General features: G+C 37.6%; 2 protein-coding genes, 1 long non-coding RNA gene and 1 pseudogene across 6 annotated transcripts; all 4 read right to left on the bottom strand.

Annotated features, from left to right (window-relative positions):
• Positions 1 to 10,857: 10,857 nt before the first annotated feature.
• On the bottom strand, positions 10,858 to 10,972 carry LOC114820805 (small nucleolar RNA R71; annotated as a pseudogene).
• A 270-nt stretch (positions 10,973 to 11,242) lies between these two features.
• Positions 11,243 to 17,295, bottom strand: LOC139190273 (uncharacterized). The gene is made up of 6 exons (XR_011574368.1): positions 17,146 to 17,295; positions 16,958 to 17,026; positions 16,783 to 16,859; positions 16,543 to 16,683; positions 16,134 to 16,211; positions 11,243 to 11,623 (listed from the first exon to the last, which is right to left on the bottom strand). It is a non-coding gene; the product is annotated as an uncharacterized lncRNA (long non-coding RNA).
• A 28,172-nt stretch (positions 17,296 to 45,467) lies between these two features.
• Positions 45,468 to 49,482, bottom strand: LOC103411789 (uncharacterized). 4 transcript variants are annotated; one of them, XR_011574736.1, is made up of 10 exons: positions 49,079 to 49,361; positions 48,828 to 48,882; positions 48,522 to 48,608; positions 47,996 to 48,123; positions 47,123 to 47,219; positions 46,937 to 47,014; positions 46,629 to 46,854; positions 46,356 to 46,423; positions 45,919 to 46,142; positions 45,468 to 45,725 (listed from the first exon to the last, which is right to left on the bottom strand). XR_011574736.1 is itself a non-coding variant. In XM_008350410.4 (9 exons), the coding sequence occupies exons 1-9, from the start codon at positions 49,249 to 49,251 to the stop codon at positions 45,687 to 45,689; spliced, it is 1,215 nt and encodes a 404-aa protein (XP_008348632.2). In that variant the 5' UTR covers positions 49,252 to 49,482; the 3' UTR covers positions 45,468 to 45,686. The 4 variants fall into 4 exon arrangements, 2 of the variants coding, with proteins under 2 accessions (XP_008348632.2, XP_028947611.1); XR_011574735.1 differs by having other exon boundaries at positions 48,720 to 48,882; positions 49,079 to 49,359; XM_008350410.4 differs by lacking the exon at positions 46,356 to 46,423 and having other exon boundaries at positions 48,720 to 48,882; positions 49,079 to 49,482.
• An 841-nt stretch (positions 49,483 to 50,323) lies between these two features.
• LOC103411787 (cyclic nucleotide-gated ion channel 17-like) lies at positions 50,324 to 59,544 on the bottom strand. The gene is made up of 7 exons (XM_008350409.4): positions 59,265 to 59,544; positions 57,752 to 58,316; positions 56,692 to 56,904; positions 56,263 to 56,552; positions 52,702 to 52,813; positions 51,772 to 52,008; positions 50,324 to 51,359 (listed from the first exon to the last, which is right to left on the bottom strand). The coding sequence occupies exons 1-7, from the start codon at positions 59,291 to 59,293 to the stop codon at positions 50,637 to 50,639; spliced, it is 2,169 nt and encodes a 722-aa protein (XP_008348631.1). The 5' UTR covers positions 59,294 to 59,544; the 3' UTR covers positions 50,324 to 50,636.
• Positions 59,545 to 72,089: the final 12,545 nt, after the last annotated feature.

Here is a 72,089-nt window from a genome sequence, read left to right as displayed (position 1 = left end):
AGTTCTCAATCTTAATTAACCAGATTCTCCGCAAACTTAAGAACGAGCCATTGTTCAAGATGCCGTAACCTATGAAGGAAGATACTTCCAAGATGGACCAATCGAAGTATTGTGCATTTCGTAAAGGTCCGAGGCACACGACCAATGACTACCTCACTTGGAAGAGGTATCTTGAGAATCATGTGGAGGAAAGCAAATATGACAAGTATGTGGACAAGCCAGCAGCGCTGCCGAGGCAAGGCACAAACACCGATGTTGAACCCTTCAACTAAGACAATACGAATCAACAACATCTTCATCAATTTTAAGCATCTGGGCTCACCAACAATTCCAAGAATAGGAGGATCGAGCAAGCAAGATCGATCTTCTAGGTTCAAGTCGTAGATGTTGTACCAAGGCCGATCATCGGCTTCACCAAGCAGGACGTCACGAGAATAAACTTTCTGCATGATGATGCCTTGGTGATATTTGTTCAACTAGCCCACACCATCATCGACAGAATTATGGTGGACAATGGCAACACAGTCAACATTTTACAACTGTCAGCGATTCTGAAGATGGGCCTGGACAACTCAAACGGAAACAAAGGTCTTGATCAAATTCAACGGACTACCTTAACTGCAATTGGCAATATCACACTTGACATAAACAATCTTTCAAATATCTCATCGTAGACCTTTATGATTGTTAACGACCCGTCTCCCTATAACGGGATTTTGTGACCTTGATCGAGTATCAGAAGATCCAATTCATCCAGGGATAAGCAATCGAAGAAATCAAGTCTAGCCAGGTTATGTCTCGATGATGCACTGTACAAGTTCTTAAGGAGACGAAGAAGAAGTCTTTCACCCCATCAATAGTAGCTAAAGTATAGAAAGACAATTCTACCTCCACCAAATACCAATTACACCAAATGAATCAAGAAAATAGCATCAACATTGAAGTGACAGCGGGTAAGATGAGATAGAAACCAGAAAAAGATGTTGAATACATCTTTCTTGACCCCCAGCAGTCAAGAAGACGGTTAGGATAGGGTCACGTCTAAGCACGAAGGAAATGAGGAAGTCAAGGCTTTTCTTAGGGAAAACCGTGACGTTTTCGCGTGGTCACCTTCTAACATGCTCATCATCGATCCAACGATAGCTTACCATAAGCTGCATGTTGACCTTACTGCCAAACCATTGATTCATAAAAAAATAACATTTCACACACAAACGAGTGATACTCATTGAAGTGGGAGATTGACAAGCTACTAGAGGCCGGATTCATTGAAAAAGTGACGTACTCAGCATGGCTGGCCAATGTTGTACTAGTGATGAAAAAAAGAGAAAGGCAAATGAAGAGTATGCATCGATTACATCGACCTCAACAAGGCATACCCTAAAGACAATTACCCAGTTCCCCAAATTAACCTATTTGTTGACTCAAATTATGGGAACCGGCTGCTCAACTTCTTGGATGCATACTCTGGTTATAATAAAATTGACATGCACGAGCTTGACAAGGATAAAATTGTGATAGAGCAAGGCACCAACTGCTACAAAGTCATGCCTTTCAACCTTAAGAATGTAGGCACTACTTATCTATGGTTGGTAAACATGATGTTCAAGAAGTAGATCAGAGTAACCATAGAGGCCTCTGTTACATCCCATTCTTTAAAATATTATATTTTATTCCCAAGACTTATGAATTGACTATTTTACCCATGGGTGGGTGTCTTATTTAATTATTGAGCCTCAACTCGAGATCCAATTTCTTATACTTTCTTGGGTTTTCCTACCACTTTCATGTACGTGAATGTGCAATCGAAAATGAAATTTAATTCGAAGCATCGAGGGCTAAATTGAAATAATTGGAACTGAGAGGGGAAATTTGGCACTTTCACTTAAAATTGTTTTATTGGGTTTCATACCACTTCGTCTCTCTTTCCCTCATTTTCTGAAACACTATATCTCTAACTCTTTGTTCTCTCTCTATCTCTCCCTACACTCTCCTTCAACTACGACCAAAATCAACCTCCAAAATCACATATTTTGAGTCTATAGGACATGAGAAACCCAACCCTGCCCTTGAATGCATTATCGGAGCACCATGAGCTGCTCTGCCATTAATGCTAAGAGTTTCAAAGCTCTAAACTCGAACCTAGGTAAGATTTCTGGGAAATCTTTAATGGCTTGCTTCTATCTTGCTGAAATGGTGTTTTCCTGCTGAATTTAACTTGAAATCATGGGTTTTTAACCCTGCATGTTCATCTATGCGTGTATCCAATCACCGGTTATCTTGTCTAAGCAAACTCCTGCGAGTTTGTGGCTAGTGGTGCACAAATTTGCTTAGAACCAATTCCAGGTAATTAAATACTCCATTACATATGTGTTTAGCTGGGAAAAACTCAGTGATTCTAACATGCATGCTCTTTAGTCTTCATTTCCAAAATTAGACGAATAACTCTGACAAGTTTCTGTCGAATCTCAGGTGGGTTCGACTCCCATTTGCCCTATTCCATGTTTGGGTAAGTTTATTGACCTCTGGGATTAGTTTTGGTTCATGTGAGGATGAAAATCCATCGAATTTGAATTGAAAAATCGAACCTGATCGTGTTCTGCATTTTTTTCACTTTTCGACGATGGTCAATGACGGTCTCCATTAGATTTAACGACGACATCAACTGTGTCGTTAGGTTTAACGACATATTCTCCTCCGACAAATATATTCCATTAGCTCTGTTAACTCTCTCCAACAATGGCGTGTGGCACCGGGAACCCCTTAGGATGTTGCAAGAATAAGGAGAACCCCGATGGTGACGAGTAAGCTTGGTAGTGAGGCATCCATCTTCTGGACTTAAGGTGATGATTCCTTTGTTGCAGTTTATGCTAGTTTGTAATAATTGCATGATCATACTTTTGATTATACATGGCACTGCACCCTTATGTGTTTACAGTATGTGAAACTTCTAGTTGCTCTAATGTGATGTGATAATAATAGGATCTTATCCCTAGACTTGTGTCCCCAAGTGGGGAGGTTGATAAGTGAACTTTGTAGTAGCTTTGGATTTTATCAATAATGAATGTTTTCTTCAGATTCTTGCAAATCATAAATATCTTACTATGGCTTATGTCATTGAGTTGGCTTGTGATGTCATCTTCCGATTGGGCCATACGGTCAATTTAGTGATGGCCAACGCATCACTGCCTCGTAACTTGTGTTATTGGGGTTGGGGGGTGTGATTCTACATCAACGATATCATGGTGAAAAGCAAGTAGCGGTTAGACCACATCAAAAACTTGGGAGAGACACTCAATATCCTCAAGGTGTACAAAATAGAGCTCAATCTCCCAAATGCACATTCAGAGTCGCCTCAAGATAATTCTTAGGGTACCTGGTAACCCAAAGAGGAATCAAGGCACATCCGACTCCAAGGTAGATAAAAAATATCCTGGATATGGACTCCCCCACTACTATGAAGGAGATCCAAAGTCTGACCAGACGAGCAGTGGCATTCAACCGTTTCCTCCAAGACTAGAAGAAATACATCACCTTTCCTATTATCCAAGCCAGAAGCAACAGAGGACCTATATATTTATCTGGTGGTATCCGAAGTAACAATAAGCTATGCTCTCATACGAGAAGAGTTGGGGGCATAACTGTTTGTATTCTACATTTCGAAAAGCTAATTTTTGCAGCTTGGAATAGACCCTACTTTTTAAGGACATCCGGTCATTGTCATGACACAGTATCCTCTACGATTAGCCTTGTAGTCCATACGTTTCTCAACGAGTGATAAAGTAGGGGCTGGAACTTGGCTAATATGGCTTAGTTTATAGACCCCGCACTGCAATAAAGGCCCAGGCATTATTAGACGTCATAACAGAATTTACCACCAGCCTAAATGAAGTAGCGACTTAGCCCAAGAATGCTCTAGAGGCAATCGAGAACGCCGCAGTCGCACCAACCCCACATGCAGAAGATATCTGGAGATTATACATCGACAGTTCATCTAGCTACCCGGCTCGAGAATAGGTCTAATTTTCACTACCTCAGATGATTAGATGCTCAAGCATGCGATCATTCTAAGCTTCAAAGCATCAAACAACGAAGCAGAGTATGAAGCTTTACTAGCAGGTCTACAATTGGCGAAGGACCTAGCCTTTTGATTCCCAGTTGATCACCAACCAAACCTCAAGGAAAAACATCCAAGGATGACAATATATATGGGCGAAGGTATGAGAACAACTAGTGACATTCTAGACATACACTCTCACTTAGGTTCCATGAGTTGAAAATGCCTATGCAAACGCACTAGTAGACCTAGGCTTTACCCTAGATCATCAGCTCAAACGCTACATCCAATTGAGTACTTGGCAAAGTTAAGCATAGATACGAAACCAGCAGTCGAAGGAGTACAGATCAACACAACCCCGAGTTGGCAAGATCCTACTTAGTCAATGGAATGCTCTGTACAGATAGATTATAGTCAAGATAGCTACAAACGAAGGCAGGATGTTATTACATGTGGAGCATGCCCATTCTAAAATCCCTCTCAATACCATATCTTTACTGCCTAGCGCCTCCCAACGACCTGAAGAATCTTAGCCCAATCCATGAAGGCTTTTGTTCAAACCACTCAGGAGGTCATTCCCTGGCATAAAAAGCTCTTAACGCGAACTACTATTGGGCAACTATGCACCAAGAAGCCAATAAGTATGTTCAAAGGTGCGACAATTGCCAGCGCTTTAAGCTTGTGCCCACACTTCCTGCCAACAAACTTCACCTAGACGAGCACATGGTCATCCAATGGCCTATTGACCTAATGGAACCAATGCCCCTTGCTACTAGGGGCAAAGGCATGATGATTGTAGCGACTAACTACTTTACAAAATAAGTCGAAGCCGAACCCATGACCACAACCACCCAAACGGATATAGAGTGCTTCATATGGAAGAACATTATATGTCACTTCGACATCCCTCATTCCATCATCACAGACAACAGCCCGCAATTTGTAGGCAAAGACTTGGTAAAGTTCTTCCAGAAATATAGCATCAATTAACACATGGCCACCCCCAGGTTTCCCTAGAGTAATGGGTAGGCCGAGGCGTTCAACAAGATGATCCTTGACTGCCTCAAGAAGTCCCTCTCAGACAAAAAGGGAAAGTGGACAAACGAGCTCCCTAATGTTCTTTGGGCATATCGCACCACCAAATGAAGAACAACTGGTAAAACTCCTTTCACCCTGGCGTTTAGCTCTAAGGCAGTCATTCATCTCAACGTCATAGTGCCTAGTAGTTGCACTTTATTACCAAGCTCCAAGCATAATGGAAAGAAGATGGCCACAAACTTAGACTTGGTAGAGGAAGAGTGTGAGGAGATTATAACCCATATTATGGCCTACCAGCAACACCTCCTCTCCAGTAGTAGGAGGGCAAAGATTCAGCAATTCCAGCTAGGAAATGTAGTCCTCAGAAAAGCCTTCATCACTGTTCAGCGGGAAAGCTCGAAAAAGATGGATCCCATATAGGAAGGTCAATACAAGATCAGTCAAGTAGGTCGAAAAGGGCATCTACACCCTCATCATTATGAACGATAAAGAGATTGAAAAGCAGTGGAATTCTGACAACTTGAGAAAGTACTATGTGTGATCTCCCATCTCTCCTTGAACCCTATTCAAGACAAATAAATTTCAAAGTCTCAAGCAGCTCGACAAACAAAACCTTGCATACAGAGGATTATCCATTTGTTATGCAATTTCTATGTTCCAGCAAAGTTAATACATTTCTCTATTCTCAGTGAAGATCGAAGAAATTATTCACAAGCATTGGTCAACTACATGTCTACAAAAACTAACGACTCCTTCTTTCACAAAAGATGCGCCTGCCTTTGTAGACATCGCGTATACTTTCTTGCTCGGAAAGGGTAAACTACTCCAGAAAATCCAAACACAAACGGGTTTTGACTACCTCTATTTCACTTAAAGTGCACGATAACTTGAGTCAGACACTCCCTGAATCGACCATGATAGTATTTTCTCAAAGTCTTAGCCGACTGAAAAATTTAATTACACGAGAGCCAGGGTGTTTTCGAGACACTAAGTACAGGATCCCTACCCATGAAAAATTTACATGACAACATGCTTATTGTGCGATCGATGTGCAGTCTTCATGATCATAACTTGACTCATAAAGTGTGCCATGCTAGTCACATAACCTACGAAATCGGTTACCTAATGTGAAAAGCATCTACTACACACCTATGGTGAAATCAGCTAGTGAGTTTCATGTCCCATAAATCTTGTTTGAGTTGTGATCCTGTACACAGCTCAAAGGATTGGGAAATTGACACCTCAGAAGGCTAAGGCTTACGTCGAGGCACCTTTGAAGGGCAGGGCTAATGCCTCAGGGGGCCACGCGAGTCCATCTTCTTCTGTAAGTATGACACCCGACCAACGACCCTACGACTAGTAGCTCTATGAAATCTTTAAGCTGAAAGTTAGACCCTCTATGGCTATGCAGACTTGTCTGCTTATTTAAAACTCAACGCATCCAGCTGAAAACTTATGGCTAAAAGTTTTGCAAGTAGCAAAGCCAAAGCTCACGACTATAGTAGTTACGCGGATTCATATATTTTTATAAAAAGCAACGCCTCTGGCTGTTGATTTTACAAGTTAAAAGTTTCTCAAATCGCTTTGAGCAGGCAAGGCTCTAGGAGTAGTCAAGCCAAGACTGAATCCTAAAGTGAGGATGTGGGTTTACATGATTCATCGAGGCATCTCACCCACCTAACCGTCTTGTGGTAAGTTTTGCAAAAAAAAAAAGGTGAAATTGCGAAGATGAAATAAAGTAAAGAAAATAGTTTATTAAATTTCTAGAAAATTAAGAAACTTGCTCGAAGGCCAACAAAGTTCAAATAATGCAAAGAAAAAGGAAAAGAAGAAAATTCCTAAGTCTAATCAAGAAGACTACTCATCAGCAGCTCGGACGATCACTAGATCCTCAGGTGCCATGCCTTCAACAATTGCACCGCCTTAGGTAAAGGTAACCTCAAATGAGAAGTCAAGCAGATCTTCTAAAAAATGGAGTAAGTTCAGAAGTCCTTCCCGAAAAACTCATAATCTGACAACCTACCCTAGAGATGGTTTACATAGCCAAGCTTGTAGAAATCAGCCTAACATGAAGCAAGTGCAACTTTGTGGCCGACTTCTCATTCTTTAGCTGCTCATTCTCTTCAACCAGACCAGTGTAAGCATCTTGAGCTTATCCAATTCCTTCTTTAGGTTCTCACTAGCAGACAGTGCATCCACTTCCTTGGACTCAAGCTTACTGGCAACCTTTTGGAGGCGATTCACGCCATTATGCGTGAGAATTGTTGGAAATGTGCCCTAAACCCAATCATATAATGATACTTTATGAACATTTAACATGTTAAACTAAACTAGTTTAATATAAGGGCAATGATTATTGTTTAACATTGTCTCGTATAAATGGTATATGCTTAAACAATAAGTCCAAGGAATATGTCATTAAAATATTGTGATCTAAAAAAGTTAGATTCATGAGGCAATTCTCTCTCGTATCCATATCCTAGACATTCCTGAACATAAGATTGCCAATTAAGTGACGATCCATTAAGATCAATACATGCTATGTTTTCTCTCTGAGAAAGTGATTGGTCTCAAGTCATTGGTGTGATTGACACCAAGACAAGTGTGTAGGTGCTCAATAAAGAATGATTCCACTGACCGCAATTAAAACATACTACAATATAAAACTTAGCGGCTGACTTAAAATTCTAGATTCGTAGGTGTGTAGGAGTTGATTCTAAACATACTACAATATAAAACTTAGCGGCTGACTTAAAATTCTAGATTCGTAGGTGTGTCCAGTCATAATGAGCTCTTAGGAGAATCACTATTTTTTGGTGATTATATCTATCTCTCAAGGCAATCTAAAGGGCCAGTGTGTCAACACCGTTAGGTATTTTCTTTTCAAGCCTTCATGGATGTGGCGATAAATGAAGATCATGGCTTTTACCTGATCTTGAGCGAATGTAGTGTTTCCTTCCTTGATGATGTCCTAAATATTGCTTGCCTGAAGATGGATCTTGGCATCTACAACCCATGTAAGATAGTCTTTTTTCCAATGATTTCAACTGCAACAAAATCAAGTTTTGCCGAGTTCACCATTTTATTTTCTGAAAGAAAAATCATATGTATAAGAACTTGCAATGATAAGAATTTCAAAGGAATGTTAATGTTAGAATTTTTTGTTCTTACAAAATTTTCATTTTTGAACTTCAGGCCAAAAACGATAAGCACTTGAAACTCGAGGCTCGAGGTTAACTTAATTATGGCATTAGTTAAAAATTATTAGGTAGTTACTAATACTCGCTACACATTCACTGCCGATCTATTGAGTACTACCACTAGTAAACTTTATGAGAAATGAAATAGTTGGTAATTCTCAATACACAAGCACTGCCAATAAATATAAAGTTTTACAACTACTAAAATTATGAAAAAAGAGACAATTAGTAATTCTTAGTACATAAGCATTGCAATGAGTACCAGGAATTGCTACTAGTAAAATTATGAGAAGGGCAGCAGTAATACTTGTTACACAGGCAGTGTCAGTCAGTTTGAATATTACTACTAAAAAAAATAATGAGAGGGCGATTGTACCGTATCACTTGATGAGTCAATATTATATTATATATTTTACCTTATTCTTAGTATTATTTTGGTAGAATTTTGATACTTTGCTTTATATTTTAAATATAGGATATTCGACTTCCTCTGGAGCAAAATATGACCAAACGGATGACTTTTGGAGTGATTCAAATTGGAGAACGTTCATGTGTTCCTTAGCTTGTTCGTATCAAAATTTCAACAATTTCTACCAAGCGGTTATTTTCTGGTGATTTAATGAAGAAGCAGTGCGCATTACTGGAAAGTGACGTTTTTGGGCTTCCATTACATTTTTGGAGCCCAAGACGACCTCAAATGGGTTTGTGGCCTTCTGGAGAAGTGTTCAGAACAGTCCAAACTTTAAATCTAGCTAGTTTGGGCTAGTTTTGGAGCTAATTTTGGTCTAGAACGTGGCTGTGCAGATTTCTAGGCGAATTTACCAAGTTAATTTAGGATTATGTTTCCTATTTTATTAGAATTTATTTAGTTTCCTAGTTTTGTTCTAACATCTTTGACTAGGAGGATTTTATTTAGAGTAGTATAAAGAAGCCTTTTGGCAGACCTAGGGATGGGCTCGAAGAACCTACGCAAGATTTGAGAAGAAGATTTTGGGAAAAACTTAGAGAATTCAAGACTTATACTTTCAGGTGTTTCCATTCTTTTTCTAGTTTAATATAATTATGTTGATTTTAATTATGAATATGCGTAGCTAATTTTTTATTGCTAGGGTGAGGCCATGATCCTTAGCAAGAATATGTACTCTCTTTTTGATTTTCTTATGAATTTATGAATGCAAATTTTGGATTGTTGATCACTGTGCTCTAAACTATCTATTTGTCTTAGTGATTTGCGACCATTAGGATAATTAGAAAAGTAATTTGATGCAATTTTGACGGAAGGTTGTCCCTAAAATTGACTAAGGCTTCTTGTGGTTAACATATGTAACTAATTAGGATGGACAACATGTCTTAGGAGTTATATGGTTTTTCAAAAGTTTTTCACAAAACTTAATGAGTCTTGCATGTTCACATTCGATCTGGACGCCACGGACGGGTTGCATGATTAGATATACGCTCTATGTTGGGGTTCCAAGTAGGGCATACTTTAGGAAAACCTAACCTTCAAAATATGCCTGTGTAATTCATAAGGAAGTAGGAGAACTATGTAGGATTGTTAGGGTGACGGCGGGACCCTGGTATTTTCTAATTTTGAAATCTAAAAAATTGTTTCCTTTCTCTTTCTTTAGAAATTGCAGATTTTAATTAGCATTTTTTATTAATTTCGTTTTTCTTAATTTAGGTCATTAAATCATCATTTTCCAATCTTTGTTTTTAAATAATTAACTAGGATCAGGGTTTTTCATAAATTGTTTTAAATAATCCAAGTGGAAAACGACCTTACTTGAGCCATTTATACTACAACAACCTTGTTCTCTTGCACATGTATTTTGTGTGATTTTATCCCTACATTTGTAGGTGGTAAAATAGCTATCAAGAAATTGGCGCCGTCGTTGGGGATTGTTTTAACAATTTGTGTTAATCATAGTTCTTTGTTAATTAATTCTGTTAATAAGTAAAAAAATAAAAAAATAACTTTCTTTTTTTTTTAACAGATCGCACTATCTGGGCAGATCCAGTTCATGGTTTGCACCAGATCTCAAAATCAGCAGTTATTAGAATTCAACCCAGAGTCGAACCGAATATTACGACAAAGGCGCAGGAAGCAGATTTTAGCTTGGGAACCATCGTTGGAGGGCACTTTTCCGAAAAATCTGTTTTTTGGGTGTTTGGACAGCGAGGCTATCATGGCTTTCGCCATACCAGCTGTTGGGCGTCCATTGAGGGATACATTAGCAGCCCGAGTTAATGAGTTACCAAGTTGCATTGTATTTCCAGACGAGGAAGGTGATGCATTCAAAATTAGACATCACATGTTGGAAATTTTACCTACTTTTCATGGATTAGCTCATGAGGATCCTAATATGCATATCACATAGTTTTTAATGGGGTGCTGAAATATTATAGTGAAGGGGTTTACTGCAGAATCAATCAAACTTCGTTTGTTTCCTTATTCATTGAAGGACAAGCCAAGAACATGGCTACTTACACTACCATCAGCCAGTATCACTTCATGGGCATAGATGAGTGACAAATTTCTTAACAAATATTATCCAGCCTCTTAAACTCTTGATATGAGAACTCAAATTTTATCATTTGCCCAAAAGCTTAATGAAGAGCTTCACGAGGCATGGGAGCGTTTTAAAAAGTTATTCAGAAAGTGTCCCCACATAGGCATTGATGGAGACACACGGATGGGCATATTTTTCAAAGGATTAAATTCAAACACTAAGAATCATGTTCATGCTTCGTCAGGAGGTTCATATTCAACTAAAAATGCACAGGAAGCCTATCAACTGTTTGACAACATGGCATCTAAATCTCAACAATGGGCAGGGGATCAAACACAAAATCGGGGTGTTTTTGAAATGTCCATGGGGTCTCCAAATGTATATGCTCAAATTGAAAAGATTGAGCGAAAACATAGAAAGTTTTGATGCAAAATTTGACTTGATCTTGCAGAAAATGGCAGCTCCAGTTCAGTAGGTTGCTGTCTAGCAACTTGCAGCAGCATATTGTGCAATTTGCAGCCAACCCACACATGATTTTATGAGTTTTCCATGGAGAAATACATATCCAGATTTTGTGGCAGAACAAGTTAATGCATTCAACAATTATCCAAGGCAAAGAAATAATGTTCATTCAAATTTTTATAATCCAGGTTGGAGGGATCACCCAAAATTTAAAATAGGGTGGTGAGCAGCAAATTAAACCACCATTCCCACAACCAATCCAGCAACCTGCTGCACCAGCTAGAGCTTCTTGGGAAATTGTCATTGACAAGTTAGCAGATGCCACTTGCATCAGTATTGAGCAAAGCAACCAAAACCTGCAAAAGATGCAACAAACAATGAATCAAAACATGCAAAATATGCAAGCTTCCTAACAAATTTGGAGAGGCAATTTGGGCAGCTAACAGGTAATATTACAGAAAGGGAAAAAGGGAAGTTTCCTAATCAAACAGTGCCTAATCCAAGGGGTACAACAGATTGTAATGCAGTGAGAGTTCTACGCAGTGGGAAAAGTTACGACAATCGTGACAAAGAAATTGACAGCAAGGACAAGGCTGTAGGAATTAACAACCCAGTTTCTGTAACGGCAGAAAAAGATGCAGAATTTGTTTCTGCACAGATTTTGAACAGCCCAGATTCTGCCCTAATACAGAATCCGGAGCGTGTTTATGATCCTCCTTTTCCCTATCCCGAAAGGTTACAACCAAAGCTCAAAGATCAGCAGTTAAGAGATTTCATGCAAACATTAGCAAATGTTTAGATTAATCTACCATTGTTGGATGCTATAAAAAAGATTCCATCTTATGCCAAATTTTTTAAGGATGCATGCACACACAAGAAAAAGCTCGTGGACTTTGAAAAAATGATTCTCACTGAACAATGCACTGTGGTTTTACTACACAAACTGCCGCCGAAAAAGAAAGATCCAGGGAGTTTCACTATTTCTTGCACTATTGGAAATTTTGATTTTAAGCATGCTTTAATTGGTTTAGGTGCTAGTATTAATTTAATGCCCTATTCTATTTTTTCAGCGGCTAGGTCAAGGAGATCCTACTTCAGTCATCCTACAATTAGCTGACCGGTCAGTTGCATATCCAAGGGGCATCATTGAAGATTTCATCATCAAAGTTAACAATCTCTATTTGCCAACAGATTTTGTTGTTTTGGACATGGACGAAGATTTACAAACGCCAATAATTTTGGGTAGACCGTTTATGGCAACAGCAAGAACATTAATTGATGTGGAAGCAGGAACTTTAACACTAAGGGTTCAAGATCAATTAGTGGTGTTTAATTTATTTGAAGCAGCCAAACAGCCAGCAGCAAAACTTGATTGTATGCGTGTTGATGTTTTAGATGGGTGTGTTCATACAAATTATGTGACTCATTCAATAATAGATCCATTGTAGAAGGGTTTTATATGGGAATTTTGACTTTGAAACACATGATGAAGACATCCTAGAAGTTGTTCAAACTCTAGACAACGTGCCTAAATTTTTATCTAAATGGAGACATGTTTATGAAAGTTTGGGAGAGCCAAAACAGCCATTAAAACCATCCAAATTTCAACCACCACAATTGGAGCTAAAACCTTTGTCCAAACACTTGAAATATGTGTATTTAGGGGCTGCCCAAACACTGCCAGTTATTATTGCAGCAGACTTGACACATTCTGAGAAGGAAAAATTGCTGAGAGTGTTACGAAAATATCAGGATACATTGGGTTGGACTATTGCAAATATTAAGGGAATCAACCCAGCATGGAAGAAGGCGTAAAACCCACAGCTGATGCTCAAAGGCGCCTTAATCCAATCATGAAGGAAGTGGTTCGAACTGAAGTAATGAAACTTCTTGATGCAGGTATGATATATCTAATTTCAGATAGCCAATGGGTGAGCCCTACACAGGTTGTACCTAAACGTACTGGAATTATAGTAGTCAAGAATGATAATAATGAGCTGGTTCCTACACGTTTAACTATTGGCTGGCGCATGTGTGTTGATTATAGGAAGCCTAATTCAACCACCAGAAAATATCACTTTCCTTTGCCTTTTATTGATCAAATGTTGGAGAGATTGGCTGGTTGGGCATTTATTGTTTCTTGGATGGCTACTCCGGTTACAATCAGATTCCAATTGCACCAGAGGATCAGGAGAAAACAACTTTTACATGTCCTTTTGGAACATTTGCTTACAGACGGATGTCATTTGGGTTATGTAATGCACTCGCTACTTTTCAACGTTGTATGATGAGTATTTTCTCTAGTTGAGCAGATTGTGGAAGTATTTATGGATGATTTTTCAGTATTTGGAGATTCATTTGATCAATGCTTGCAAAATTTGTCTTTGGTCCTCTAACGGTGTCAAGAAACAAACTTGGTGTTAAATTGGGAGAAACGCAACTTCATGGTTAAGCAAGGTATTGTTCTAGGTCACTTAGTTTCCAGCAAGGGAATTGAAGTTGATAAGGCTAAGATTGACGTTATTACCAAATTGCCACCTCTCACTACAGTTGACTGTGGGATCCTTCCTTGGGCATGCAGGTTTTTATCGACGATTCATCAAGGATTTCTCCAAGATTAGCTGACCTTTGTGTAATTTGTTGGCTAAGGATGCAATTTTTTATTTTGATGCAGATTGTTTGGAGGCATTTAACAAGTTAAAGACACTTCTAACATCAGCCCCTATTATTGCAACCCCAGATTGGAGCTTACTGTTGAGTTGATGTGTGATGCTTCAGATTATGCAATTGGGGCAGTTTTAGGGCAGCGTATAGACAAGCCTCCCCATGTCATTTATTATGCAAGTCGTACTCTCCATGATGCACAGCTCAACTATGCAACCACAGAGAAGGAATTGTTGGCAGTTGTGTTTACTTTAGAGAAGTTTCGGTCCTATTTGGTGGGAGCTAAGGTTATTGTTTATACTAATCATGCTGCCCTTAAATATTTGTTGTCTAAGAAATATGCCAAGCCTAGGTTAATTCGATGTGGTGGCTGACCATTTATCCAGATTAATTCTTCCAACTATTGCTTAAGAAGATTCACTCCCACTGAGTGAAAGCTTCCCAGATGAACAACTTTACGCTGTCCATAACAATACCCCGAGGTTTGCTGATTTTGTGAATTATTTGACAAAAGGAGTGTTATTTCCTGATTTTTCTTTTCAGCGAAAAAAGAAGTTTTTAGCCGATGCGAAACATTATTTTTGGGATGAGCCATATTTATACAAATATTGTGTAGATCAGATTATAAGGCACTGTATTCCTGAGAGTGACCAGGAAAGTGTGTTGAAGTTCGCTCACCACTATGCATGTGGTGGACATTTTGGGCCCAAGCGGACAGCAGAAAAAATATTGCAAAGTGGGTTGTTTTGGCCATCAATTTTCAAAGATGCAAACAATTGGTGCAAAGCTTGTGATAAGTGTCAAAAAGTGGGAAATCAATCCAAGCGAAATGAAATGCCACAGCAAGGAATACTGGTAGTTGAATTATTTGATGTTTGGGGCATTGATTTTATGGGACCATTCCCATCCTCACATGGAAATCAATATATTTTAGTGGATGTTGAGTATGTTTCTAAGTGGGTCGAGGCTATTGCAGCACCAACCAATCAAGGATCAATGGTTCTGAAATTCCTCCAAGGTGTTATTTTTCCACGGTTTGGAATCCTGCGAGTTATGCTTAGTGATGGGGGAAAGCATTTTATTAATAAACAGTTTGCTGCGTTGCTTGCAAAATATGGGATAACTCATCGTGTTGCCACTCCTTATCATCCACAAACATCAGGGCAGGTTGAAGTTTCCAACATGGAAATCAAGCATAGTTTGGAGAAAACAGTTGGCTCCACTCGCAAGGACTGGAGATTGAAATTAAATGATGCAGTTTGGGCCTATAGAACAGCTTTTAAAACACCGATTGGGATGTCCCTGTTTCAGCTTGTTTATGGCAAGGCTTGTCATTTACCTATGGAGCTAGAGCATAAGGCATTTTGGGCTATTAAGGAGTTGAATTTTGCTTACGATTCAGCAGGGGAAAAACGTAAGTTGCAGCTCAATGAGCTTGAAGAGATTCGTAACGATGCTTATGATAATGCACGCATATACAAAGACAAAACAAAAGCATTCCAAAACAAACAAATTCTCAGAAAAGACTTCCACCCAGGGCAGAGAATGTTGTTACTCAGTTCTAGATTAAAGTTATTTCCAGGGAAATTGAAATCTCGGTGGAATGGGCCTTATTTGGTTACAAAGGTTTATCCTCAAGGGGATATTGATATTACAAATGAGCTTAATTGAAACACATTCAAGGTGAATGGTCACAGGCTGAAACCATACTTGGAGTCACCCTTCGACAGTGCCTGCGAGTCAATGACTCTGAGGGATCCTGCAATCTAATCACTGGGCTTCCGTTCCGTCTAGCTATAGACATTAAATAAAGCGCTTATTGGAAGGCAACCCAATTTTCTAACTTCTTTACTTTCTGTCTCTTTTATTTCATTATTTTCAGTCTAGATGCATTTAATTTCCTAAGATGTTATTTAGTGTAAAAAAACAAAAAAAACAAAAAAAAAACACAAAAAAAAAAAAAAAAAACAAAAAACAGAAAATAAATAAATATAAATATAAATAAAATTGTTTTTGTTTTTTTTAATTTTTTATTTTCAGTTACTATTTTATATATTCGATCTCTGAGTTCATACCGTGGGTTTTTACAGACAACAACCAAGCATTTATGCATCGATATTATTTAAGGCTGAAATATACTGCAGAAATCTGAAAGATCTTGTAGACTCGTAGATCCAACCACAGAAAGACAGAATGTTATACCTCTCTATTTTGCTAAGCGGCCATTCTTCAGTGTCGAGTATTGTCCTCAAGCTGCCTTTGCCGATCTGGGGTATTTTCCTGCAATAGAACAATCAGGCGTATGAGTTCCAATGGAAATAGTCCGTATATCAAAAACTATTATTGGGGATCTATTTTTTTTACATTCAAGGATGCCATTCTTTAAGTTTGGGGGTAGTTCGTTCTCTGTCCTCAATACAGTTCATGTCCAACTGGTCCATACATATGTTCCGGGGTGCTAAGATTTTCATTCAGTTCTATTCCGGGGGAGAGGGTGTTCAAAGTCCGACATCATCATTCACATCCATACCTCCATTTGATTTTTTTTAGCATTGATGAGTCCCAGTTATCAGATTCGGAATATCATAAGACAGATGAGTTAAAGCCATACATGCTGAGTAACATAAGAGCAGAGGGGTGCGTTTTTTTTATCTGTTGCAGTCACAGGAGCTTGACCGTTGATTTTTCCTTTGTGACTCATTGGATTTGCAGCTTGAGTGTTTATTTCTCTCGGTTAGCCACTCCATCCAAGCTGCGTACACACAGAGACAGACATTTACAATATGCAGTGACATTCAACCATTCTTTGATCATTTGGCGTTTTACATTTTTTTTTAGCCATGAGTTGTACCTTTTTCATGTTCAGATCTGTGTGGGTTGCGGCGATTCGTTTACTCTCTACCTTGGAGAGGCAAGTACCGTGCACACCTTACACACATGTTAGATTCAACTATTATTCTTCATGCAACTCAACAGATTTTACACATGCAAGACTAGCGCCGTCAACTAAGGGCATACATCTTTACCTTTGGTTTACGATCTGTATCCCCCCCTCTAGTGTTCTCTACCGTTCTTCAAGCCCTCGGAGTCAGTTCCTGTGCATCAAACAGAAAATAAAGTATTATCTTTCTTTGTCGTGTGGTCATGCAACTACAAGAAAATGGAGCTCAACCACTAAATTAAAACTGCAGTTTGGAGATGAGGAAATTTGTACTTGCTAATGGAGGAGCGACTATGGATTTTACTTAGGGTTTGTGTTGCTGTGAGAGAGAGGGATGAAAGCATAAAGGTTCTATTCGGTTTGAGGAGAGAAAGAGAGAAAGAGAAAGAGCTCAAGGGTTTCTACTTGTAATCAGAAATGAGAGAGAACCTTTCAATTGGAATCCTATGGAGCTCCCCTTCCTGATGCATGACACGTGTGCGCCTCATCAGCTTTTATGCTTCCCTAGGACACAGTTTGAATTCACGAGGGGAGAGAGCCGTTTGGGCTCTGGGCTCGATGTCATCACAAGTTGCACTGAGAGTAGGTGTAGTTGCTAGGGTTTTTCAACTGTCAAATACAGAGGCTGCACCCATTTATATAATAGCCGTTGCTAAAGGTCAACACACATGTGGCCTTCGACGTGTTGTCCAGCACATACTTTCCTTGCCTCAGGTCGCCACTTCGATCCCCAGATGTGTCCATTCCCTTTTCTTTTCTCTTATTTTATGTGTCTTTGTTATTTGCTATTCTCTTTTTCTTAGGTCATTTTCTTTGATAGTAGTTTTATGTTTTATTTTAGGATTTCATATTTTTGTTTCTTTTCTTTTATTCATTTTTCACACCTTGTGGACAATGTGTACTTTCAGTTTGGGGGTGGGAAATAGAATTTGCGGTTAGTCAATAAAATAAAATTTTCATTCTTTTTAAGTTAATATCCATAGATTACTTTAAATGTTAGAACCAATGGACAGGGTGAAGATTAATCCCACAGTAGTAGTCTTTTCTATTTATCATTGTTTAGACACTAATTCATGAGTTATACTTTAAACATTTGCACATTCACATCAACATGGTTTGTGGGGAGTGAGATTGAACACTTACTTTTAGTCTAAGTTCATTTTTAAATTTCTGTTCTTTGTAAAGTTAGTATGTGTTATAAAGTAATAATTGTTTCACCTGAGGCTTTGCCTAGTAACCGGGCCAGTCCTGCCTAATCAGCAGTGATTCTCGCGTCAAACGGTAGAGTCTTGGCATGGGGCAGGGTGGTTAGTTGGTTTCATAGCCTTTGCAGCTCAAGTTAATAAGTCCCTAGGGGTGTTCTACACCTAGTTCCTTAAAGCCCTAGTGGTCTGGGAGTCATTGACCTAAAGCTCGCTACATGGGTTGGATCGAAAGCATAAGTGAACTGACATTGCACGACCACTACTGTTACTAACAAAAAAAAAAAAAAAAAAAAAGAGAGAGAGAGAGATGAGAAAAAAAGGGAAAAATCGAAAAAAAAAAAAAAAAAAATAGTTATATTTAAATATAGTATGTGTGAAATAAAAGGACGAGAGGTAAGGGTTTTAGTCAAGTCTCCTTAGTTATGTTGGTTTACTTTACACCAGAGGAAGTTCATGAATTCTTTTCTAATCGATTCTAAATGGCTTAGACTTTGTAGTGGGATTAGCTGGAACTTTTGAAAAGATGTTTTGATTTTTAATATTTTCTATGGATTGCAACTTGAAGGTGAAATTTTTGTCATTTAGTTTTAGTTAAGTTTCTAGTTTGTTAGTTTTTATTTTTGTTTTTAAGTTTTGTTTTGCTTGAGGACTAGCAAAAAGCTAAGTTTGGGGGTATTTTGATGAGTCAATATTATATTATATAGTTTACCTTATTCTTAGTATTATTTTGGTAGAATTTTGATACTTTGCTTTATATTTTCAATATAGGACATTCGAATTCCTCTGGAGCAAAATGTGACCAAACAGACGAATTTTGGAGTGATTCAAATTGGAGGACATTCGTGGGTTCCTTAGCTTATTTGTATAAACATTTCAGCAATTTCTACCAAGCGGTTATTTTGTGGCGATTTAATGAAGAAGCAGTGCGCGTTACTGAAAAGTGACGTTTTTGGGCTTCAATTGCATTTTTGGAGCCCAAGACGACCTCAGATGGGTTCGTGGCTTTCTGGAGAAATGTTTAGAATAGTCCAAACTTTAAATCTAGCTATTTTGGGCCAGTTTTGGAGCTAATTTGGGTCCAGAACGTGGCTGTGCAGATTTCTAGGCGAATTTACCAAGTTAATTTAGGATTATGTTTCCTATTTTATTAGAATTTATTTAGTTTCCTAGTTTTGTTCTAACACCTTTGACTAGGAGGATTTTATTTAGAGTAGTATAAATAAGCCTTTGGCAGACCTAGGGTTGGGCTCGAAGAACCTACGCAAGATTTGAGAAGAAGATTTTGGGAAAAACTTAGAGAATTCATGACTTTTACTTTCAGGTGTTTCCATTCTTTTTCTAATTTAATATAATTATGTTGATTTTAATTATGAATATGTAGCTAATTTTTTATTGCTAGGGTGAGGCCATGATCTTTAGCAAGAATATATAGTCTCCTTTTAATTTTCTTATGAATTTATGCATGGAAGTTTTGGATTGTTGATCACTGTGCTCTAAACTATCTATTTGTCTTAGTGATTCGCGACCATTAGGATAATTAAAAAAGTAATTTGATGCAATTTTGGTGGAGGGATGTCCCTAAAATTGACTAAGGCTTCTTGTGGTTAACATATGTAACTACTTAGGATGGACGACACGTCTTAGGAGTTATATGGTTTTTCAAAAGTTTTTCACAAAACTTAATGAGTCTTGCATGTTCACATTCGATCTGGACGCTACGAACGGGTTGCATGATTAGATATACGCTCTATGTTGGGGGTTCCAAGTAGGGCATACTTTAGGAAAACCTAACCTTCAAAATATGCATGTGTAATTCATAAGGAAGTAGAAGAACTACGTAAGATTGTTAGGGTGACGGCGGAACCCTAGTATTTTCTAATTTTGAAATCTAAAAAATTGTTTCCTTTCTCTTTCTTTAAAAATTGCAGATTTTAATTAGCATTTTTTATTAATTTCGTTTTTCTTAATTTAGGTCATTAAATCACCATTTTCCAATCTTTGTTTTAAATAGTTAACTAGGATTAGGGTTTTTCATAAATTGTTTTAAATAATCCCAACGGAAAACGACCTTACTTGAGCCGTTTATACTACAACAACCTTGTTCTCTTGCAAGTATTATGTGTGATTTTATCCCTACTTTTGTAGGTGGTAAAATAGCTATCATCACTCTCATCAAAATAATAAAGTGTAGAACGAGAGATTATACCATATCACTCAAGTTTGCAGTATAATTAGCATAAATGAATACTAGTTAGTATTCAGGTGTTACACCAAATAGCAAAAAATAAAATAAAAAATATGAGTTGTTGGTAACATGAGGACTAGGAGAAGGCATGGCACTTACAGATTTTCATCGTGGTGGCGAGGGAGCGCAAAGCAGGTGATGGAGAGAAGAGAAAGAAACAGTAAGATCCTTATAGAAAACATTTTGAGGTGAATGAAAACGTGTTGACTGTGGTGCTATAACGTGTTATAAATAGACAAAAAGAGAGAGAACCTTTGGTAGAGATTAGGGGTGGGCACTTGAAACTGAAAACCGAAACCAAAACACGAACCAAATCAGACCACACCGAACGGTTTGGTTTTGCGGTTTTGATACGATTGTAGTTTTGAAACTAAACCGCAATGTAGGAAGCGGTTTGGTTTCGGTTTTAGCTTTTGAAAACCGCATCGAAACCGAAACCGCACCTCAATTAGATGTCATGTTTTAATTGGTTATTTGTTAGTCCCACTAGTAGAAAAACATGTTTGCGCGACGGAAACTTGCGCGACGCAGAGCATTTCGTCGCGCAAGTGGTCTTTGCGCGAAGGTACAACTACGTCGCACAAATATGTTTTGCGCGATGCATCACTTCGTCGCGCAAAGACCGCTTGCGCGACGTTCAATGTGTCGCGCAAGAGTTTGGCGCCAAACCAAGCTTGTTTTAACGCTTTTTTCCAACTTTGCGCGACGCAGGTTTACTACGTCGCGCAAAACAGCTTTGTGCGACGTCTAGCTTCGTCGCGCAAAGTCAACACGAAAATGTGCATTTTTGTCTTTCTTTCCAGTGTTCTAAAACACAAAAGCTCCATAGCTGCTTTCCCATCTTCCTCCCCTGCAGACCTCCATAGCCGCTGATCACACTCAGGTGATTTAAAAACCTCTATGTTATTTATCCATTTTTTTATATATGATTGTATTGAATTTTTGGTTAATATTACCCAATATATTGAAAAATTTGATCTTTTTTGTTCTTATCATGCATATATGATTGAGGGTAAATACTTAGTTTGGTAAATACCCAATATATTGAAAATTTTGATCCCCTATTGATGATGGCACATGATCTTCCCTTCACCAAATTATCTTATGGTGTCTGAACAGATAAATGGTGGGATCCTAAAAATAGCTCTATCTGCCTAGCAGTAGCAAACTAGGTATGGCTATTGTTAATATAACCTAAGCTTTCATGGCAGGTAAATGGTGGGGAACCCGATCATTACTTACCCAAAAAGCTTACAAGAATTAAGATTACCATCTAAACTGGAGTTCATTAAAATAGGGAACTAAATTAAAATAGGGAAACCAATTGAACCTTGAAAGGTGGAACTCATCATAGTTGCTGTTTGTTACTTCCTCGGGTCCTTCAGAGTACTTATCAAAACCTTTGGCTATAACAACAGCCTTTCTAATTCCCATCTCACTAGAATCTGGTGAATCTGCACTATCAAGAGGTAGGTTTTCCCGAGTGTCATTTAGTAGCCACTGGTGCCTATTGAAAAGATTGAAAATGAAAGGAAAATGCTGGGCTAGTCCCGAAAATATGCCGCTTTTCTGAGAAGCTTGTTTTCTGGCAAAACTGGTGATCACATAAAATGTACATTAGAACAACACTAGACACGAGATGCATCATGCATCAACAAATCAAAATTTGATAAACAGTCAGAAAGTAACAAATACTACTGTTAAATAATTAACATGAGGCATAAAGGAAAAACGTTACCCTACAATAAGAACCGTTGTGACTGCCAAGTTGGGTTCTAGATTAGGTTCATGAACTGTAGAAACTAAGATTTTCCCTTCATATTCTGTAGTTTGACGAAACGTATTCAAAATTGCATGTACATCACTGTTCTCGATGGTGCTCGAACTTGCAATGATGCATATAATCATACCATCCAAGTCTTACGCAACAGAGGGGAAAAAAATGGAAACAACCCAAAAATAAGAATGGTCGCAAAGAATAGAACATTGGTATAAAATTATAACCATAACAAATAAATTGCGGGTTATGTACACCCAATTGAGAACAACATAAAGTAAAAAAGGAGTGAGAAACAGCAACAAATCAATGAGAAATAGAACAAAAACATGTCTATGACACAATTGACCAATAGGAACATAATCAATTCTTGCATTTAGTGCAATTTGGTCATACCTTTACACCCTAAACCCTACAGAACAAAAACATGTCTATGACATCAATTCTTGCATGATGTATATCATGCGTCGCGCAAAGCTGTTATTGTGTACCTTTACCTGCGTGCTATGCCCTTTTTTGGTCATGTTGGAGTTTTTTGGGATTGAATTTGTAATTTATCTTTATTAATTTTATCTATGTTATTTAGCTTTAGTAATTATTGTGATTTAATTTATTTGTATGCACAAATTTTTGTACATCACGTACAAAATTGTTTTGTGTTATACGAAATTAATACTACTTAACTTTGTACACTTTTTTGAAGAAAAGCTTAGTTTCCCGTTTGAGAACAAGTTGGATTTCGTGTATGGATGCGAAAGCATGACTGCGGTCCAATTAATTCTTGAATTGTCCCATTTTATGGACAGTTTGGGAATGCATAGTTATGTGTTGTAGTTTGCGGTTCACGGATTAGGTTTCAATAGTGGAAATTTTGGTAGCATTTCCTGTTGTTCTTCGAGTACACGGTGGATATTATGTATCTACGGCGTGCACTTGAAGAACTGTAAGGAGATGCTGCCGAAATTAGCCCACGTCGAAATTTAATCCATTGGAATCGTAAATTACGACACATAACTGTGCATTCCTGAATGGGATAGGGCCCTTACCGGAGGAATAAGGTGACAATACAGTAGTTGAAGTTGTTGTAACTCTTGTACTTTTATTGCGATTGCAGACAAAATGGACAAACAGTGGATACATAATCATAATAGATGTGATGTTGAGTACTTGGATGGAATAGATGAGTTCACTGAATTAGCAACTAGACACAACCCAGGTTCAACTCATATCCGATGTCCATGTAGAAGGTGTAACAACTCAATGTGGGAGACATTCGAAAATGTTCGATTTCATTTAGTAAGAAATGGGATGATGGAGACCTATACTACTTGGTATCATCATGGAGAACGATTAGACCAAGCTTCGTCTTCATACGTGACACAAGTGGAGACTGTTGAATCTAATGTGGATCCTAGTGAACAAGTTATGAATATTGTAAATGATGTTTATCCATAAGCCTCGAGCAACACCAATCAGGAAGGGGGAGATGACGATCGTCCAACCATGGACAGTGAGGAATTTAAAAACTATGAAAAACTATTGAAAAATGCCAAGCAAGAATTATATTCGGGTTGCGAGAATTTTTCGGTGCTCTCAGCAATTGTAGAGTTGATGCATGGCAAGATCAAGTTTCGTTTGTCAAACAAGTGTTTTGATTACTTTTTGGGAGTTATCAAGAGGATGCTTCCAAAGGAGAATTGTTTACCTGAAGATCATAAAAGTGCCCAAAAAGTGTTGAAGGGTCTCAGATTGGGGTATGAAAAAATTCACGCATGTGTAAATAATTATATATTGTTTTATAAGGAGAACAAACAGTTGGATAAATGCCCTATCTGCAATGAGCCGAGGTTTAAAATGACATCACAGAATACAAAGACCAAGATTCCACAAAAAGTAATGCGTTATCTTCCATTGAAGCCTAGGTTGCAACGATTGTACATGTCGATGCATACGGCAACCGACATGAGATGGCATAAAGAAGGACGGGTAAATGACGATGTTATGAGGCATCCTGCAGATGGAGAGGCATGGAAAGAATTTGATCGGATGTACCCTAATTTTGCAGCTGACCCGCGAAACGTCAGATTGGGACTTGCCACCGATGGATTTAATCCGTTTGGGGTTTTAAACCAAAACCACAGCACTTGACCGGTCGTCGTGTTTCCTTATAATCTGCCGCCTTGGAAGTGCATGAAAAAAGAATACATGATGTTGACTTTATTAATGAGCGAAGATCTAGGAAAGTCCATTGATGTTTATTTGCGGCCGTTGGTTGATGAGCTAAAAGATTTATGGGAAAACGGCGTTCGTACATACGATAAGTATACTGGGCAGATGTTCACCATGCGAGCGGCAGTGATGTGGACAGTAAACGATTTTCCCGCATATGCAATGGTTTCTGGGTGGATGACTAAGGGTTATTGGGCAAAGTTTTGCGCGACGTTTTTTGACTTTGCGCGACGAAGGACCTGCGTCGCGCAAAGTGTTTTTTTTACTAGTGTCCATACATTTAGTATGGACTCAACCACACTAGAATGTAATCCGTTTCCTAATTTTTACCCTTTGGTGCTTCTTTCGTTCCGAATAAACCATCGTTCTCCAACACTAGGTTTAAAAAAAAAAAAAAAAAATCCATGTAATGGTCGTATGGAAAAAGAAATACTATGTAAATGAATGATGTACACAGCCTTTTATATGACATGGAACAAGAAATATTTGCAAGTTATACTAAACATTTAAAGAATTAAAATATGTATACATTGAAAATTACGTTGTGATCAGATGAAATAAGCATCTAGTTTTCGGTAAGATTAGATCCTTCACCCTTGCTGTTTTTGGAGTTGTTTGATAATGACAATTGCTCGAACACAATCTACAAGTTTATTAATTAATGTATTGTGTGGAAAATGAGATCATCTTATGTGTACATAGGTGTAAATTTTAAATTGTATATTTTTTCTCAAAAACTAAATCGAAACCATTTGAAACCGCACCGAACCAAACCAATCGGTTTGATTTCATTTCGGTTTTTGCTTCAAAACCGCCACGCAAAAAGTTTTGATTTCGATTGCAATTTCACTCAAAACCGCACCAAACCAAACCATGCACACCCCTAATAGAGATTGATATAAAACAGGAGCAATGATCACTATATTTATTTTCTTTACTGATATCAGACAAGAGAAATGAAGATTTAGAAAGGGAGGTGAGGAAAGCAAGATTGTTACTTTCTGTTTTTCATCTTTTATATATATATATATATATATATAAAGGTTTGCGCCCAAAATCTCTTTTAATGTGTAATTGTGTATAGAAAGCTTAAACGCCAAAATAGTAGTAAAAATCGAACTCTATTACTTAAGCTATATAATTTTGACTTTTATACTTCCATCTTTTATTCTTAACTATATGTATTTTTATGTAAACATTCTCATTCATTTCACAACATTCCCCTTTCGAAAAACATAAAACTTAACTTTGCCATAGAAAGAAAATTCGGAAAGATTCTTATTCTCGTGGAGTTTTTACCTAGTTAAAGACAAAGACTGTAAAGACAAAACGTCTTATAATATACCGCACAATAATAATGCCTACTAAAAAGCTGCAGCAACCCAGAAGCCATTCATATCTTATAGCAGTACATGTATACAACCTAAGAAAGAAATCTATGCACTTGGATTTTTTGTGTGTGAGATTGAGAGATCAACTTAGTTACAACAAGCCTATCATTATCGTGATGTTTTACTTTGCTTATCCATTGTTATGTGAAGAAAATTTGGTACATAATATTTATTAATTAATAAACCGAAACACCATGCAACAGTAAAACTATTTTATGTAAATCGCTCTCGTTGAACGATTGAAGGGGCCATAGGGGTGAAGAGTTGCTCTTTAAGATCAAACATGCTCCTGTAAACAGTGGGCAAAAAGCAGACTAATTCAGGAACCCACGTTAATTCCCAGAAAGAAGGAAAAAAGAGAGAGCCTGGCATTTGTTTGTTGTTTTGTCAAGGACTCGCATCTTTTCAGCAACTTTCGAGTTTAGCGTGCGCAAACAAAGCCTACTGTCATTCTGTCAAAAGTGAAAACATATCAGAGAACGAAAAGGATAGTATTTTACATTTCTCTTCTTTCTTTCACCATGCATGATTAACCCTACCTACAAAATTGCCATCAATTTATGCTCTCTTCGTTCTATGGTACTATGCTCTTCACTTTTACTAGGCCCTCCTTTTAAGGGTTCGCATTGGATGGCGCATGGCATGGAATTCAACTTTCTTCTTTATGTTCCACAATAAATGGGTGGGAAAAGTGTTTGAGATAACTGAAAGAAAAGGGGTCACATTTAATTAAAAAAGTTAAACGTAGGTGTTGAGATGAGATGAAGCTCCCGGCGGAATTGGTGCTGCTGAGTGTGTGTGTGTGTAATTGGTGCTGCAAATGGGGAGCATTTCCTCTCCAGATATTTACATCCGGAACCCAAAGATTAAATAATTCTAGTCTTTAAAATCTGATTCTACGGTTAAAATGGAATGTAGAAGCTCCCAGAATTGGTGTTGCTAACTGTGTGTGTAATTGGTGCTGCAAATGAATGAGGATCCTTTCCGTATCCTACGTGTGAGGATCTTAGGGATCCTCAAATTTTATCCGTTTATCGTATATGTTACGGTCAGCTTTCGTTAGACATTGTTTGTGTTTAACTTTAAATAAATAAATACATAACAATTTCTGATCACACGATGTACAATGAATAAATAGGATGTGAAGATTCTTAAAATCCTTACAAAGAGAATCCCTACAATGGGAGCTTTCGTGACCTCATCTTCTTTTCTTTTTAGGGTTTTCTTTTATTACATGTCGATGTTATTGTTGGGAAACATAACTAGAAATAAAGGTGTGAATAATTGGATCTAATCTCTAAATAGTAATAATAGTAATGTTCACATACATTGTATTGCTCTCGGGCAAATAACTCTCTTTTCTTATTGGGAAGATATGACCAAGTTCTTTACTACTTAAAGTTATAGGTCCACACAATAGTAAATATTTATTCTGAGACCAAGAACGAGATCGAATTTCATTCAGATTCTTAGTTTAGTAGTGAAATCAAATATATTGCGAAGAAAGGATCAAATATAACCCTTGAACTGAATGCGACATTGACTTTCATTCTTGTGCTTAGTAACAAAATTAGACATATCGCGAAGATAGAACCAAATATGTATATATTTTGGGGTTTTTGTTTTAGTAAATATAATTTTGTTTATGTGTGAGTACATTGAATTTAAATGCATTGGTGCAAGTAAAAACAAACTTGGTGGAGAAAGGTTGACAAGATGGAGTGTGAAATGAATAAAGGAGGCACATAAGGCATACGGAATTTAATGTGAACCATATACATATCCGAGAGAGAGAGAGAGAGAGAGAGAGAGAGAGAGAGAGAAAGAGAGAGAGGACGACACTGAACACAGTCGTGGTACAATTTTTTCATCACCTGAGACTTTTTTGATCGAAAACTGAATTTTCATTTCTGTAAAAATAACATAGTACAAGAAATTTGGGGGAGCAAAGGAAGCACGTTCAAATGGAAAAAGGGTTTGCTGCTTTTAATACTTCATTCTAGTGTTATTTCTATATTTTGTATATGCAACATCTTAAGTTTGATCGCATAAATGGCAAGTTGGATACTAAATATTATGGTCAACATATTATGATCGCATAAGTGTTGTGAAATTCCGTTCCCGAATTTCACTGTTATAATGCACGTGTTTGTATTCTTGAGATTTTATATTATTTTTTCGAGAATTTATATTAAGTTATTTGAAGTTATACTTTAATTAAACTAGTTGCGAAGTTTAGAGTTTGGAAATTAATTATTTAAAATTCATAGACCGTTCGAGGTCACTATTTATATCTTTGGATAGAGCTCGATCTCACGAACGCGTAGGCACAAACCGTTCGTGAAACAGATCTATAACGAAGAAGTTAGAGACGTTTTAGTTGTTGGAAAATAAATAATTAAAAGTTTAGAAGCCGCCAAGTAGCAGCGAGGGAAAGGGGAGAAAGGAGAGAGTGCAGGAGAGAAAAGAGGAGGGGGACAGCCAATCAGAAAGGAGGAAAGGAGGGGGTAAGGAGGGAGACCCGAAATGGGTCATTTTGACCCGCGAACCTTCAAAATTGAACCGCTCATATCTCCTTCATACGAACTCCGTTTTGGGTGATCTTGATGTCCATGGAAATCCCTTTAGGAGCCCTACATCTTTGTCATGTTACATTTCTCAATTTATTTCCCATTTTTTTCAGTTCGAAGCCACAAACCCACGGGTGTCCGGACGGTTTTATCCTTTTTTCGGTGGCTCCAGCAAGCTTCACCGTTGAAGACCAGCACCAAAGGACTCCTCTCAACTCCAGGAACAAATCCCATGAATTGGTGGAGGCATCGGAGCTTGTATGGATTCCGAATCGAAGCACATCCTTTTCTAGGGTTCTGGCGGGTTTGTGTAAAATCGAGGTGTTTCCCGGAAAAATTGGCCTTGGTCACAGGTATGAAAATTGTTCCCCTCACTGAGATCTACTTGCCTGTAAAATTTAGTAATTTTTTAAAATAGTTGAATTTTTCGGCGAGTTGGGGTGGCTGACCGCCACCTGTGGCGGCGCGTGCGGCGGCACGTGGCCAGTGGGCCGACAATGACTTTCTAAGTTCAATTAGATATCCTAACTTTGTATTTGATATTCGTATGACATGGATTGATCGTTGAACCTAATTTCATTACAATACGTGGTTAGGTCAAAAATATGATTTGACGATCCGACCGTTGGATCGTCACCAAATCTTAATGCGTGATAGAACATAACATTTGTGGATCTTCCCTAATTGGATTTTTAAGTTTGTAAAATTAAATGTCGCTCGCCACTAGAATTTTGAAATTGGCGGAGATCCGACCGTTGGATCGTGATGAAATTTTAGTATGTTGTTTTAAAGGAATAATGTGAATTTTATAACTTCACAGATCCAAAATCCAACTTGCGGATATTATCGATCGAGTTATGTAGAATTGTGAACCCTACCTTTGATCGAGAGTTGACTTTTCGTCAACATGTCTCGAAACATTCTAAATACTAAAATTAGTACTAAGGGAGACACAGTGAGGCCTAGTGGGCCTACATTGGTTAGAGAATGACTTGAATATATGGGCTATGGTGATTACATTAAATTCTTATATTAATATCAATTGTCATTACGACTTGGTTTTATAAATGTGATTTTATATATGTTAGGGCTATGGTGATTACATTAAATTCTTATATTAATATCTATTGAAATGTGATTTTATATATGTTGATGCAAAAAACCAGAGGGGTCTTGGAATAACGTAAATCCGACCGTGAATCTGTAAGAAAGTAAAGAACACAAGATGTATCATGGTTCACCCAATGTTTGGGCTACGTCTACACTGATATTGTATTTCTCTGTTTGTGAGAGGATTGTAAGGGAGAGAGAGCTTCTCTATCTGAGGATCAGAGCAGGTAATGTGAGAGTGAGGCTTGAGGATTGTAAGGGTGAGGAGTCCCTTTTATAGACTAAGGGCTCCTCACTTATTACATAATTGCCCCTTCATTCATTACATAATTACACTTGAGTCCCTCGAGTATTTATACGAGATCTAAATATGGAGGCCCTAAGTATGGTACAAACAATAGTCCCCTAAGTCTTCAGTCAAGAGAGTCTTTTGGCTGGAGACTTGAAATTCAGTCCATGTGTGGGCCGAAGTAACTAGATGTCGTCTAGAACTGATACTCGATATGAGGCGGTGCCCAATCTGAAATGACGCTCAACTAGAAGTAACACATGTTGCGAGGCTGCTCTGCTTGTAGCTTATGTTGCCTTGGTTGGCTCGGCTTGTGGCGTTGAAGGTGAGGGAGTCCCTTTTATAAAATAAGGGCTCGCTTCTCAATACAAAAAAGATGGGCTAGTGTTGGTGCTCGCGGCGAGGCGATTGCTCAGCAGGCGGCGATGCTCTCTAATGATGGTGAGGGAGTCCCTTGTATAGAATAAGGGCTCGCTCTTCAATATATAATTGATGGGCTAGAATGGATGCTCGCGATGAGGCAGTTGCTCAACAGGTGGCGATGCTCTCTGATGATGGTGAGGGAGTCCCTTTTATAGAATAAGGGCTTACTCCTCAATACATAAGTGATGGGCTAAGAGTTGATGCTCGTGGGGAGGCGATTGCTCAGCAGGCGGCGATGCTCTCTAATGATGGTGAGAGAGTCCCTTTTATAGAATAAGGGCTCGCTCCTCAATACATAAATAATGGGTTAGAGTTGATGCTCGCTGCGAGGCGGTTGCTCAGCTGGCGGCGATGCTCTCTAATAATGGTGAGGCAGTCCTTTTTATAGAATATGGGCTCCTCCTCAATACATAAGTGATGGGTTAAGAGTGAAGCTCGCGACGTGGTAGTTGCTCAGCTGGCGGCGATGCTGTCTAGTGAAGATGAAGGAGTCCCTTTTATAGAATAAGGGTTCGCTCCTCAATACATGAATGATGGGTGCTCTCTAATGAAAGTGAGGGAGTCCCTTTTATAAAATAAGAGCTCGCTCCTCAATACAAGAATAATAGGCTAAGTCCCCCAAGTATTTTTCATGAGGCCCAGTTACGGAAGCCCAATATATGGTACATAGTGTAGTCCCCCAAATCTTCAGTCAATAGGGTCTGTTGGCTAGAGACTTCAAATTAAATCCATGTATGGGCCGAAGTGGCAATGGTTCGGAGGCGTTATTTGTATACCCTGCACTGAAGCTTTGTGGGTGAAGCATTGCAAGTGAAGCTTTAAAGCTAGAGCTCTGTAAATGAAGCTTTCGAAGCTGGGCTTTTGTAAATGAAGCTTTTAAAGCTAGAGCTCTGTAAATGAAGCTTTCGAAGTTGATTGACATGAGTGATGCTCATGAATGTTTATATGAGTGATGCTCATGAATGTTGACATGAGTGATGCTCATGAATGTTGACATGAATGATGTTCATGAATGTTTTATGTATGATTGACATGAGTGATACTCATGAATGTTTATGTATGATTGACATGAGTGATGCTCATGTATAATTTTGGAGTACTGGACGTACTTTTGATCACCTGGTTGGTGATAATAGCGGCAGGGTGCCGAATAAATTTGGAGTACTGGACGTACTTTTGATCACCTGGTTGGTGATAATAACGGCAGGGCACTGAATAATTTTGGAGTGCTGGGCGTACTTTTGATCACCTGGTTGGTGATAATAGCAGTAGGGTGCCGAATAAATTTAGAGCCATAGGGCCTGGCTCTTTTGGGCATATGGGCCTTGGCCCTCCCCATAACATTCTAGCCCATTATTTTGGGTTTGCCATTTTTTTTTTTTTTATTAACCCTCTTATGGGGTTTATACAGATGTCTCCGAAAGATAAGAAAAATAAATCACACCATTCAAAACACAAGAAAAGTAAATCACATCATTCTGGTGGGGTGTTTATTCCTTGCTTTTGTAGTTTGGGTGTTTATTCCTTGCTTTTGCAGTGTCCCCATGTGCTCTCGCAGAGGAAAGCCTCTATTTTGCTTTCTGCTTTTTCTCGGTTTTTTTCTGCTTTGCTTTCGCTTTTGTTTTCCACTGCGCCTCTCTTTGTCTTTCCACCTCCAGACATACTCATCTGCAGACTTGCTTTTGCTTTTTCTCAGAAAATGATTTCACATGGCTACCACCCTATAAAAAGTCTAGTGCGAATAAGTGTTTCTGAAACAATAGAGGTGACTTTAGCCTCATTAGCCTCATCCAACTTTGGTTAGTTTGTAGTAAGGCCTTCCAGCGTTTTGTAAAATTCCTCAAGAAGAGGACCAGGTTGGTGCAGAGGAACGAGCTTGGGAATTGGAGCATCATTCTCGATCACCTCACATTCGTAATCATCAAGAACACCCCATGGATCCCACTCGATCATCTTACCGATAAAAGTGAGCTCGTCGCGCGCTTCCTCGATAAACTCCTCGACCTGGCCGCAGCCGAGCTTCTTCTCGATGGCATCCCAATCCTCTTCTTCGCAGCAGACATTGAGGCAGTGGCGCGTGAAGCTCTCGACGGCCTTGCGATAGCCTTCATCCTCGGGGACAGCCTGGACTACCCGGAGCCTCTCCTGCTCTTTGTTCTAACAATTTTGAATATCGCTGATGAAAACAGAGATGCGTCGCATGCCTGACAACGCCATGGCCACCCAGATCCAGCCCTGCCGATACGCATACAGAAAGAAAGCCACCACTCCTCAGCTTCCCCAAATCCAATCGAGATCCTCCTGCATCCTGTAATTAAAGAATACGAAGCGTTGAAAGCTGGAATTCTTCCACAAAAAATCAAAACAAACTCCCAATGAAACCGAACTTTTTTTTGGCTTAAAGCTTTCTTCGAATCAGGACCAGATTGTGTTATGGTTAACAGCTTTTGAGAGAGATTGTGCTGGGGTTCGTGATCTTTTTAGAGAGAGGATTTTTTGGTTCGTGGTTTGTGAGAGAGAGAACTGGGGAGGTTCTGGACGCAAATGGAACAAACAGGTATCTTCTAAGAGGTAGTGGCACCCCCAGCCAACAAATAGTAAGGGGAAATTTATAAATCCACTATTTAACATTAAAAGCAAAGCAGGAAAGGGAAGAAAAACCAAAGGTATTTTCGTGAAATCACTGTTGGTAAACAGTGCCCATCAACTGAAGTTTTCGTATAAATGTAATGATACAATACTAATAGTGTCGTATTATGGCGGCTGGAAGCTGATTGGAAATTTCACAAGGCATAGAGGATCGAAGAAGATGCTGGTTTTTGAGGTGCAGAGAGAGGGGAGAGAGAGAGAGTTTGTGGTGTTTTGTTTGAAGAGGTGAAAGAGATCAGAAGCAAAAGAGAGGCAGAGAGAGTTTTGGTTGTCTCTTGGGTTTTGCAGATCCACGGTGGAGGTGAAAAAAATGAAAGAGAACCGACACAACTTTTTGTATCGTTTCCCACAGACGGAGCCAAATGTTGATGCACAAAACCGGAGGGGTCTTGGAACAACGTAAATCCGACCATGAATCTGTAAGAAAGTAAAGAACACAAGATGTATCGGGGTTCACCCCAATGTTTGGGCTACGTCCACACTGATATTGTATTTCTCTGTTTGTGAGAGGATTGTGAGGGAGAGAGAGCTTCTCTATGTGAGGATCAGAGCCTGTAATGTGAGAGTGAGGCTTGAGGATTGTGAGGGTGAGGAGTCCCTTTTATAGACTAAGGGCTCCTCACTTATTACATATTTGCCCCTTCATTCATTACATAATTACACTTAAGTCCCTCGAGTATTTATATGAGGTCTAAATATGGAGGCCCTAAGTATGGTACAAACAATATATTTAGCCATAGACTTATGCTTATTAAATAGGATTTGGCTTGTACACTGATGATGTTTGTGATATATGTGTGTTTAATTATCTTTTTAATAATGTGATTGATAATTATGATGAATGTTATGACAATTATGAGATTTAATTATTGTTTGATAATTATTTGGATATGATTGCCAACTGAATATCTATTTGAACTTGGCATTACTACCTAGCTTGAGATGGAGATGAGTTAGGTACTTTATTATATTTTTAGTAGAAATAGTAATTAAGGGAATTCCTTGTGTTGTGTTCCATATGACTAAATGTTGGTTGATATGTGGAATTGATAACATGTATGCGTATAATTATGTTTAATGTGTGATGATGAGATTGCACCACGTAGTAATGGTACATGGATGTGGTCCTGCTTGGTATATCCGCGATGGGGGACCATATGTATTCAGGGGTGATCATGCTTGGTATATCCGTGATAGGTGATCATGCTTGGTATATCCGCGATAGGAGATCACTGCTTGCACGATGATATTATGCCTATGGTTTTGCTTGGTATATCCGCAATGGGGGACCATAAGCATTCTAGAGGTGATGATGATTGGTTGTACTTGGTACATTGTATAGGGGATCATATTTGGTTTGGTTCAGTTGAGTGGTCCGGAACCCGAGGTTGTTGAATTCCGTGGAGTGGCCTAAAATCCCATTAATTGGAGAAGTAGGCTTGGCCTAACTGTGTCACTCTAGCCTTAGTTATATGTGTGTGTGTGTGTGTGTGTGTGTGTGTGTGTGTGTGTGTGTGTGTGTGTCAATGGTTTCGAGAGTCTTGTGAATTGAGTTAGAAAAGATGTTGGACTTCTGAATGACTCCTTCGGGATTTTCAATGATTCGATTATGATTTCATAAGGTATGAATTTAGAAGATATGAGAATGATTGTTATTACTTTGATCAAATTAATTAATTAATGTGGCTAGAGAATGGTTTTGTGTTTCGTCGGCTCTTAAATATGATGTGTGTTGTGAATTGCGATATCATGATAAGACATAATGATTTATATGTTGGTGGGAGAGAAATCATGTTTTCATGGGGATTGGTTATGTAGCCTGAGTCCAGGAATTACATGTTGTCAGGTTATAATAAATGATTAAGGAATGCTATGCTTTTCTGCTTGAACTTAGTGGATAAACGTCTGATTTTGTGATAAGGTGAACTACGAATGGCTTGATCCCTATTGAGGGTATGTAGGCAATCTAACGAAGAGGTTAGATGCAACCATAAAGTATACGAAAAATTATTGTGCATCTGGATCTTGAAGGATACTTTGTATATATTCAGGAGGCGAGGTATGATAGATATACAGGTATTTGGTGACATCACGTGTCGATCCTGGACGTATGTCGGGATCAGGGCGTGACAACTTTAATGGTATTAGAGCAAATGATCCTACTCTATGATATGCAACCATCTCGAGTCTTGTTGGCGTGAATTACGATATGCATAGTGGTTGCATGATTTCATAATTTTTTGGCATAAAGATGCATTTATGTGATATATGGACACATATATATTTGAGATACATATATGAATTGCATTGTGTTTGTGGTGAAATTTCCATGGTGATTATGAAAAATCTCCTTAATGGAAATTATGATTTGCATTGTTATTGCATTATTCCCTAAGTTCTTTGAGTAATGAGAAAGTTATGTGAGAAGTATATTTATGTTGCAAATCATCACGAAGTGAAGTAAATTGGATTGATAATATTTTTGGAAAAGTGAATTGAATTGCGTATTGAAATGGTTGTTAAATTGAGGGCTAGTAGGAGACCTGTTGGAGATATGCCCTGAAAGTCAATCACTGGAAGAAACCTTTCAGGACAATGTCTATATGTATGGAAAAACTCTAATACATCAAAAAGGCAAAGTCACTCATTAGGACTATCTCAATAATCGATATAGGTCCTAAAAGGTGAATCCATGGACAATGGATCGATGGAAGAAGTAATCTAATGATGTTAGACTACAGAGACCTTCTTCTCATAACCATGATGTCCAAAAGAGTTCCTGGTCATAGGATTGTCGGAGGGACACTAACAATACATAGACTAGTACATACTATGTCCCCTTCCAATGGGAAGGATGGAAAGTCTCATGCCATTCGTGTAGTGACACTAAGACAAGTATGTAGGTGCTCATTATGGGAATAAGTTCACTAAACACAATCAAACGAGAGTACTTGCATGGAGGTCTACTCACATGTCAAGCAAGTAACTCTACTGGTTGGAATAATGTAAGTAATCCTTTGACCTGAGACATCATAGTTGTCTTGGGGATACGTTGCTGATCATTTGATAATGAGACGTGACCACATCTCATCTTAGATGTGTTCTATGCATTGTTGGGGTCAGTGATTTATTCTCAAAGGCATGTGAATGATCAACAAGGGATCTTTAATCCTCGTTATGAGAGGATGACTACTCTAAGATATGATTCAGGAATCTTCGGCCGAAGTATCGAGCGTAATGATGGAAAGCGTTCCTATACGACTCAATAGAATCATATAACTTGATATAATCACATTAGGGGTTTGACATTAAATATCCATACCCTAGTAATATGATTGTGAGTATTGTATTAGAGAAGGATCGAATTACATTGTAATTCCAACTGAATAGGTTTTCCGAACAAATTCTACATTAGCTTGGGTAGCCATGATATATGGTTAGATGTCACTCATGGCTTGTGGGTTCTTCTAGATGATTAACTAAGTAGTCATCAAAGAAGAAGGAGAATTGAAAGTAAGTTTTAATTCACTAAGTGATTGGATTAATACAAATCAATTGGATTGGTGCCAATCGCCACACTGCCTTGCTAATTAGAACCTAAAATGATTGTACACCGAAACACTCTTGTAGTGAGACAACTAAAGGATGATGGAATAAATTAATTGGATTAATTAAGTGTTATGATTAATTAGAAAGTCTAAAGAAATCATAGAAGCGATGAAAGATCGTTTTGGACTTAAAGAAAAGTTCGGGTTCATTTGGGCCCATTAAGCCCAAACCCATTGGGCTTTTATTTAAGCATAGGATGACTTGAAATGATAAAACCCCAAAGCCCAAACAACACAAAAGGGGCCAGCCAAGGAGAGAGAGAGAGTCAAGTTGTTGACTCACTTCTTAGACATTTATAAAAGAAGTTTAGTGAAAAAGTTTCATTAGGGTTTTTGAGTGTTCTTTTTCACAAAAGAAGAAAAACAAGTCTCTCTCTCTCAACACTCAAAGGCCGGCCACCATAAGGGAGAAATAGCTAATCATCTTCTCTCCCTTTTTGGTTATTCCATTATCCATCTCACTACACTAGTGGGTGTGGATCTTTTAGAGGTCTTCTACTTTGGAGACTAAAGGAGAAAGGAGCTCTAAATCTTTCAGGGTGGAGGAAGCTAGGAGGGAGGCTAGACTCAAGGAGTTCCAAGAACAAAGAGCTTGGAGGTGGTACATCCTTGGTCTCAAGTCTAGATCAAGAGGTATAAAACTATACCTTCACTTTGTTCTTCAATATTTTCTTAGATGCATCGTATATGAACCTATGCTTCTTGAAGGGGATTTGCATGACTATAGCTTTGATATTATGTGATAACATGCTTCCGTTGCAAATGTATATAAATTTTGAATTGTATATGCATGCTAGTCACTAGAAATCCCACATAAATCTCATTATTTCCCTTCAAGACCCATGACCCTGCTGGTATATCCGCGATAGGGGGTCATTAATGGTCCTGCTTGGTTAATCCGCATTGGGGGACCATACTATATATGGATCACGCTTGGTTAATCCGCATTGGGTGATCCTTATGGCCATTTATACTTAGGGGTGATCATACTTGGTTAATCCATATTGGGTGATCACTGCCTAACAGTTTTGTAGGTGTAACTCTGCTTGGTTAATCCACATTGGGGAGTCACGTCACTGCCTACTTAGTTATTTTCTATGTATTATGAAAATGTTGAATGTTAAGGTGATTGTGAGGTGGTGATATGTAGATGGAGAATTTGTATTATACCTGGCACTTGAGAAATTGAATTGACCAAAAAGGCCCGTGGATATGTGAAATTGGGCGAGAAAGGCCATTGGATGTGAAAATGGACGGAAAAGGCCCGTAGATGTGAAAAAAAAAATAAGAAGAAGAAGAAAAGAAAAAGAAAGTGTGTTGTGTATTGGTCAGGTATATTACAATCTTTTCCAACCTACTAGTCACAGATTGAAATAAAGGAAAATGATGGTGAAATCATTATTCTGTCAATGATAAGTGTGGATAGAAATTTTAAAATGTTATGGCCAACAACAAATGTGGTTGGAAATGTTAATATTTAAGGAAGATATGGTGATTTGTTGAAGGGAATTATAAACTGTGATTATGGTTTGCCATTAACGCATTATGGTGTGAAATTCTGATATGTGGTTAGCCACGTTAGTCATGGCTTGAGATTTGGCATGTGACTTTGTCAATGTGAGATAAATTAGTTCTATGATTGAGACTATCTTTAAATTGATACATGAACTGATTGCATATCTGTTTGGTGAAAAATTGAGAACAAATTGGTTGAATTATTACTATCTTATTCATTGTGTTGGAGTATGTGAAAGATTATAAAATTGCTGTTGCACAACTCAACCAATAAATGATCTTAATATCGATGCTCGTCTTACCATTATAACCTTGATTCAAAACAAATTGGTTGAATGTGGCATGTTGACTAAAGTTTAACCCTTCATTTGTATGAAAGAGAATAATTGTTGCCATGATAGCTATTCTTGATTCAAAGATTGTTTTCACAACGTTCACATTGATACCTATGATCTCGTTCCTTGTGTAGTAAAATATATGACGTAGGTATGCTCTGAAAACAACACTAAAGGAAAATTTTAAAATATCATATTTCATGTTATAGCTTCTAAGATGAGCGTTTGAGTAAAGTCTCGAATTAATCTTGAATTGGGTGATATTGTGTTATGCGTTATGAAAATTCCGAACGTTAAGATGATTGTGAAATTGTAACAAGTAGATGGAAAAGTCGTATTGTACTTGTGCCATTGAGAAATATTGATTCGGGGCGAAAAGGCCATGGAAGGTGAGCTATGAATGAGTGGGCATAATGACCCAATGTTTCCGGGGAGAAGCTCCATGTGTGAGCTGCAAGAATGAATTGTTGAAGTGATAAATATGTGTGATGTGTATTGGCCATGATAATTATGGTTAGAAATTTTAGTATTTATGACAGTCATAATGATTTTATGAACGGGAACGAAATCACAACCCGAGGCTATGATTGGTTTAATATATAGTGGTGAATAATTGTGATTTGAAATTCCAATGATTTGGTCGGAATTTTTTATATTTGATTTGCTAATTCTGATGGTTTGGCTTGAAATTCTGGTATTTATTTGGCCAATGAGGATTGCGGCTTGATGTTTGATAATTATTTTGCCAATGTCTATGGCTAGAATTCTTGATATTTATCCTACCAATAAATGTTGCTGGGAATCTGAGTGTATGAGTGAGAATCACAATGATTTATTCGTTGACTTATTTATTTTGAGTTTGAATAAACTCGTAGACTGATTTTATGATTTTATTCACTATAAATGGAATGATGGGGAAAGTTTGTAATTTCAAATGTGGTTGGTTTAGTTGCCTGAATCATGAGTATATTGATGAATTCTTATTAATAATGGCATTCTTTGTGCTTGTACAAAGATTTGGTGTTGAGATCCTGTTGAGACGATGAAAATTGAATATGTGAGTTGTGGTTCGATGTTGTCGAACTTGACGATAGCCAAATTCGAGTATAATGAAAGTGTGAATGTCATCAGGGCATCATTATCTGTTTAATATGTGGCATTGGTGAATATGGAATTGATACTGAAATTTCGAGGACGAAATTTTCTTTAAGAAGGGAAGAATGTGAAATCCCGTTCCCGGATTTCACTGTTATAATGCACGTGTTTGTATTCTTGAGATTTTATATTATTTTTTCGAGAATTTATATTAAGTTATTTGAAGTTATACTTTAATTAAACTAGTTGCGAAGTTTAGAGTTTGGAAATTAATTATTTAAAATTCGTAGACCATTCAAGCTCACTATTTATATCTTTGGATAGAGCTCGATCTCACGAACGCATAGGCGCAAACCGTTCGTGAAACAGATCTATAACGAAGAAGTTAGAGACGTTTTAGTTGTTGGAAAAAAATTAATTAAAAGTTTAGAAGCTGCCAAGTGGCAGCAACGAAAAGGGGAGAAAGGAGAGAGTGCGGGAGAGAAAAGAGGAGGGGGATAGCCAATCGGAAAGGAGGAAAGGAGGGGGAAAGGAGGGAGACCCGAAATGGGTCATTTTGACCCGCGAACCTTCAAAATTGAACCGCTCATATCTCCTTCATACGAACTCCGTTTTGGATGATCTTGATGTCCATGGAAAGCCCTTAACGAGCCATACATCTCTGTAGTGTTAGATTTCTCAATTTATTTCCCATTTTTTTTCAGTTCGAAGCCACAAACACACGGGTGTTCGGACGGTTTTATCCTTTTTCTGGTGGCTCCGGCAAGCTTCACCATTGATGACCACCACCAAAGGACTCCTCTCAACCCCAGGAACAAAGCCCAAGCAGTGGTGGAGGCATCGGAGCTCGTATGGATTCCGAATCGAAGCACACCCTTTTCTACGATTCCGGCGAGTTTGTGTAAAATCGAGGTGTTTCCCGGAAAAATTGGCCTTGGTCACAGGTATGAAAATTGCTCCCCTCACTGAGATCTACTTGCCTATTAAATTTCGCAATTTTTGAAAATAGTTGAATTTTTCGGCGAGTCGGGTTGGCCGACCGCCACCTGCGGCGGCACGTGACCAATGGGTCGACGATGACTTTCTAAGTTCAATTAGATGTCTTGACTTTGTATTTGATATTCGTATGACATGGATTGATCGTTGAACCTAAGTTCATTACGATACGTGGTTAGGTCAAAAATATGATTTGACGATTCGACCGTTGGATCATCACCGAACCTTAATGTGTGATAGAACATAACATTTGTGGATCATAGAAACTTAAGGATCGGGAATCCGACGTACGGATCTTCCCTAATTGGATTTTTAAGTTTGTAAAATTAAATGTCGCCCGCCACTTGAATTTTGAAATTGGCGGAGATCCGACCGTAGGTCGTGATGAAATTTTAGTATGTTGTTTTAAAGGAATAATGTGAATTTTAGAAAGTTACAGATCCAAAATCCAACGTGCGGATCTTATGGATCGAGTTATGTAGAATTGTGAACCCTACCTTTGATCCAGAGTTGACTTTTGGTCAACATTGGTTAGAGAGTGACTTGAATATATGGGCTATGGTGATTACCTTAAATTCTTATATTAATATCAATTGTGATTACGACCTGGTTTTATAAATGTGATTTCTATTGAAATGTGATTTTATATATGTTGACGCACAAAATCGGAGAGGTCTTGGAACAACGTAAATCTGACCGTGAATCTACAAGAAAGTAAAGAACACAAGATGTATAATGGTTCACCCAATGTTTGGGCTACGTCCACACTGATATTGTATTTCTCTGTTTGTGAGAGGATTGTGAGGGAGATAGAGCTTCTCTATGTGAGGATCAGAGCCTGTAATGTAAGAGTGAGGCTTGAGGATTGTGAGGGTGAGGAGTCCCTTTTATAGACTAAGGGCTCCTCACTTATTACATATTTTCCCCTTCATTCATTACATAATTACACTTGATGAAGGAAAAATTTTGTCCTAGCTAAGAACATGTGAGAATATTTGAATACATATGCAAACTATTAACACATTAAAGTAGGCATGCATTCAAAAACAATTCATAAAACCCATGACTTTCAAAGCCTAGTATATGGTGAACCAATAAACTCTTTAACATCATTAAAGAGAAGGAAAGATTTAGAGTTTCTTTACCCTTGAAGCTCATCCTTGATTACACAAGGGATTCACCCAAGTGGAGGGCCTTCAAGTCACCTCCTTGCTCCTTGGATCTTCCTTGTGATTTTCCTCCTTTTTGTGCTCCTTTGCTTCTTTGAGGATTTGAGGATTTGTTCTCCAAAACATCAAAAGCTTGATGTCTCTAAGTCTCTTCACCAAGGATGTGATGTGAAGATGAAATGGATGACTTAGGGAAGAAGAGATTGCTAGCTATTCCTTCCCTAGGTGGCCGGCCTCTTTAGAGAAAATGAGAGAAAATTGTTTCACCTCATTTCACCAAGAAAAAACCCTTAATGAAAATAAAGCTATAAAGTTGAATTTATACTTCATCACATGTGAGTGGCAAACTTGTAATTAATCCAAGTTTGACACTTCTCACCCTAATGGCCGGCCATATCAAATTGATTGGGCTAATTGCCCATTTTGTTTTAGTTGTCATACAACTTAAACATAATGGGCCTTGTGGACCAAAACGCTTTTGGGCCCCGAAACCCAAAACCAACATATAAGCCCAATACGAACATTTCGTATAATTAATTAACTAATTAATTAACTTTGACCATTCTTCAATTAAACCATTTAATTGCTTATCCATTTCATTTAATTTCTTCACCAACATCCTTACTCGGTGTACAATCCATTAGGTTCCATTTAGCGAGGTAGTGGGCGATTGTTACTCTTAACGATCGATTGTGAATTGAAACCACATTTCAATTCTCCCTTAAAATTAGTGTTTGCTAATCTTTAGGGCTTCCACAAACCATGAGTGACACCTAGCAGCATATCATGGTTACCCAAGCTAAGTAGAAGTGGTTGGAGAACCTATCCAGTTACAACTACAATGCAATACGGTCCTTCTCTAATACAATACTCTTAACCACATGTTTTAGGTGATAGTTTGTTTCATGTCTACTATCCAATGTGATATTTATCTATATGATTCAATTGAATATGATTTGGAACAAACTTCCTAAGTCATATTTATATGCTTTGGCCAAAGACTCTCGAATCATATCTTAGAGTATTCTCCTTCCACCATGGAAGGTTAGAGATTCCTTGTTGTGCATTCATATGCCTACATGACTAGGTAGCTTGACCACAACAATGCCGTGGACACTCCAATGGAATGCCCTTGACATGATCAAAGATCAAGGACCTAACCATTAGACATCTATGATGCCTCAGGTCAAAGGACTACTTTGCATATTGCAACTTTCGAGTTCTTACATGACATGTATGTTTGAACTCTCTTTTGATCGTTGTTCAGTGTACTCGATCACTCTTTCGAGCACCTATGTGTTTGCCTTAGTGTCCAACACTAAATGACATGAGACTAGTCATACTCACGCTTGAGTCGACATAACACATACTAACCTTAGCGGATTGTCAATGCCCAATTGGCAATCCTATGGCTAGGAACGTTTTAGGAATGAACATAAGAGAGAGGTCTCGATAATCTAACCTACTTAAATCACTTATCTCTTAGATCAAATACATTCTTTGGATTCCCTTATTGCTTAAACACATGATACAATAAATAGTGATTAACAATAAGCTTTGCCCTTCATTAAACATATAAAAGTTTAATACAATAAGTATTCCAAAAGCTATTACATCAAATGAGTGGCTTTGTGGGCATACTTCCAACACTTGAGTCCCTCGAGTATTTATACGAGGTCTAAATATCGAGGCCCTAAGTATGGTACAAACAATAGTCCCCCCAAGTCTTCAGTCAAGAGAGTCTTTTGGCTGGAAACTTGAAATTCAGTCCATGTGTGAGACGAAGTAACTAGATGTCGTCTAGAACTGATACTCGATATGAGGCGGTGACCAATCTGAAATGACGCTCAACTAGAAGTAGCACATGTTGCGAGGCTGCTCTGCTTGTGGCTTATGTTGCCTTGGTTGGCTTGGCTTGTGGCGCTGAAGGTGAGGGAGTCCTTTTTATAGAATAAGGGCTTACTTCTCAATACAAAAAAGATGGGCTAGAATTGGTGCTCGCGGCGAGGCGGTTGCTCAGCTGGCGGCGATGCTTTCTAATGATGGTGAGGGAGTCCCTTTTATAGAATAAGGGCTCCTCCTCAATACATAAGTGATGGGTTAGAAGTGATGCTCGCGGCGAGGCAGTTGCTCAGCTGGCGGCAATGCTCTCTAGTGAAGGTGAGGAAGTCCCTTTTATAGAATAAGGGTTTGCTCCTCAATACATGAATGATAGGTGCTCTCTAATGAAAGTGAGAGAGTCATTTTTATAAAATAAGGGCTCGCTCTTCAATACATGAATAATGGGCTAAGTCCCCTAAGTATTTTTCATGAGGCCCCAGTTGCGGAAGCCCAATGTATCGTACATAGTGTAGTCCCCCAAGTCTTCAGTCAATAGGGTCTGCTGGTTGAAGACTTCAAACTAAATCCATGTATGGGCTGAAATGGCGGTTGTTCGAAGACGGTATTTGTATACCCTGCACTGAACCTTTGTGGGTGAAGCTTTGCAAGTGAAGCCTTGAAGCTAGAGCTCTGTAAATGAAGCTTTCGAAGCTGGAGCTTTTGTAAATGAAGCTTTTAAAGCTAGAGCTCTGTAAATGAAGCTTTCAAAACTGATTGACATGAGTGATGCTCATGAATGTTTATATGAGGACTCGAACCTTAACTACGGTTGCCAACTCTAATGGAATAATAGGACTCGAACCTTAACTACGGTTGCTAACTCTAAAACCAATTGCCAAGAACAACCCGGTGCTCCAAAAGTGGCTACTTGTAAACAATTTGTGTGTCGTTACATATTGAAGTTAACCAAATTTTGGCTAGCGTTGCTGGAGCAGCTCTCGATGAGGGAAATATTTAGTTTAGGTGTCCCTACAAATAAGCTTTCGAAGCTGGAGCTTTTGTAAATGAAGCTTTTAAAGCTAGAGCTCTGTAAATGAAGCTTTCGAAGCTGATTGACATGAGTGATGCTCATGAATGTTTATATGAGGACTCGAACCTTAACTACGGTTGCTAACTCTACTGGAATAATAGGACTTGAACCTTAACTACGGTTGCTAACTCTAAAACCAATTGCCAAGAACAACCCGGTGCTCCATAAGTGGCTACTTGTAAACAATTTGTGTGTCGTTACATGTTGAAGCTAACCAAATTTTGGCTAGCGTTGCTGGAGCAGCTCTCGATGAGGGAAATATTTAGTTTAGGTGTCCCTACAAATAAGGCTAACGAAGGCTAAGACCGAGCGCATTAATGTTTCAGGATTCATACAGTCAATCTCACTTAGTGAGATAAGGCTTTATTGTTGTCCGTGTCATCTCTAAACAGATAAGAAATACTTTAAGTAGGTTTGTTCCAAATAATCTTCTCGGACAGTACTACACAGACACAGGTAAAACAAACAACAAATATAAAAGAAAATCGAGATTTGGGGTAGTTTGATTCGTATACCTGGAGCCTTTTCAGCAACATCACTTGGAAATTCAAGTAAACTTCCCAGCTATCCATCAGTAAAACAAACGCCGAGTATAAATTAAAGTGGCACAGCAGGGTTTTGAAAGGGAGATGTATGATTCACATAACAAAACAGTACGAATGCAGATAGCATCCAGATCAATGATTTTTAACCGAGTAGGACAAGAAACGAGGTTCCTGGCAAAATATTGCTAATATTTGTGCGGATTTTTACCTTTTCTAACAGTACAGAAGCTAATCGCTGGGATAACAAAAATCGTTACAACTTATATGAGACACGGTAAATTTTTCCACGTACTGAGAACGGAGAAGAAACTGTAAGTGGTAAAAGTAAGAAGAATAATTTACCTATTTACTTAAACAGAAACAAACCAGCAACAGAAGGAACTACATATGACTATGTTAAGAATTCTGACTCACAATTACCCACTGCTTTCTATTAGCCGGATGGAACCAATTAAATTAAAAAGTTACTATGGAAAGGAAACTACATAAACATAGATACCAACTTCAAAAGTTTAACAGAAATCAAATGAACATAAGGCAAGAAAAAATATTGATTTTTGTACCGGTGAGACTAAAAACCACAAATACTTGACAGTCAATTTCTTTGCTGCACACAGTAGATATTATACTTGAGCAAATTGAATTTTACAAAGGATTGTTACCAGTTATGGTATTGTACATGTAATGATACTCTGCTCACAAATTGGTCCGCAATGCAGACAGAATAAGACATGTCTTCTAGTTTACTTTGTTCATGGGTCCTCGCATAATCTTGGCTTAAGGACAACATGCTGCAAAATTCATGACCCAAGAAATTACACATCTCACGGAAAAATTTATCTAGATGCATCTCAGAATAACACCCACCAAAAGAAGATAGTTACTCATATATTCGCATGGAAAAGTTATAAAATGATAATATCTAATCAACCATGGATCTCATTTACCAAAATGCATCTCGAATATCAGAAATCAAAGAAGTACCTTAATTTGTGTCCTATTATAAGTGTAAGTGATGTGAATAGACTCATCACTGGCCTGAATAACAGCTGGATACGAGAATTCCATTCCCAAAGTCTCCTCCAATGTCACAGCATCACGCCATGAGTCCCCATCATCATTCGAGAGTGCAACTTTAAGTACACCCCTTGACACCGTGTTATAAGCAAGTAAAATAAAGCCATCTCTTAGCTTTACCCCATCAATACCTAATAAGAACATTGGCATAAAGAAAGATTGAAATGAGAATGAAAAAATGACAAGGGACGTTTAATGAACAGTTACATGCTACATGCTATGTGCTCACATTTCAATTTATAAAGAAACGACAAATACTAAATATAACAGAAAATGTGCAAATGAAATTAACTTGTTTACTGATTGAAGACGCATAAATGGGGGTAAGGCTAGCCGACATTCACCTCTCCCAGATCCTGCGTAAAGCGGGAGCCTTGTGCACTGGGTACGACGACTGATTGAAGACGCAGTGCTAAAGAAAAACTTTCAATTTATAAAGAAACGACAAATTCTAAATATAACAGAAAATGTGCAAATGAAATTAACTTGTCTACTGATTGAAGACGCAGTGCTAAAGAAAAACTCAATTCAGAACAATGTTGTGGTAAACATTTTACCACACTCGGATGTATATATACTGCCTTAAACAATGAAAAAACTATGACTCGGCCACAAACCTGAGTTTGGATTGGGGAGTTCAGTAGGTATTGCATGATTCCAGTTCTGGCCACCGTCGTTGGATTCTGCAACACAAACTCTCCCAATCTGATCAAAGGATCGCATTAAAAGGCGCAAGGTCCCTGTTGCAGTCTGGTAAGGAACTGGTTGAATGACACTAAGAGTTTCGTTTTCAACATAAATAGGACCGTACTTTCTCCACAACCTAACAGAATCTGTTGCGACCTGTTGAATCATACATGTTAGGCACCAATTCTGAACATCTTGAAAGTTTAACCACTCTATGCAATTGAGTTTCAGTGACAACCTCCACCCATGCGCCCCAAGAGTTCCAGCTTTCGACAGAGGATCCACATAGCAAATTACCATTTTCCAGCAAGATAGGCTGAACAATAATAAAGCAGAAGGTATAGCAAAATCACCATTTTAGTATTAACGATGTTTTACAATTGCTGACACATATGAGTATCTTTCATATGAGTTCAAGTAATACCTTATTCTTTATTGGTCCTAATATACCAGGAGGAAGTTGCTCTCTTTCTGTCCAAGTAACACCTTTATCATATGACCGCTTCATGCATCCACTCCATCTGATATCCATCAACGGATAGTTAGCAGAAGCTAACAAATGTAAAAAAAAATGTGTACAAAACATCATTAGTACGATGGCAGTGCAAAGCAGTACAGGATCATTCTTAAAGTAAAAAAAAAAACAGTTTGAGAAAACATGATAACAGCCAAAGGTGCTTTTTTTTTTCTTTTTTTTTTTTTTTTTTTTTCTAATTTCGTGAGAATTAACTAGATTATCTCAAGGTCTAGCAATTTTGAGCATGAATTGCCCATCAACTTCGACGGCATCACCCACATTAAATGCATTAATTTACAGATACTCCTTTTCTGAACTAAAAAAAAACAAAAACAAAATAAAGATGAACTCTTCTGGTCTAAATTCTGGATTATACTTCGTTCAAAAAAATAAAAATAAATAAATAAATAAATTCTGGATTATACAAGAGAGGCAGTAGCCTTTGCCTAAGCTAGTAACTAGCTTAAGTGAATTAACAATTTGATCCTAGGCCTAGGATGCCAAGTCAAGAGACTTGACCAACTAAACTAGTTGGGAGATACATGAAAAACTTTCTTCCAGAATTAATAACGCCATGAAAATGATTTCAAATCATGAAGAACAATTGTGTTGCTTTTCCTTTTCTTTTTGTTTGTGTGATATATATAAGCCAAGCAAAATTCAAACCTATCGGTACAAAAACAGTTAGGAACATGCTCATAAAGAGATACAAAGAAAAAACTTAAGTGTTCAGTAAAACGTGACTGCAAATGCTTTATAGTATTAGTAGGAAAAATATACTTTTGAACCTCTGGTCCTATTTTATAGAACAGAAGCAGCTCCTCTGATGGAAGTTTGAACAATACAGGGTTCCACATTGGGGTGTCAAGTTGTTCATCAGCAACGACAGGTGACTGCCAATAGCCATTCTGCAACGAAAAATTCTACCCGTTAGTGTTAATAATTCACATAAAGTCCGGTCAGGACTTTACTAAGAATTAGTAATAAACTATCAGTACACAAGACTAAGATAACTTCAGTTGCAGTGCGTTTTGTAATTTATATCCTAACAAAAGATCACATAAACCATAGAACAGAGAAAAATGGGAGAAAAGTAGAGAAGAGAGTATCCTTAGAGTGAAAGAGAAGTCCATGAATTCTACTAACTTAGATTCGGCCAATTCGAGGCCAGTTGCAATTAAATACTGGAGTAAACGCACACGGATATTGTGTTTGTGTTTTTTTCTTCAAATTTCAAAAATGAAAATCATTGCAATTAAGAGTACAACCTTTGCTGTTCATAAAGTGAGCAGAGCACTACCGTTACCTTGTAGGTCTGCAACCAAATCTTCACATCAGGTGCACCCTCTGACGTACCTCCGAAATAGGCAACCAAGAAGTGATCTTTATCAACCTACACAGACAACAAACAAGCACTGGTCTAGTTAACATGTTGAGAGAATAGTAACGAACTACATATCTTTCATTACTTTTTTTCTTTGAAATAAAGTTTCTCCTGCACAACCTCAACAATGGTAGAAGCATGACAGCTATTGAAGGGAGCAGAATGTGCAGGAAACGTGTATTCCTCTAACACAGGCCCCTCAAGGTAACAGTCCTTCCTCATACTTACATTCGGGGTTGCAGGCGCGGTCGTTGCGGTTTCTGCAAATATTCTATCTAGTTTTCTGCATAATTTTTCAGCATTACATTACATGTTTCTGCAAATATTTTCAACTTGGAAAAGAAAACCCATATCAACAAATAAACAAAAGAAAATCCAATGATCCCATCAAATTATTTCAAAATTATTGATAAAAATCATGATAAATTAGAATCGAAGAAACTGTCATACAAAAACGAAAAAGAAAGTAAAAGGAAGACCTGATGGGAAAGTAGTGAAGGAGGTGGTGTTGGGCATGGGATGCGAGAGTGGAATTGAAGGAAAAAGGAGTACGAGGATGCAGCAGATCAAACACATTCAACACCGAAAATACCAAAACTAGAAAGAAAGACAGCAACACAAGCAACACAACGCTTCCCACTGATTTCCACATCTTCGTACCAACGAAGGTTCAGTTGCCATGCCATGGCTTCAATTATTTTGTCGGACGGAGAGAAACGCAGAGTCAACACAATTAACAGCTGTTTTGCTTGTTTTTTTTAACATGAATACATCATAAAATTACAAAAACTTGGAAAATTTGATAGGCCGGTTGTCGAAAAATAATTCACCGGTCAAAATCTGGTAGGATTCAGTGACAATCATGTAATTTTACTAAAATTATAGTAGTATTTTCAGAATTGCATTGGTTGAACTTTCTATTTAAACTTAAACATCTCAATTGTGTAATGAGGTTTTGGAATTGTATCAATATTACTCCTCAATTAATTTACCATAATCCTTCGTTAAATTAATGATACGACACCTAAGAAGAGTGATGATGTTGTAAATATTGATCTATTTCTAGGTTTGACTTACATGGAATGAGTTTACTGCTATCGTGACATCACATCCTAATAATACAATGTCATGTGTAAGTTTCTTTTCTAAATGACATTGTATTATTAAACCAAGATGTCATGTAGTGATGTATCTGTTCCATACAAGGTTAATCTTGCCATATGAAAGTCACTTGCATCATTGCGACCAAACTATGTGACTGGTTCAGGCGAGTCGAAGCTCTATGATGACTAGTTTTCGTTCATATGATTACTATATTAAATGACAACGTGGACAAGTATTAAGGCGAGTTTTCACTCACATCACCTAAGGAGCTTTATATCCTCAAATTGATTCCTTTAAGCCAAGCAAATTTAGGGTTAAACTTGAACAAAAATAGTCAATTTAGGTATTAAGAACTCCATAAATGACATCACAGCGAAAACTAACTTCAATATTTCTCCACATCACCACTTTAACGCTTCATGACCCTATCAATTAACGTTGGCGACCTAATGAATGTCCATTTTTTAAAACTAGGTAGTTATTTGGAATGTTTTTAAAATCAATTAAAATTAGGTTGTTATTTGTACTTAATGGTTTTTTTTTTTTTTGGAGAGATTTGGAACATTAACCTTAAATTGGCCCACTTTAAACTTTGAAAATTGCGTGTTGACCCCTGAAAGTGTCACAAACAAAGATTAGATAAATATACAGTTATTTCTAATACATTCGATGTACCACGAGACAATAAAGTCCAACTTCTCCAACATCCAAAGCTCCAAAAATCACCTCGATTAGTCGATTATGACTTGTGAGGGTATAATTCGGATGCCAATGATATCTAGCATCGCAATCAGCAGGGATTTGTGTAAAACCTGAAATATGCAGTCCTGCAAACTGAGATGATTATCTTGTACATGAATGAGTTTCACTTCACCCTTGTCCGAAAAAGCTATAGCTATCTTTGCACCCATAAACCTACTTTAAGAAAACCTACTAATCTTCTGGCTCAGTGGAAAAGTCCGGTTCTTCAGGTTTTCGTAATTTTGGCATCTCGTCTTTGAGCTTCTGAGCTCCCCTTCTTGTGTTTGCTGCAAATCTTGAAGCCAGTACTGTGACCCTAAGATTCATTTTTGCTTGGGAAGAGGGATTTGAAACAACAGAAAGATCTTCTTCCGCTTGCTCAGTCTCATAAGCCACTTTCTCATCCAAAGCAAATGATTCCCTCATGCTCAGATCTTTTGTCGTCATTCTTCTCTTGTGGCGGCGCCAAGCAGCCTGTATGAAGCAGGCAGCCCATGTTCTCCAATGGTGAGAGTAAAACCGAAATGTGTGCTGCAGCTTCTTGCTGTGCAGGCGTCTGAATTGGTTAGCCACAAATTTGAGATCTTCAGCTCGTAATGCAAAAGCTTCAACTTCACTAAGTGCTTTAACTGTTCGTGTTGAAGAAGGCAAGTTAGCAGTGGATTTTGGGAGCAAAGCCCATGCGAGCAGCTCCTCACCACAAAAGTCTCCAGGTCTTAATGTGATTGAATTGAAGAATCCAGTCCGCCCTCCATTGGTCGTAGAACTATCCAGAGTCCCTCTTATAATGAAAAGCATTTCTGACACTGGGTCACCCTCTCGGACTATGTAAGTACCCCCCGTGCTTAGGGAGGACACCAAACGCTCACATATTGCATCGAGAAGCTGATCATCCATCTGTGAGAAGAAAGGGACCTGACGAAATGAGAAAGGAAAATGGGTTAATTCTTATTTCCATCTTATTTCAAAGCACATGAATCATCAGAGCTTTTATATCAGTTATTTAGTCAAAATCTATGACATTGTAAGCGGTTACACTACATTAGGACGAGTTCCCAAGTGTAGCAAACACATGCACTTTGAGACATTCTCAACGGCATCATATTAATTTTTGATGCCTGTTTAATGAGTTAAGCTTTCAACCTATATCCTAATTCAACATACAATGGGAACTGGAGCCTTCAGACACCATCAGACGCAGGCTCCAGTTGTTTTACTACAAATACCCCTTTTTTTTCCCTAATAGTTGCTAGGCATGCATATATGATATTAACTGAATGAGATTGCCTTCAAGCCCAAAATTATAAATACTTGGGGAGAACCATACTCTTCGAACAAGATCTAAGCATAGGTGGCGTTGAATATCACGACGAAGATCAGCAGGTAAGCCATGAAGGATGGATTCTTCATCAACTCCTCTAGTTGCCAGCCATTTGTACTGAACAAAGCGTCGAACACGTCGTCTCAAATCTTCAGGGAGTTGACGATGCTTCATCCATTCCTCTGTGTCTCTTCTCTTAAGCCTCCACTCCTCAAGCCTCACAGTGATTGATTGGAGATAGGTCTACAATATAAAGATAAGGCTTTTTAGCAAAAATAGTCTCTGAGATTTGCATAACTCCTCACTGTGGTCCCTGAGAATACAAGTTGTCCCTTAGATTGTCCACCATCAATCATTTTGGCCCTTCCATGAATAGTTATGTTAAATAAAGATTATAATGACAAAACTACCCTAAATTTAATAAACAATAGGCCACAATGATTTGACAAAAGTTGAGGGTATTTTTGTCATTGTATCCTTATTTAATGGAGATTTTCCATGGAAGGACCAAAATGATTGATTGTGGACAAACTCAGGGACCAATTCTATCGATTTCAAATCTCAAAGACCATAATGAAGAGTTATGCAAATCTCAAGGACCATTTTGAATTAAAAGCCTAAAGATAATGCCAAAGTCTAATGTATCAATTCAACAAGCATCAATGATCATTTAAAATAGTAAGCCGATATAATTGAATCACAAAGTTAACTAAATGTAATTACTAGTCCAAGGCATGTCCCCAACGAAGAAAGTTACCATTGTAGATAATATTCTATAAATGAAACTTTGTGGGCCAGAATTAATTAATAAGTTTCTCCCAAACGTCACTTGGTATTTAATGACAAAAAATTGATGAAGAAACATTCCAGACTTCAAGCAGCAGAAATGTAATACTAAAAGCAAGAAATGATGGCAAGAAGCGTTCCTATAGTTACCTGCATATTCCCGATTAAGTGGGCAAATAATACAAGGCCCACAATGGCAATGAGAATGGCAAATGACGTTTCCCCAATAAAAGTACTTGTTGACAAATTCTGCCCATAGGAACTGAGACAACAAGAAAGCCACAATATGAATCAACAATTTTCAACGGCTATAAAAAATGTAAAATTATCAAATTCTGCCCATATATATATATGTATGTATGTATGTATATAAAAGACTTCCATTTCTTATAGAAACTGTTCTGCCAAATTATATGCATGTAATATATGTCCAACAACCTAACGTTCACACTCTGGCAGTCGAGCTATTATCCTTGTCAGTCAATAAGCATAAAACCAATCAATCGTTAATAACCTGTATATTTTGAAGTGATTAGTATGACCCCTGTACATAAGGTGCAGGTCTACTCCACCAAAGGGGAAGCATTGGTTTAAAATCCAAAGGCAAAACCATATTCAAGCCATTCTAAAGTTCATCTAAGATTCAGTTTCACAGAATTTCAATAAACGTTAACTGAGTACTACAGAGAATCACATTGATAATATTCATTCTCTTTTCATTTTTTTCTAATGCATGCCTTGGCAAATGATTCTTTCTAGACGGCAAGCTACAAAAAATCATTGGTGGTCAAAGCATATTGAGTATGTCTCTGACGTGGAAACCCATCTTGTGATTGTCCATCTAAAATCAGATAGGAGGGTTAAAATTTACATTAGGCAATATACATAGATTTATGAAGAAATTTAGTTTTGGGAAAAAATAGGATAAGAAAATATACATTTCCAGTAAGACCTTTTCATACTTTAACCAAATTATTAGAACTTGATTGACTGAATAAGTTGTTTCATAGTGTTCAGAACAACAAAATCTGCCTTCAGTTTGTTACAGTTATGCACAGATGCTCCATATGAAGCCCAAGACTGCACAGTAGACCAATGAAAACATAGTTCTAAAAGCTAAAATAGACTGGCTGATTGAACCGGGTTAACCGGAACCAGCTTCAATTTACCACAGAAACCATAGTACTATGACAAGAATCACAGAAAAGATGCAAGATTCTGCCTAAGCTCATGGGACAGAGTTCAAAGACAAACGACATCATAGTTCTGAAAACCACACAAAACTGGCTGATTGAACCAGGTTAACCGGGAACCAGCTGTCTGCTGGTTCGATTTACCACCAAAACCCTTTGAAGCAGTTCATCCAGCTACATCTAAACACAACTAAACACAAATCAGATACTATAAAAACCAATTGAATTTCTGAAAGTCTGACATTTGGAAAAAAACATGGTGACAGATGTTGCACATGCAGGCTTTGGTAGGATACTCTAAATCCCTAAATAATCAACCCTCTCAATAAATGGGATCAAAGTTGAAAAAAATTCAGCAATAGTGAGATTTTCTTCACTTTCATTTAACTAAGAATGGATGCCCTGCAGAAAGAATCTCACTATACATACATACATACACATCTATAGAGTATGATGGTGATAACGACTGAAGTCTGAAGATAGGTGATAACCGAAGAAGTTAGATGATGGCTAAATCCTGAAGTTAGTTGAAGAAGAGATGCAGTGTAATAATTTCAAGGTAACTGTAGATGACTAATTACAGCATTTAACACACACACAAACACCCCACATTACACGTATTATCTTATTATCATATGTCAGGTCGTATCCTATATCTGTATGCTTGAACAGTAGGGTAAAACCATTAAACCAACCAGTTCAGCCATGAAATTATGGACTCATTGTGGATGTTTGCAAGCATTGTTTTGTAGTTTAAAATATAAGGAAAGGTACTACTGAGGCACTATCATCTCTGTTATCCCATTGCTACAAATTTTTGTACTAATACTTTATGCTTCATAATCAGTACAAAGTATTAAGTCATGAAGTTTACAGTTTTATATCTTTTCAATTTGCATTTGTTGAAGAGCATATACTATCCATCTAGCGCTATAATTTTTATGGTTGTATTTACTGTATAATATTTAAATAAAGGGTCGGTTGCAGCTTAGTACCTTATGTTTCACCTCATATTGCATGCTTATCCATATGGTTTAATCAATGATCCCTTCAGTCGTACTTTTACATTCCAAATTTTCATCAATGAGGACCCACTGTAAGTCTTCAAACGCCAAAAGTCCCCCTAACCACCCCTTCCCGGTGCCACAAAAGTAAACACAAACAATCTCCATCCTGACCAACCCCATCTTCTACCCAAACCACCAGGTCCACCACTACCCATGCTGAAAGCATCCCACCCCAACCTCACTGGCCCACTCCCTCTCTTTCCCACGTATGTCACAAGACCACTTAATGGATTTCCTGACAGTCAGACTAACAGACAGTTCACAATGGCGATACTCCAAAAGAATATTGAATAAAAAGGTCGTACCCAGTGCACAAGGCTCCCGTTTTACGCAGGGTCTGGGAGAGGTAAATGTTGGCTAGCCTTACCCCCATTTATGGAGAGGCTGCTCCCAAGTCTCGAACCCGAGACCTACCGCTCATGGGCGCCAAAAGAATATTGAATAAACTGTCAAATTCAAGACCACAGCTATCAACATGCAATTGAAGTAAACCATAGGGTACTAAACTATAACTGGAACTTCAGCATAAATGCTGTTAAATAAAGTTATTATGTCATTGGTTAAGCCTGAACCCTCCCTGTTCCAGTACAATAACCAGTCCAGTTTTCATAACGTTGGATGAGACTACAAGATGTGAGCCTGAAGCTTTGTAATTGATTAGTCAACCTAACACACAGTTAAGCCTCAAGCCATCAACCTTTCTTGATCCATGGGTCATTGTAATCAACAACTTCTGCACTTTCCTCCGCCATTAACCAATACTCTTTGACTATGCCACTATCCCAAAAAGATTTATCACACACTCCTATAAACAACACATATAAAAGATTCACAATCCATCTTATGTGGGTGCTGCCCACTGCCTCTCTCTTTTTAAACTTTAAAAACATTTTTGCACACGGTGCATAAATGTTTATGCAAATTATTTATTAGTGGCATGATTTAGTTTCCGCTTTTTAATTTGAGTACCATCATTGCTTAAATAATTTACTACTAAATTAAACATAGTGTTAGACAGTGGGTATAGAACCAATTAATAGAGTTGATCCTCATTTATATTGGCATGGTAATCATTATAGGTGCCGCTGGATTTTATCCTACTGCAGGTCATATAAGGGAATTTAGCACCTAAACTGGTATTTAATGAAGTAAAAACTGGTCCACAGACTTGAATAATATTTCAAAGTTCGGCCAGTGAAAAACGGAAAACTCTTTTAAAAAGCAACAGGAAACCAACACTGATAAGTAGTAAGTAATCAACCATAGCCACGATCGTTCTTAGTGAATAAAAATAACAACCATTGGTAATAAAAGAAGCCTTTGCTGATTTTAGTTTGCGAATAATAACATAGCATCTAAATCTTCATGACATCTTAAATTTCTAACTTTGTTTTTGTTGATTTAATATTTTATTCATACCTTTCTACCTTAAAAAGGAAAAAACATCATACCTTAGTTGTTGCAAGCCCCACCATAAACAATAGAAGTACTTCATGATGAAGTTTGAGGAAACGACATTTTTTGTTACTGCGCTTTCGAATATGCCATATTTGAAATTGTCATTTGCAGGATTACAATTCTCAAACACATTTGTACTACTTGCCCAACCTTTTCTGCTAAGATTGTCACAATCTAGATAAGAAAGCGAACATTTTGTGGTGTTCAGTTCCTTTTTACAAAATGACTTCCAGCATGAGGTATATCGGTCAATTGATAGTAAATACCATGCTGCCCCTAACACCTGTAACAACAAATGAGGTAATAGATTAGCTCCCGTTCTGGAACTCAGCGAGGAGAGGAGGGAGGGAGGGAGGGAGGGAGAGAGGGAGGGGGTGGAATAAAGATTTAATAGGAAGACAAAAGCAACCAAAGATACATACATGGCTGGCCAGCATGTACAATAGAAGATTATATGCAGCCCCTGCCCAGGCAGTCTTTGTGACCACTCCAGTTGCTTTGATTATTTGCAAACTTAATGGAAAAATAAGATATAATCTGGGGACATATTGGATCAGAACAATTAGAGCAAGAGCATTGTTGTTATGATCCGTTTGGGCGCTTCTTGTTGCGGGGATAATAAACCAGATGACTATCTGCACAAAATTTTCAATCAGCTATACTTCACCTTTCTCACCCAAAAAACTTTACATAATCCATGAACCTAGCATTTCAGATTTAGGGTCAGTCTCATGTTAATGAATCTAGGATTTCCTCTAAAGAGTCTGTACAGTATTTAATAACTAAGTATTTTAACCAAATTTCGCAGTCTGCCTTTCTAGTGAAGATTGCCAAAACCTCACCATCAGACAAAGGGGTGCTTTGAAACAACATGAAATAAGCACAGGTTTTGGTTGGGTGTAATCATGATCAAGTGGAAATTGTGTCAACCAGTTTAACATGAACAATAAGCATTTGTGTATCGAGACAACTAACCTAACCCAAACACAACGAGAAATGACATGTTTAGTAATCTCCTATTGATATGTTCAATAATTGTGTCATGTTGACACAATTGTAACCTATAAAACAAGACATAATTATAAAGTTTAAAGTAAAATTGACAATGTAAAACAAAACATATCTGTCAAAGAAAAACTAACTTTGATCAAATCAGGCTGATCACTATTGCTATAACCATTTGCATTACCTATTTAATACTACCCTCACAAATAAGCAACAATTCATACACATTTTCTTTGCGTACTCTTATTCACATTGATATTGGATACGTGATAGGCTTATTTGCTGGCTGTCATCACTCCGGTAAATTTTAGAGTAGCATTCAGTTAATCTAGCTCTTTTACATATTTTCTCTTTAATATTAGATGGATACAATAATTTTCTTTCACTCATTCCCTGATGCACATAACTTAAACAGAAATGAGAAGTAGGTAAGAAAATCTACAATGTCAAGAATCAGTTATCCTCCAAAAAAAATACCTGAGGGAGGGGCAATGTGGCTATGAGATCAATGAAGAAGTCTGATCTAATATACCTCAGCGCAATCTTCTTTGGGTCCATGACAAGTTCACCCCTCCCAAAAACGCGAGAGCTTGGCGCAACATAAGCTGTCCTAAACTTTATCATCACATGCAACATATAAAAGATATCCGCAATAGTCCGGAAACAAGTCACAACAATTCGCAACCTCAAGTCTGTCTTCACACAATACGTGTTTGCATCCCCTCCCAGCATGGGCAAGTAAAAATACAAGGGGTCAACAAAAAGTGCCACCAAGCACGAGACAATGAAAACCCGATTCCATTGCAACATGATCTCACTACCCGGGTCAAGTATTCTCTTTCGCCAAGGTTCATGATCTTCTGGAAACACCTTTGAATGGCCAATGCTGAAAGTTTCAACAAACCTATTTCTTCCCCCCACTAGTCCAGTGTCAGATTTAAGCAATGAAGATGACTTATATGCAGACGATGACTTTTCAAGCTGAGATGGTTCAGCTCTTCGCCATAAAGATTCTTTATGCCGTTTTTTATCAGAATAAAACCTAAATCACATTAAAGGTGAGCAGAGTATTAAAGAGTGTCCCGATGCGTAGATTGAGTAAGGTTGTCTTAAAAGTTAATTATAATTCATGTTTCTCATATTAAACTTAAGGAACTTGATGATAATATCCCACAAATTAGATGCATTAAATAAAAGGATGTCTTATTAAGCAAATGAACAAAACTGTAAACAGTAAAATAAAGGGAAAATTGCACAAACACCACCTGGACTATTAGGGCTGTGTGCAAATTCTACCCAAACTAAAAATCTTGCCAGTTTACCAACCAGACTCACGTTTTAATGTGAATGTCCAGCCTCCATTTGTTTTCATCAAGAGTTCAGTTTGGGTAGTATTTGTGCAGAGTCTGCAGACCCTCCAGGTGCTATTTGTCAAATGCAAGCCCTAATCAAATCACACAAATTGGCTGAGCTAGGCCGTAGGTTCCAACCAGACGGAATTCGTTTGTACGTTCCCAATCAATTGAAAACATTCAATTATTCATATTTCCTCTAGAAACAAACAGATTCCCAGAAAAAATTACTAAACAAGTTCGAAGTTGTATGGATTTATAGAAGGGTAAGACATGAAGCCTATTAAAGTATATGGATAACTGAGAAGAGCATAGCTTTCAATGGTCCAATCCCAATCAGAATAAAAACAAGTAAATCATTTCAGATGGTTTTCATATAAAAAAGAGTTTCAGATATTTTTCATCACATTTTCTCACTATCCAAACAAGCACTTAAAGAAGAAAGAGGGAAATGAAAAATGGGGTTCCTAGAAAAACTGTGCTTCTGTCATATTTTCCCATGCCTAGTCCCACCTATTTGTCAACCTCAATATTTCTCATTCACTTTCTGAGCAACCAAACAGACAGAAAAATTAAATAGAGAAATAGTTTATTGAAAATGGAAAAAAATAAAGAAGGAAACATTGTGGGCAATTCACCTGACAAGCCTTTCCTTCCTCAATTCCATGGCAAGAAGGAGAAAGCTGAATCCAAATCCTTGGGCTCAAATCCCTTTCACAGCATCTCCCCTACAATTTGAGGGATATTTTCTGTCTCAGTGTGTTGCAAATCTGATGAGGTCAGAGTAGCGGACGAGAGAGAAAGAGAGAGGTAGGTGAGCTCAGCAGGAGAGAGAGAGTGACAGTGGTTTGGTGAGAATTCCAGGAATTTAATGGATTTATAAATTCGTAAATGTTTATAAAGCTAAAGGTTGTAGCTAAATTTGGATTTGAGAGAATTTTAACAGATTTTAAAATTTTAGTGTAGTCAATTAAAATATTTTAAAGAATTTTAGAATTCATTCAAATTTACGTGTAATCAATTAAAAGATTTTAAAGGATTTTAAAATTTATCCAAATCTAACTGTATTAAAAAAAATTAAGATTTTGGAGGATTTCAATAAATTATGGATTTTGTAGGATTTGAGAGCAAAAAGTATATATAACCAAAACTAAAAAGAATCAAACCTCATCCCTTAGGATTTCAAATCCTTCCATCACAATCCACCACAATCCATTCAAATTCTTTAAAATCTATATGAATTTTGTAGGAGTCTTTAATCCTCTTATATTCCTAATTAATTTATAGAGATTCCAAATAAAATTTTGATTCAATTTTATAGAAATCTCATGGGGGGAAGGTGAGATTTGTGGATGTTTAAAATACATTACGAAATCTCTCAAATTCCCTCTAATTCCTCAATTTTCTCAAATTCTTTCAAATCAGTTTCTAATTGAATACACTTGGAATGTTATAAACTTCTTTAATATCCTAATTAAATACATTCGGATTTCTTAGGATTTTAATAAAATATCTTAAAATTCTAATTGAATACACTTTGAATTTCAGAGAATCACTTAAAATTATGATTGAATACCGCTAGATTCATTAAAAGAACTAAAATCTCTCATAATCCCAATTGAATACACCTCCTTAGTAAAATTTTAAGTAACTCGTTTGAAAATATTTTTAAAATGACTGAAAGTGTTTTTGGTAAAACTGTTTTTGAAATCAATTTTTAATAAAACACCAAGTTGATCTTTGAAAGGCATTTTAAGTGTTTCCCTCAAATCTTTTAAAGAGCATTTAAAGTACTATTGGATTCAAAAATCAATATAACTAAAAACGTTTTGAACCATTTTAAAAGCTATTTCATACGAATTAAAGGTTTATGTTCAGATTTGACAAACAAAACCAACCACCACTTGCCTTAACAAACATCTTTGGATACGCACCTACGTATATTTAATATAATTATTATGACCGTTAAACAATAATATTATATACATGCAAGAGAAAACATATGTCAATTTGTTGACATATATCAATTCCATCGAGGGATGTGGGCCCACTTGAATTTTTGTATGTTAATCACAATTGAATTGTTAGTGGGTAGGGGATGTTTTAAATCTTGAGGATAAGCAGAATATAATTTTTTACCAAAGACCTAATTTGACAAATGCTTATCTTATCAACTTATATCAATCAAAATTGAAGAAAGTCGAAGTTTCGTCATAAAATTAATTGGTTTTATAGAAAGTAACTTAATTTACTTATAAATTTATGCAATGTCCTTATCATATTAATGTGAAATTCATTCTCAATAGTAATCATCTGTGAAATATTGTTAATGTTGTCTAATAGACAGAAACATGGGGAAGGCTTTCAATTTCACTTTCTAAGTTTCTTTCAAAACTATTCACTGCAAGTTTAAACCTCATCGGTGGCTAATCTAACAAGATTTATCGTTTGACCAAAAAAAAAAAGACAAAATCCTTATTTGGATTTTAAAACATAAAAATTTAGAAATTTTTTGTTAAAAAACCTGGAATTTAAGACCTTCAAATTCTAATTTAATTTTATGTATTTAACCTCCACTTGTATAACCACCACATTTTGCAGATGACGATGGTCCAACAGTGTTACAAGAGACGTCAAGGCTGAATGAACGAAAGACAAATCAAGGTCAAGATTGTAAAAAACCAAAAATTGAACTGGTTTGGTTTCTATTTGCAAATTTTTTGTCTTGGGGTTGGGACTTGGTGCAATAGTTCAATTTAGGTTTCGATTTGGGGGTGAGCTAGACTAAACTGAACAATGCCCACTCTTACAAGGTGCCACTACAACGGCAATCTTTTAGGAATCTTAACAGACTTGTAGTCATAGTACATGTATCTTGCGGTAGAACTAGAAAAATTGTATAAAAAATAAAACAAAATACATTGATGTCCAAGTTCAACCATTGTTTATGTCATTGAGAAAGATATCTAAATCTCTTCCTGAGGACTCATTTTAGCCATCACATTTGTACTCCACACAAAATTTGACTTTAGCCCCTACATTGTCTTCTGTTACTTTACCATTTGTACTCATTGTTTGTATCTCACTTTACTCTGTTAAGTTAACTGGGTCACATAAATTGTTAAATCGTTGACGTATTAGGGCTGGGCATGGGTTTGGTTGGGCCCAAATTTTAAGGGACCAGACCGGACTCTGGTTTAAAAGAAACGGGTCGGGTCGGGGCGGGTACAACAAATTTTAATATAGGAACCAGACCTAACCCCGCCCATTTGAAACATGCCAATTCAGGTCAGGTCCACGGGTCCTCTTTTTTTTTGGAAAAAAAAAAAAAAAAAAACTGAATTTTTACAGCAATTGCCATCCCCGCGCGAGGTTCAACACCATCCACTACCACCACTCATTTGTTGGACCAAAAACAAGGGCAAAATCCGAACTTTCTCGACCCCCCCTCTTTCTACTTCGCTGCACTGATGCACTGAGGCAAACCACCACGACAGACCTCGCTGCTCCTGCAAAGCATATCAATAAATCTTCAGAGTTATAGACCCATGGATGCATGCACATAAAATCAAGGACTCACAGATAAGACAGAGAACAAAGTTTTTGGGGACCAAAATGATTCAGGCATCATTTGATTCAACAAATCTTTTGAGACAATAAATTTATGGACCCGTGGATCCATACATATAAAATCATGGCATCATTTATCCAAAATCAACAAAGGGATCTAAGTTTATACCATTTCAATATTAGACTCAAAACCAATGGGTTCCACTTTATCTCTAGTTCCTTTTCAAAATCAACAAAAGGGATCTGGGTTTATACCCTTTGATTGCAAGATGCCTACACATATAACAACATGCAAGAAACATTGTCCTTCAATTTTTTCTTAATCTAACCATTAGAAACAAAATCGAAGAAGGATAAGACTAAAGTCTAAACTCCACAACAAATTTAGGGGAAAAAAAAAAACCCATCTCAGATTTCCCACCATACCTACAGATTAATGAAAACCCAGATGGGCCAGATGCCAAATCTTGTAGAGAATTAAGATCTGAGAGGAGACACTGGAAGACTAAGAACAGAGGGCGTTATGGTCAATTTCGATTCGCATGGCGCTGACCATGGTGGTGTTTGACAATCTTAAGGCGCTGATGATGGGGGTCTTCGTCCTCTTTGCTTGGGACTATAGAGTTCAACGTGATGTTATCGAGGACGAGCTAATCAAGCTGTCGTGGTTTTAGGACCTGGGTTCTCTAAGTTTGAGATGTCATTAAGGAGGAAAATCGAGAGATGGGTGGTGCGACGACGACAACGGTTTTGAGTTTGATGTCGTCGAGGTCGAGGAAGAGAAGACGAGTGACAGAGAGTATGTGGGTGGAAGGAGATGACAGAGAGTTGAGTTACAGATTGGGTGATGAGATCCTAGATAATGGACTAAGAAACGGGCCGTTCATTATAATTAGAAACGGGCCGGCCTGGGCCCCGTTCTTCTCAATATTTAGATTTAGCCTGCCCCTTAATTGTCATCGCCCCACCCCGTTTACTCTCCAAAAAAATTGGAACCGCCCCGTACCCGCCCCGAACCTAGATTGCCTGCCCCGACCCTCGGTTCCACTACCTGTTTGCCCACCCTTACGTGGTATGAACATTTTAATTACTTACCTATTTTAAATAAAAGATTAAAATCCAATAATATAAAAATAAAATAAAATAATTAAACAAAACCCCCAGCTATCATCCCTACCACCTCTCTGCATCCTTCCATTGCCCACTATTACGAGTTTTCTAGTTGTAATTGTGGTACTTGGAGAGCAAAGATTCTCTCTTTTTTATTACTATAAATAAAAACACAATAGCGTGATAAATCATACCAAAGAACTTTATACTCTATATTCTCTCTCTGTCTGTTGCCAGCCTTCTCCTTATCTCCTTATCTTTTCCCTCAATAATATAGTCCTACAACAATTTTTTTTAGGCCTAGATAAGTTTTCTTTTTCTTTTTGTAAGGAGAGTTATATAAGGTGGAGAGATTGAAAAAAAAAAAGCTTTTTATATTAGCATCCCACAAAATGTTGAATGCACCTCACATTAAAATTTAATATTAAATGACTTATTTACCCCACTATGCAATGACAATTTTAACCATATTAGGTTTTTTTTTTTTAAATAAAAATATCTAAATACACCCCAAATCACCTTTAGCATATTAGTTTCATTGGTTAGGGTTTTTTATCTTCTCAACTATCAAAATCCTCACACCCTCCATTGTTGAACAAAACCCTAACCAATGAAACTACAAAATGTTGATTGAGAAAAATTATTTTTGACGAATGGAACACGAAATCGATGTTTGGAAAGCTTCACATGAGGTAAGACTTCATATTTTTCATTGGTTTGTTCGTTTTATGGTCAGTATGATAACTAGGCAGTCTGCTGTAAGGGTCATCACCCTCGTGAACTTTGCCCATACATGAGGTTTGTCCCGAGAAACGTAACTAGTGTTGGTTGGGGCTTTCGATTGGTTTGTTCGTTTTGTGGTCAATATGATAACTCTTGCGGTCATGATAGGTTGCATGCTTTAATGTGTGATGTAGATATTGTGGAGTGGAAGGTCAACACATGTACTTTGAGTGCCCAATGCGGATAGAAAATGAAACCCCTCCCACGAGACAATATCATCATCCTGAATTGCTGAGGAATAGCTAAGGAATCGGGAAGATTGCATTGCATGCAGCTGTTGCATGATTATTAAGCTCGTTCATATGTCATGTCTAGTCTTTATTATCTTGAGTTTCTGCACTATGTTCGTATGTCATGTCTGTCTGGGAATAAGCTCCACCGTCGTCATTCATGGATGTCAGATAGATGGATAGATACTTTGTTCCGTTGTTATTTTCTCGTGTTTAATAGGGGTTTGGTTTGCTTGTACTGCTTGTTTGGGAATAACTATTACTATAAGCTAGTAGCAGTGTCTGTTGTTGTTGGGATTTCCTAAATGTATATGATCTCGTTCATTGTTTTCAGTATTGTCTTGATTTCAAGCTTTGTCTTGGGTGGAATTTGTATTGACAACTTGCTGTAGTTAAGAACATCATCAAATGGTACTGTTGTAATTAGTCGAAATTTCGTACAAGGACACCCTGTACACGTTGCCCCATAACTCTAGGCCTTGCCACTTTCAGATGATTTGAAATCTTTCAGCAAACTAAACGTTCAAATGGTTAGATTCAGTCTCTAAAAATTAAAAAATGAGTGTTATAAGATTTGAGAAATGTGCAGTGTATAGAAAATATAGGGTGTATGTACAAAATATAAGGTGTATATTGAGAATGTGAGGTGTGGGGTATTATGGGAAAGTATGTGGGGTGTATTGGTGCGAAATATATAAGCACACAAATTAAACCCTCTTTTTATCAAATGTAGTAAAGTATGTAAGTAGGGATCGTTCTAAACCGGGGATTAGGAGGGCTTGCTAAAACCTCTAAACTAACTCAAAAACATAAAAACAAAGTTAAAAACGTTTGAATAGACTTAAAGAACTCAAAACAGGTTCACAAGACTCAAAATAACTTAAAGACACTCAAAACTGCCTAAAAACACAAACTAGGCAGTTTCTGACTCTAGCACAACTTTGGACGAAATTTGGGTTTTGACTTGACTCAAAACACTCTAAAACACAAACAAACAAATTTTAAACACTTTGAAACAAGAAAGTAAAAGGGGGATTTTAGTTTTGATGAATTTGAAACAAACAAACAAGTTATAAAACTAGGAAGATTGTAAAACAAATTTAAGAAATAAGATGATGGATGGATTAGTTAGAGGTCCGTTCTTCACACATGACACACTTGTATATGAATTGATTTCCAATTGCTTTTCAATAAACTATGATGCTCAACACCCCAGATTAATTAGGTACGCTTAAATTAATCCTCAGATTTTCCTAATTTCATTGAATTGGATGATTGCATACAACAACCCAAAGCATTCCCCACAAGTTCCCTACATGAATTGCATAATAGAGATACAAGCAAGAATCATTAAGTTCTATAAAAATCATAAGCATTGACGAAACACTTGTAACTATGAATTGCATGAAACTTATGCCAAGAATTCAATTAACGCGATTGTGATAAACAACCTTCACTACTTATGAATATAAATTTGTAACGATTAGGTGAAACTCATTTATATTCTAGCATCTAATTCATGCATGAAAACTAAGTATGCATCCTTAATAAACATACAAGAATTAGTTATGAATAAAATAGATAATTGAATTGCAATCACAACTTATCAAATCACAATTGGAAGAAATCAATTTAAATCTCAAGCATGTTCATGGCTTCAAACTTCCCCTAACTAAATAGGGGTTTAGCCACTCATACTTACAAAGCAAAGATAAACAAATTTAAACATTGAAAACAAAAGAAAGAAAACACCTAAAAACGCTCCAACAATCCAATTTGAATGGCAAGCACGTCCAAGATCCTTCTTCTTCTCTTTGTAGCGGCACAAGGTGTGGTTTGATGGATGAGTGGTAAATTATGGTGGTGGATGGATATAGGTGGGTTATGGTGAAGGGTGGATGGGTGGATTGTGTTCTCTTTGGGTTTCTTCTACAAAACAAAACCATCATGATTCAAACATCATCATGACTTATCATTATTATATTTTTTTTTTAATTTAATTTAAAAGCTGATCTACACAGACAGTTTTGACGAATTTATTACATAAAATTTCACTTGTTCTATTTTTATTTTCTTTGCATAACAAATCCTATAAACACAAAAATAACGTAAATAGCTCAAAAATATAAGGAACTAACTAAGAAAAGACGAGTGAATTTGAAGAAAAAATATATATAAATATGATCCGATCAAATACCCCCATACTTAGCTTTTGCTAGTCCTCGAGCAAAACAAAGAAAACATAAAAAAGTACTAACATGAAAAACATTAGTTTCCCCCTATGTGACCCTCATAGAATTTCATTTGAGAACACAAATCATCAAGAACCATATCTAGCACCAAACAAGTTAATCCAAGTTCATCTTCCTTATTCAAATATTAGCAGTAATCTTTGAATCATCCTTGAAGTGTAGTGTGTGAGATAGTCATGCTAATGCAATTTCAAGTTTTTATTTTTAAAATCATCATATGCAAACTAGCGACCTTCTCACGGGATATGCACTCAATCACACATGTGTTTAGTTTTAATGTGTTTCGCTCAAAGAATCAAATGTGAAATTTCTACCATAAGCTTGCATAAAGATCACTTCTCCACAGTCATAATTGCAAAACTTAAATCCAGAGGACTTTTATTGGATGTAATGAGGCTTAGGGATAGGGTTATTGAAACGAAAGAATAGGAAAACACAAGTTTCAAGCTACATTGCAAGCAATTCTTTTCTTTAGATTTATAAGAACTCAAGCTCTCCAACAATTCTTCTAGAACCTCCAACCACACCCTTAAACTAAAACTAAAAAAAAAAACTTTTTATTTTCTTTGTATACAATCCTTCTTTTTCTTTTCTTTTGTTCTTCTTTTTTTTTTTTTTTTTTTATATATTTTTTTATTTTTTTTTAATACAAACATGAAATACCCCACACTTATTCTTTTGCCAAACACCTTCAAAGTACTTCACAAACATTTCTCATAAGACAATCTCACATTGCTCACTAGCTTGCTTGGAAAGGGTAAGGAAAAATGTTTCAGGTATAAGGGTAGACATATCTGGTGATAAGAAATAAAAGGCTCAACATACACGGCTCAAATTGGCAATCTAATGATATCATTTTTTTCTTTGGGATACATGGTTATTTGGGCCATGGTGGTAAACCTAATGCCTCTATCATTTCCAAGTTCATGCAATCAATGACAAACATTTCGAAAGATCGTTACGCAAGTTCTAGAGATGTATTTCACATAAGTTCATCACACATGAAAGAATAGGAGTGTATGAAAAATGCACACACTTTCAATAGGCTCAAAAACTCACATAGGATGTATATGGTCACTAAATTCACATATGAAGCTTTAAGTCATACTTTAGTTTCACATTAACAAGGCTATGTGCATTTGGTTTTTCAAAGATGATCAAACATGTACAAAACTAACAAGAGAATTAGGAATTTCACAAAACACATGTTAACTAAGTTCTTGATAATCATGATTCAAATTTGATCTAATTATATCATTGGGTCGGGAAACTAACAAAAATCTAATTCAAAACAATAAGGGAAACAAGACAATATTTTTGGATTTTTTTAAATTTTCCGATTTAAAAATTTATTTATTTTTTTTTTATGAAAACAAAAAGCAACAACATGGAAACAAATGAAACTCGTTCGTAGTTGAAGGTACAAAAAATTTCAATTTGGTCATTTTTTATACTCTTTACCCCCAAACTTAAACTGGACATTGTCCCCAATGTCAGAAAACACTATAATGCAAATAAAAATAAAATAAATAATAAGAAACAAAATAAAACAAGTGGACTGAAAACTTCCCTAATTTGCAGTAAAATCAAGCGATGACCCCCAAGCTAAAATTCTGCAATCAACTTCAAGGGTGGAAATAACCAAATTTTCCTGCAAAGAAAAGAAATAATTCAGTTAAGTAACACAAGAAAATATATAAAAAAAAAATTGCAAACGAAAAATTTAAAATCACGATAAAAGACAATGAATAGAACTAATAAGTGATCATTGGTCGTGCTTGTTGACTTTCCACAGCTTTCCTCTTGAACTGGGTGACACTTAGCTGTTTACTTGCAAGTGATAATTTGATGATATTGTACGGCGAAGCTTTGCTCTTTGGTTATGTTGCAGTTCCTTATTTGTTCTCCAAGCAGATGTGGCAGCTTCTCTAGTTCTTCAGCTCGGACTCCTTCTGCTGGGATGATTGTGCAAGCTGCATTCTTCTCTGCTTGTTTCTTCTGTACGTTGTCTCCACATGCTGTTGGTATCATTTTCGCTTGCCTTATCTGTTCTTCAGGTAGATGTGGCAGCTTCTTTGGAAGTACATCAGCAGTGGAAGACGAGTACTCGAGAGCAATTTCTCCATGTCCTGCAGGTTAGAACAAAGACAAGGAAAAGGACATGGAGAATGCATGATATGAGATACTCTTGCTTTCAACCTTTATGATATGAAATACTTTTGCTCTGGATGGGTTGTTTGCAGGGGTATCCCAGGGAATGAGGAACACAGAGTAACTTAGGAGGATTCTTTGGGAATGCATTCTCGGAGATGAAGAAGTGCTGAGAGGGTGTGCCTTTGCTGTGGAAGGCGAAGGTAAATACTTATAGGACTTTTCTTCACAACCGGAACTATTCTCTCACTCATTGTCGGCAGCCGGTGGATGGATGAATAGTACAAATTACGCGCTTTCTGACAAAGCTGCCCGTAATTTTCGCAAAGCTGCCAGTTGCATGTGACGAGTGACGACACGTCTGGACAAATTGATCTTTTGAAATCCGGGGTTCGGCTCGTGGTTTCTGAGCAAGCCCATTTTTTGAGAAATGAAACGCCTCTTTTGAGAAAAGAATCCGGCTTTTGAGAAAGGAAACTCCTCTTTTGAGAAAAGAATCAGGCGTTTGAGAAAGGAGCCCCGACTCTTCGATTTGCGAGAGGACGCTTCTCTGAGAAGCGCCTCTCCGATTTCTTCTTTTTATAGAGGCGTTAATTTTGTTCCACAACACACTTGAGCTCCCTCCTGTAAACACTCCCTTCTTGCAATTTCCAAAATCTTAATCTGTCTGATCTCTTCTTTCTCAACACCTTCAGAAAATGTCTGGCCCTTCCGATCGTCGTTTTGACTTGAACATTGGTGAAGAGGCAGCTCCGCCTTCACCAGACAACATATGGCGCCCATCTTTCATATCCCCTACTGGTCCCCTTACCGTGGGGGATTCGGTGATGAAAAATGATATGACAGCTGCGGTGGTGGCCCGGAACCTTGTCACCCCAAGAGATAACAGACTGCTCACTAGACGGTCTGATGAATTGGCGGTTAAGGAGTCTCTGGCTCTTAGCGTGCAGTGTGCTGGTTCTGTGTCCAACATGGCCCAACGCCTATTTGCTCGAACCCGTCACGTTGAATCGTTGGTGGCTGAAATACAGAGTCTCAAAGAGGAGATTAGAGGACTCAAGCATGAAAATAAACAATTGCACAAGCTTGCACACAACTATGCCACAAACATGAAGAGGAAAATTGACCAGCTGCAAGACACTGATGGTCAAATTTTACTTGATCATCGGAGGTTTGTGGGTTTGTTCCAACCGCATCTTCCTTCGTCTTCTGGGGCGGCACCGCGTAGTGAAGCTCCAACTGATCAACCTCCGATACCTCCTCCTTCCGTGGCCCCACCGACTGCTGAAGCTCCGCCGACTACTGAAGCACCACCTGACCAATGAAAGCTATTAGTTTACACATCATTGTAAAAAATGTTTATTTCTATTTTTTTTTTTAGGTGTGTTTTGTTTTGTTTTTTTTTTGTTTTTTTTGTTTTTTTTGTTTTTTTTTTTAAATCAATGTAAAATATGTAAATCAATGTAAAAAGACTTTGTTTAACCTTCCCCTACACTTAAACTAAATAACACAAACTCACATAAATCAACCAAATAACACAACTAACTGAACAAAACAAAATGAAAGCAGTAAAGATAAGGGTGTAAGAATTCAAATCTGATTTGGTTAGCGATTCCAAAGTCTCCCTTCGTTGAATGCTTGGGTTGCCTCCCAAGAAGCGCTTGATTTAACGTCTTTAGCCGGACGAAACTTTCCTTTAAACTCCCCTCGGCTCCAAAGCATGGAATTTATCTTTTAATGGGAGGTGATACTTGAAATGATTCGGCAATGGTTTAAATTCAAGAGTGGGTGCCTGAATCATCAAAATCAGAAAAATGTTAGTATAAATAAAAATTAAAATTGGAGAAGATGGCTTACTTTCTTTTTCCGACACAAACTCAATGACAACCACCACATTTTTGAACATTTCCGGGACTTTGAACTTGGCCAGGTTTACTATGATGGTTGTGGCTTGTCCCGTGTCATCAAACTCAACTGCTTTGGGCTTGATTGTCTCATGCACAGCCTCTTGGATGTATTCTTGATATGCTTCAACCACTTCATTTTCTTGAATCCCTTTTCTTGGTGTGCAAGGTTCTTTGAAATATTCAACACGATCTAGAACTTGCTTTGTTGCACCAAGAATTGGAATATCCTTTTGTACCTTTGGAAGAGCTTCCACAATGTCTTTTTCACTCTCTTCTTGCTTGGGAATCAAAAACCTGCTAGGAAAAAGGACATTGGGAGGAATATCATTAGAATGAAGTGAATTTAGAACTCCCTCACCTGAGTTGGATGACATAGGGATTTGAGGAGCTTGCAGCAAGAATTCTTCTAAACTGCCCAAGTCGTCCTCCTCCTCTTCTGCTTGCAGCAGCAATTCATCCATGTTTGGGTTGTGTTTGGATGGTTCTGGGACAGCTTCATCCTTCATGTCACCTTCCAAAGTGATGGCTTCATCGATTTCACTTTCTGCCTTTGAATTTGCAATGTTTGAGTTGGAAAGTTCACTTTGATCTCGAATCTGTGCCATGAATTCCACAATCTGCCCAACTTGCATCTCCAATTCGTCCACTCTTTTGACTCGGTCTTGCATCTCCTGGTTTCGATTTTCTACTCCCTGATTCAAAGAGGTGAGTAACTTATTAAGTGTATCATTATCCAAGGACGTACCTGAATTGAATTGGGTTGATTGTTGTGGTGGCTGTGACGGTTCATATGGCCACTGATAGAACTCTTCCGATGGCGGCAATTGTTCTTCTTTTCGTAAACCCTGCGCTACAGAAATTAGTCCTTCAAGAATTTCATTATAATTCATGGGCATACTTTGATTTGATTGGAATTGTTGTGGGGAATGCTGTGGTGGCTGCATAGGTCTTGAATAGAACTCGTCTTGCTGCCAATATCCACCTTGTTGAAATTGTTGAGGTTCATCCCACATATAATCTGAATTACCTCTTCAATCTGAATTGTAAGCGTTGGAAAAAATGTTGCCCCTCGATTGGTTATGGCCTTGATATCCCCAAACATCTTCATTTGCATAAAATTGAGGACTTTGATAACCTTGCCCATAGGGCACATCAAATGTAGGGACACTTGGCATTGTGGTCCGTTCAGCATTATGAGTCAATTGAGCAGTGAGTTGTGCCAATTGAGCTTGAATGGTCGCAAGTGCCATGTCTCGCTCCATTTGTACCTAAAATCAAAGGAAGAAAAATAAATCAAATATCAAAAGTAACACAAAACAAGGAAAACAAAACTAAGTCAGAAACTAAAACAAAAACAAACTAAACAAAAAGAAAAGAACCAAGGGATTAGCAAAGTTTGCTAATCCCCGGCAGCGGCGCCAAAATTTGGTGCGAAATATATAAGCACACAAATTAAACCC

This window comes from Malus domestica, chromosome 13, assembly GCF_042453785.1.
Source record: "Malus domestica chromosome 13, GDT2T_hap1".
NCBI classification, from domain to species: domain Eukaryota; kingdom Viridiplantae; phylum Streptophyta; class Magnoliopsida; order Rosales; family Rosaceae; genus Malus; species Malus domestica.
Note: the sequence above shows the minus strand (reverse complement) of the source record. Positions and strands in the feature narration are given on the sequence as shown.

Bases quoted from the DNA above. Each gene is read 5' to 3' on its own strand.
- LOC103411789 (XM_008350410.4), bottom strand. From the start codon at position 49,251: ATGTGGAAATCAGTGGGAAGCGTTGTGTTGCTTGTGTTGCTGTCTTTC. The intron at 48,609-48,719 runs GTTGTGCAGGAG...TTGTCTGTGTAG, and splicing joins ATGCTTCTACCATTGTTGAG to GTTGATAAAGATCACTTCTT. The intron at 45,726-45,918 runs GTACTTCTTTGA...TGAATTTTGCAG, and splicing joins ATAATAGGACACAAATTAAG to CATGTTGTCCTTAAGCCAAG.
- LOC103411787 (XM_008350409.4), bottom strand. From the start codon at position 59,293: ATGGAATTGAGGAAGGAAAGGCTTGTCAG. The intron at 58,317-59,264 runs GTGAATTGCCCA...AATGTGATTTAG, and splicing joins AGGAAGGAAAGGCTTGTCAG to GTTTTATTCTGATAAAAAAC. The intron at 56,905-57,751 runs GTATTTTTTTTG...AATTTTGTGCAG, and splicing joins CCACATTGCCCCTCCCTCAG to ATAGTCATCTGGTTTATTAT.